At 43.9% G+C, this 71689-nt stretch overlaps 1 protein-coding gene across 2 annotated transcripts; it reads left to right on the forward strand.

The window, feature by feature from the left end:
* Positions 1-1148: 1148 nt before the first annotated feature.
* Positions 1149-59435, forward strand: CYYR1 (cysteine and tyrosine rich 1). Of its 2 annotated transcripts, none has more exons than XM_082057532.1 (4): positions 1149-1258; positions 3313-3418; positions 54491-54648; positions 58577-59435. In XM_082057532.1, the coding sequence occupies exons 1-4, from the start codon at positions 1168-1170 to the stop codon at positions 58708-58710; spliced, it is 489 nt and encodes a 162-aa protein (XP_081913658.1). In that variant the 5' UTR covers positions 1149-1167; the 3' UTR covers positions 58711-59435. The 2 variants fall into 2 exon arrangements, with proteins under 2 accessions (XP_081913658.1, XP_081913659.1); XM_082057533.1 differs by having other exon boundaries at positions 1158-1258; positions 3316-3418.
* Positions 59436-71689: the final 12254 nt, after the last annotated feature.

Consider the following 71689-nt stretch of genomic DNA (forward strand, 5'->3'; position numbering starts at 1 on the left):
ACCTTTAATTCAGGCTGTTGCATAAACTAAGGAATACACACTGCAGGGTAGTTAAAAACATAAAAAGTTGTTTTTTCATTGTCAATGGTCAGATTCTGGTGCACATTTACAAAAACAATCAGCTGTGTGTTGATAAATCAAACCACCAGCTTTCAAGTGATTTGGCTTGGTGGTTTGGGGGCTTGTTGTCGTCAGGGCAGAATAGCTAAAACCTTTAAAAAATTTCATTATATGTTCCTGTGTCAGCCTTTCCCTCTAAGCTGCCAGCAGCAGGAAACCCTTTATGAGCAGAAACACCTGTGGATGTTTCTCATTTTTATGTGCTTACTTCAACCTTTCAAAGGGAATTCCTCGGCTTGCAGCTCTTCATGCAAAGTCAGAGCTAACCCTTTTGTTCCCTGAGACCATGGGTGAATATTTTCCCCCTGTCTGTGGGAATTCTCGCACACAGCAGCATTTAAACAGTTACCAAAAAAATGACTCTTGATGAAATACTTCAGAGAATGGTTCTGGCCTGCTCACGGAAAATTTTTAACACTGAACAGCATGGCCAAGCGTGTTCAGGATTTTTGGTCAGCAGCAGGGTCACGCTGTGGCTGCCCGCGGCAGCAGAGTGCAGCGCCGGTGCTGGCACAGCGCGGCGGGCACCGGCAGCCGCACAGGGAGAACTCCGGTTTTGCCGTCGTTCCAGCCACCAGCACGGCTGGCATCCCGCCTTCACCAGAGCGCACCCCGTCCCACACGCGGGTTCTGCTCTGGCGTTCGCAAACAAATCAAGATTTTAATCCCACTTCACAAATTTTAATCCCAGCTGAAACCCCTTCGACTACAGCATCTGACCGGGGCAGCGGGAGAAGGGCGGGCGAAGCTTTTCACGCCCCTTCGGGGCTCTCCCCCCATCCCCGCGGGCCCGGGCCCGTCCGAGCGGGGCCCAGGCGGACAAAGGCGGCGGGAGGCGGGGAAGCTTGAGGGGCCGCACCGCGACGGGGCGGCCCCGCCGTCGCCACCCACGGCGCCACCGGGACAGCCCGGGGGCGGCCCCGGCGCGGCGGGGGGCAGCGGGCCCGGCCCGGCCCCGACGGCGCCGCCCGCCACCGCCATCCTCCCCACCTCGGCCCGCCTCCGCGCCGCGACGGGGCGGTCGGCGGCTCCGCGCCCGCCGCCGGCATGGAGGCAGCGGGGCGGCGCGGCTGGGCCGAGGGGCGTCCCGCCGTGAGGGTCCTGCGTCCCCCATTCCTCCTCCTCCTCCTCCTGGCAGGTCAGCGGGGCCGGGCGGGTGCGCGTTGGGGGGCGGCAGCCGCGAAGCCGTGGGGCTGGGAGTGCGGTGGGGGCCGGGGCCCGGCAGTGGCCCCCGCGCTGTCCCCTGCCGGCAGCCGCCGTGGACAGCGGGGCCGCGGCGGTTTGAGGCAGTCGCGGGGTCTTTGCTTGTTGTCGGTGACTGAGCTGGCAGCCGGACCTGAAAGAAGGGGCCGGGTAGTCCCAGCAGACGCCCCCTCGGGCAGGAGGTGCTGTGTGCGGGTCCCTCTCGGGCTGCAGGGCGGTCACATCCGAGCCCTTCGGCAGAGGTGCCGTGAGGTGTCCCGACCCCCGGGCAGGACGAGGGCACCCCCGGTACCACCGGGTTTCGTGGGAAAGCAGGAGTGAGAGCCAAGGGCGACTGTGGCTTCTGGTCGGGTAGCTGTGCCCGCCAGGCACAGCCAGAGACACACGTGCTGGTGCCCAAGAATGGGTAACGGTGCAAAACCCTGAAGCTGCTGAGCTGGGGAGTCCTGCACGGGTAACAGTGCGAAAGCTTCAGCATCAGGAGTCCTGTGTGCAGTCACCCTCCGTTGCTGCTCCTTCACAGCGGGGCCCACGCCTGGCGCTGGCCTCTCCTCTCCTTCTGGAGATTGCCGGCCTTCCACCTGCCCTGATTCATATGCTGGGGTCTTCAGACCGATGGGTCAGTTGTTCCACTTTTTTGTGCCTGTGAGTTTCTTTAATACAGAGGTAATTACACAGACCTGTCCTCACTCTCAGTTGGTGCTTGTTTTCAAGTCAAGATCAAGAATGAGCAGGTTCAGAGAGCTGACCCGCTAAAATCTAACTAGCAAGATTAAGGTTTTGGGATGGATCAGCAGTGAAAGACATTCACTACGCAGTCAATGCGCAAAGGAGCCTGGGTGCAAGGTGGGAATTTGCAGCCAAAGGTGGGCAGGTAATGGAACTGTGGCAGCAGCTGTGATTAGGTGGGGTTGCCCAAATCCTGACACACCAAAAGTTGGGCCAACACAGATTTGAGGCAGTCATGGGAATGGGGGAGTGGGAACCCCTTAGCATGACCTGCTGCCTGGGAAACAGGAGCCACAGCATATTGGGAATGCATAAGCATAGTTCATCATCTTTACTTTGAGGTCTTTACTGTGGCAGTGTGCATTTGTGTGACCAAAGAGGTGACCAAGGGTGATGGTGTGTGGGACAGGGAGTCCATTTAGGTCCATCCAGGCTGCACCTGAGGTCCTGGAAGTGGGGAAGGAAAGACTGGGATGAAATCTGGGAAGTGTGGAACTCATGAGGACACTCTTACAGCGCATTGGCAGTACCTAGAGACAAGAGGTTTTACAGTAGCTTCTCGCAGCAATAAAAGAGTGGGTGTTCTTCCATGTTTCTTACTTGTAAAGAGCTCTGTCACTGTTGTTTCACAATTTACATTGTTCCTCGGTCTGGCAGAGCATTGCCACTGGAAACGTTTGGGTCCCCAGCTGGGCAGGACAGTCTGTGGCCTGGCGATGGGGCAGAAAGGGCACGTCTGGCTCCCGTGCCGCACTGGCCATGGCCCTGGAGCTGGAGCAGGGCAAGGGGATGAGGGAGCTCCAGGCAGCTCCAATTTACAGCAGGTCCTGGGGCTGGGCAGGGACTGGGGATCGAAGCCAGCTCTCTGGCAGCTTCCTTCTCCTCTCCTGCAGCTCTGCAAGACAGGCAGCCCGGCCTCAGGTTTCTCTCTGGACTCCTTGCTGAAATGGAAGAAAGGTGATCTGTGGCATCTTGATGTTTCAAAATGTCCTTTTTTTTTCATTTTAAGTGATTAAATATGAGAAGGAACTGATCCTACCAGCTACAAAATACCCATACACAGAGCACCTAACTCTGAACTTCCTCCTGAAATGCAGAGTGAGTGGGAATGGGCTGCCATTTGGATTACAGGATCAGGTCGCGCCTCGAGTGAAGTCCTGTGGTTGTATAAAACTGTTAGATTGCATTTTCTTTAAAGCTGTGCTGTACAGCATTTTGTTGTTGCTGCCATTTGACCGCATGTGTGTTATTTTTATTCAGCAGAAGATTGTCTGGCTCAGTGTGATAATGACTGCAAAGCTTACTGCTGTGATGGGACTGCTCCCTACTGCTGCTCATATTATGCCTACATTGGGAATGTCCTTTCGTAAGTATATTTGAGCTTCAGAAAAAAAATGACTTGCTGTGTTCATGGACTTGATGTAAAATCAGGTTTCAGGAAGCTGTGTTTTGGCAACAAACAGTGGCAGAGTTTATGGTTTTTCGGTTTTGTTTTGGTTTGTTTTTTCCTTGCTGTTAACAAACATCGGTATTCCTCTGAAGTCTCGTGTTGCATGTATTTTTGAAGCATACCAGAGAGCTTTCTAAAATTGAAGGTTATGTCCTTAGTTTGTGTACAATAATATAATTTGTGGACATAAGCTTTAGAGGTGGTGAGAACTTTGTTTCAGGCTCTTCAGATGAAAAGGACTGTGAGTTTTGTGGGTTTGGTTGAAATGCTTTGTTAAAATACCTGAATCAAACCACTATTCAAATTACTTGGATTTGAGATTCTTTTTGCCTTGAGTAATCTTATTTCCTTTTATTTTTATTGACTGGCTTGTTTTTGTCAAATGGTGTTTTTTGGCTTTTAGTGGATTGAATAGGTTCTAGGTGAGGGTAACCTGACCTTTTAATGTTGCAGTATGAATAGCATGTTTCACAGTGCTTAAAAAAACACAGCAGGTGAAATGGGGTAGATGTGAATGTTTCCTGTCCAGAGAAAAATGTAAGAGTAAACTGTTGATTAAAAACATAGGCTTCACTGCAGCTGTTACCTCCACCTTGGTGACAAAGAAGGGAAGCCCGTGTGCTAGTGGACCTGACTCTAGGCTCTGGGTTTAATTTAAGTGTCAACCTGTATGTATTACATTCATGTGCAAGGACAAACCTAAACAAAACATGAAATGTTGTTCTTCAAGATAGGGCATCTTACCATCTGTTTCATCAACCCCACCAATAATTTCCATAACCTTTAGCGTGCAGTCTGTCATGTATTTTTGGTTTGTATTCTTGACTAAAACCAGAAAAGGATAAAGAGGTGCGCCATATGGACTGTGCGATGTTTGGGGATGAGCAAGTGGGAAGGCAGTAGTTGCTTTTTCTAAAAAGACTCCTCTGTTGCAGGTTTTATTTGAGCCATGGTACCTGCAGAGCACGGCAGTGTTCCCTTTAGCACATTTTATAGCACTTTGAAGGAGTAGGCAGAGTAATGGTATTTTAATACAGAACTGATCAGACACTTCCTGGGCTAAAGTAAATAAAATGATGATAGAGCACCAGAATCCTTCATTCCTCTGGAAATAAAAAAGCATGTACTTAAGATTGATTACTGTTGCATAAGGACAGGTGATTTTTTTTTTTTTGTCTTTTTTCATTGCAAAATTGTTTACCCATTTACATGGGTGGAAGGTGGTGCTGTTTTTGAATATCTTATTCCATTTCGCATGTGCTTAGGAATGATGGACACAATAGCACGTGATATCACATTATAAGAAGGAAGCTTCTCATAGAGCAACAAAGCAAGTGGATTTCATGTCCCACTTCCATGTGAATATCACTGACATTTATCTCGACTAATGCCAGAGCTCTACTTGGGAAAGGTTTGGCCAGGGGACTTTCGAGAGTGACTGCTGAAATGTTCAAACTGTGCCTTCAGGGCCAAGTTGATACCTAGTCTTTTTTGTATATTTATTTAACAAATGTAAACAGCTATTGAATTAGATCTGAGTGTGAATGGCTCTGACACATGGGAAAGGTTTATCTGTGTCTGGATGGTTTTGAATACTGGAGAGGATCTTACAAGTGCTGTTTGCCTCAACATGTCTCGAAGGAGACATTTGATTCTTCTAATTTTTTATGGTTAAGTACTTCAATTCATAGACTCCAAGACCAGTCAGGAGTCATTATACTCCTCTGACCTGACGTTTAGCATGATTGAACCATATATATATATATAAAAATTTATTTATTTATTTAATTTATTTTTGCTTAAAAGTTGTTTGAGGTGTGTCTTCTTTAAATGTATAATCTCATTTTAAAACTTCAGACATTAACGAGTTGACCATCTGTCCTGGTAAACTGCTCTATAGTTCATTTACTAACACTGCTGGGAAATTTTGCTGGGAAATCAAGGTTGAAATTCCTACAGCTAGCTCTTAACTTATCTGTGAGTTTGCAATGTGGCCCTAAATAGTCATCATGACAGCTCTCAACCTTATCGCTGAGCTGGGTGAACTCTGTCAGCCTCACATGTAAGATTTGCTTTGTTTTGCTTTGCCCTGCCCAGGCCATCCTTTGAGCTCCCTCTAGTATTTTCCCTTCGTTGTTGAAGAGTGGCTAGCAGGGCTGAGCACAGGGTTTTGATAGAAGCCTTGCTAGGATAATTTTTTCCTGTACTTTTCTTTGAGAACCTGTTTTGAAGCAGCTATCTGTGATCATCACAGAAGACAGAAATGAACTTAGCAATTTGTTCCAGCTCTGAGTCCTTAAGTCATGGTCTTCAAAGCATGTCTACTGCTTTAAGCCTAAAAACTGTTCTTTGCTAGGGTTACTACCTTGTATTTAGTTGCATTGCAAAAGATGTTATTGTGACTTTGACTATGCTCCATAAGAATAACCTTCCCTTTTCATTATTTGATACTATACTAGCCTTTTTTTTTTTTTTAATGTGCAAGGTTTTCCTGCAGAAGTTTCATGTTGCCTCACCCCCAAATGTCAAACGGATGAAATTGTATTAGAAGACAAGATGCCTGGAATTTGGAAATGGCCGCTAGCAACCTATCTGCTTATGTCTTTCTGTTAACAACTGTGCATTGAAATCTTTTAAAGAACTATGTTTAATCCAACAAACAGCGTCCTGATAATTCCATGTAGTGCTGTTCTTTAAACATCCTTCTTTTCTCGTGTCATCATTTTCGACCTTACTGCCTGCACCAAACGATGGCCTTGATCTGTGTGGGTGCTTTCAGAATGTCTTCTTACTGTCTCCAACACCCTTAGTAGTCCTCAGGGTTGTATTGGCTCTTCTGCTTCTTTAGAGCTTGCTTCTTCATTTGTTTACACTGATTTCTCGGCTCTCTCCATTCTTTGTAAATCTGCATGTCTTTCTGAAGTGTCTGCTCTTTATCTTCTCTGGGATTTTTTTTTTAACAAGCATAACTCTTGCAGTTTTGGAAGAGTCTTTTGGCATGCACCAGGTTCTTTTTAAACAATTATCTGGGTTTTTTTATGCCTCTTCTCTTTGTAGCCCCATATGCCAGCAATAGTGCAAACAGACTATACACACCAGGCAATAATGGATATACTGATTGTAAAACAAAGTCAGGGTGATTAGGTTATGATCATTGATACTTGAGTTGCTTGAAGCTTTTAGGTGATTAATGAAGTCTCTTCACTCATTAAAATGAGGTTCTACATTGAGATATTCCATGTAGGGTTTTAGAATTTTCTATTTTAAGAAATTGTCATCGTTTTAGGAGACCAGGGAATTTTTTTTCTTTAGTCAGATGATGTTTTCAGCAAACATCCTCCAGGCTGTGTGCATCTGTGATTAGCCTGTTTTTCTTTCCACACATGAAGAACAGATGCAGAGTTATTGGCTCACGCTAGTGTTAGGATTTCAGGGCCTGCAAGAGATGTTCCAGAGACTTCATCTTTGGTTGGACTACAGGTATAATCTGTAAGCATTTGAGGTCTGTGGCTGAGTCGTCTGTAATCCCATAAGCATCTCTAATGTAAAGTAACACATCCTTCCTCCTCCTCCCCCCCTTCATGATGCCCTTTCAGAGCAAGTTGTTACAGCATTAATGTTCCAGCTATATTTCCCTTCCCACTAGTTTTCAATAGCTACAGCCTGTCATTATTTCCTCTGATGCATATGCATTTCCTCCTGTTTATTTGCTCAGCATCTAGTGCTTAATAGCACTTCTAAAAATGTTTTCTTTTTCTCGGACAAATTACAGATTTATGTTTGGACTTGTGCAACATAACGGAGCTGTGTCTGTGGGATGAAGGAAAAGGTGCAGGGATGCTTGAGTGCTCAGGCTTTTTCTCCTGCCCACCTTCTCACTCCTCACCAGAAGCGAGCTTGGAGGCACACTTCCCAGCCTTCAGCATCATCCCAGCCCTTTGCATCAAGAAGCTCAGAATCTAGTTTCTAAGCTGTTGAATCATTTGCGACTGACCTTTTATCAGTTTCCCTGTGCTGCATCTGCTTCTGCAGCTTGCTGCCAGGCTAGGGACTGAGGACTGCGAGAGATGCTCCAGGTTTGCCCACAACAACAGCATCTCCCCAACTAACCAACCCACAGCGTTTTGCCGTCTGTCACTCCAAGGAGCTGGAGACATCAGGTTATTGCCTTCAGCTCCAGCCTCCAGAGCTCCTCAGAGGTGGGAGTTGGCGCGAAAGGGGTTTCTTCTGCAGAACCCAAGTTTTTATGTGTGTTTCTGACAGTGCTCTTTGTATTTGCTTCTGAGAGGCCCCAAATTGTCTGGACCTCAGGCTTATCCTGGTGGCTGTTGGATTTTCTGAGGGCTGATTTGCAGTTTAGTCTTCTTTACCACGTTCTACATTGTGATTATCATTACTCACAGGTGATTTTTGAGCTGTGGGGAGTTCCCTGGGCAGAGATGTCAGTCATCAGGGCTGGTTCTGGATGCTGCCTTTGCTCTTTCACAGCACTTCACGACAAGCAGCTGTGAGTTGTTGTGAAATAATGCCAGAATCCAGGTAAATAATGAAACAAAGAGGACAAATAGTCCAGCTATTATTTCAGATGAATACTGCTGGGCCAGTTAACTATTCAGTCAAAATTAAGGGACTTACACAGATTTGGTCCACAATATTTAAGAAAATTCATTGATAAAAAATTCAGCCTTGGTGCTTTGTCCGTATATTCCTGGGTAAGTCTCTAAGGGTAGTAAACTGCAATATTGGCTTAAGCAGAAGAAGAAAGCTAAAATACAGTGATGCTACATTATGTTGCAAAGTTTCTTGGTAAATGTGTTCAGAATGAGGTACTCTAAGGCAACTTTTATTTAGAAAAACAAAACAAATCACGTGATTTCAAGGACTTCAAACATGACTGGAGGAAAAAGCAAATAAAAACTCAAGAGAACTGTGATCTCATTATAGGTAGTGGATGGTGATGTGCAAGAGAGTAGGTAGAAAAAAAATCTTATCAGGGATAATGAGGAAGCAACAGCCTGTTCAGTGACTGCTGAAATATCAGGTGTTATTTACATGAACATGTATATTGGAAGGGGTGAGGTTTTTGGGTATTTTGTTTTGTTTTGTTTCGTTCTAAGTCTAGAGGTTGCACAATGTGTCCAGGAAGGAAGGAAGGCAGGCAGAATGGGAGGAAAGAGGCAGAGAATACATTTCGCATAAAAATTGTGTGCATGCCTCGGCCTGCAAAACTGTAGAAAAAGCTGTGTGTAGTGTATCTAAGTGTGGCATTTGACATGAAGTACTTCATATCCAGTAACACTTTTGAGAAAAGCAGCTGACCTCAGAGAATGCTGGTTTTGTTCATGAAATCAAGAATGTCCCTTAAGCTGATTTACTTGACATGAGAATATGGGATGGACAGAATGAACATTTTAAGAGTTAGGAATATAGAGGTGTAGCCTCTGGAGTTTATAGTGAATGCAAGAAAAAAAACAGAACAAAACAAAAAAAACCACCACAGGAAGCCTGGCATTTGCTGAAGATTCCAAATAATTAAAATTAGACACTTTCAGGCATCCCACAGTAAATATGTGAAGCAGCATATGGGTTGGGGATGGTTCTGTGTCTGCACTACAGTTGTATGGTACTCTGCTTAAAATAAAATTGTGTTCCTCTTCGTCAATGTAATGTTAAAAATTTCCAAAGATTGAAGAGCTTTGGGACAGAATGTAAAATGGCAATTTACCTGGCAGTTGCCATTTCTTGTCTCTGGCTCTGTGACTTCTGATAGGATGCCAGAGGTATGCCGAAGGCCTGGTTCAGTAAGTATTTTTTCCATTTGGTTTGAGTAGTGGCTTCTGATCAGGAGAGTCTCCTGAATGAGCACGTGGAGCAGGGCCTGAGGATGCTTGTGCTGGGGGCTGGCTATAAACATGTCATCAGTAAGGGCAAGACTCTGATAATTAGACCAAAACCTTTCATTCTAAGAGGTGAATAGCAGTTCAGCCTTTTAATCCTTGGTCTTCAACATCTGGAGTACCTAAGGAAGCATGCTATTCGTGCCTGGGAACACCTCCGCAAGGGAGGCACCCTGCTCTCTCTGTGCAGGGGATTGATTAACCACAGCTTAGAGGAGCATCCAGGACCACCTTTTCATTGTGAGAGAGAGCTGGTATTCAAAATGCGACCTTTGCAAAGTGTTTGAACTTCCAGGGTTTTTTTTTGTTGCATGCCTATCGTCCCAGTTCATATCCTTCAGCAGAGAATGTGTGATCAGATTTACAACCAGAGCAGTATCTGCTCCTGATGATGGCTGCAGAGGAAACCCTTGTCAGTGCCAGAATTAAAACACAGGGAGCCTCTTCTTTAGTCCTTTCCTTTTCATTTCTGACCTGCATTGTGACAAGCAGCTCAAAATGGGCAAAAACTGTTTTGCTTTCCAAACACAGGCTCTCAAAAGGTAGTTCCCACTTCAAGTCTCCCACTTTTTTGGGGGGGGGGTGGGTCTGACTGATTGTTTTGAAATGTTTGGGACTTAAGGGACAAGATTCTTTTGTTTGATTGATTGTTTTTGAAAGTTTCGGGTTCTTTAATTTAGAAGTTAGCCATAAGAACTAGAATACTTTTTTTTTTCAGAGAAAACTGGAAGTGTTTGTAAACATGCAGGTTCAGTTGTTCATAAATAGAAAGGATAGCACAATTTTGTGCTAAACCTTGAGTTGTTGATATCCCTGTGGATCATCTGGTTTTCATCATTTGGAAGATTGTTAGAATTTGGCCTGAAAATGGAAGCATTAAAGTATAAATCACTAAAATACTCTCTCTGGCTCACAGAAAACTCACTAAGGGGGGAAAAATAAACATTCATAAGGATTTCAGTGAAATTGGGTTCCTTATACTGCACCATTTATTTCGAAAAGAGTTTTCAGTGAAAAGGAGAGAGAATTTTGTGTTTATCACTTGCAGTGGTCTGTTTTGGAAGCCTGTAGGATTTTCATGTAAGGTTCGGTCATGTAAAAGGTAAATGTTTTCTTAACACTTACTAAGAGTGATGTAAAGACTGAGCCTGGGGATTATGTTGATCACAAGAGGATTGTCCTTTCTTCATAAGAATTTTACCTTCTGTCTGTTATTTTATACCACCTCATCTTTTGCTTTTTCAAGTGGAGGAAATGGCTACCTATGAATCTAATTCTGTTCAGTCATCTGTACTTCCACAGCTTTTGAGAGAATTCAGATAGGCTGCTAGGCATCAGTGCAGCAAAGGAGTTAAAGGCATTTGTAACTTCAAGGTGGTAAGTAGATGCAATGGATAGAGTCCTCCTTCTGTCGAAATCAATAAGCTAATTACTTCAGTGGGGATTTCATGCACTGGTTGTAATGGGACAAGTTGTAAGCTCAAGTACCTTGTTGAACCCAAGTGTCAGGAAAAAAACCTCTTTTTTTTTTAATCACCATAGTACCTTCCACATTTACTGCCACTTCATGCTCCCTTGCTCCCAGTTCAAGCACTGCTTAATGAGATGTGTCGCTCCTGGAGAATCAGGAGATCCACAGGATGGTCCCACCTCAGCGGACTCATCCTCTCCTTCCACATCAATGCATACAGGGCTCCTCGACCCCCAGCTGAAGAACTTCTGTTTAATTGGCTAATTCTGAGATTTCATTGAGCTTGCGGGATTCTGAGAGGGTTAGCATTGCATTTTGCATTTGTACTGGTTGCTCTGTAGCAGGTAATATCGCACCAACTCAGAGCAGGATTATTAATGAAGATACTTCTGGGTCAAAAGCTGAGCCAGAGGTCCATTTGATGCTCTGCACAGCGTAATTGCAGCCAATCCAAATAAAACCTGTAGCACTAATTCAATATTGGCACAATATTGTCCTAGAAAGAGGAACTCTCATTCTAATCTTAATGTGCCTCTTTAAGGGCCAGAAACAAAGTTTGGTGTATACAAGTGAGTTATTAAAAAATAAAGGAAATGAACTATTAATTCACAGGGCAGACACATGTTCCTTCAAGATTTATAACCACAATTAGATGGAAATTCCACAGTTAATATCATCTTTAGAAAATCGGTGAAATTTTCTGAATTCTTTTTCCAAAAAAGGAAAAAGTTGTGACGTTTACTTTCAGAGTCACTTCTTCTGAAGAAAAAACCTTTTTTCCTTACTGTAATGAATTATTTTTGTAAAATACAAGATTTCTCCTGGGGCTTATTCCATATGTAAGTATCTAGTATGGGATGGAGAGGCACTAATACCACAAATGGCGCAGGCTTTTTTCATCATTGTCTCTCCCTCTGTTGGCTCATCTGCACAGATAAGAGATTTTTACTGCTATCATTAAATGGAGTCATTCCTTTTGCTCACAAGGGAGGCTTGGCTTAATGCTGAATGTTCCAACTTCTCTCTCTTTATTGAGGCCTGTGGCACAGTTTGTCACAAGCACAAGAGGTACCGAGGATATGCAGCTGTCGTTGAAATGTCTGTTCATCAGCCAAGACATAGTGAGCCGTATTTTTAGGTGCCTTGTGGACTTGCTACACTGCTATTGAAGCATAAAGGGGCTTTACAGGCTTTCTCTACTCCAGTCCTTCATGTAGTCCATGGTCAAGATGGTCTAATGAAGGCATAATGAGGGTACTGCAGCCCTGTAACTATTTCCAGCTACTGAGCAGCCCATAGGGCACCAGTGTTCATAAACTAAGAATGACATAAAATGCAGGCCCAAATGTGTGTCCTTATGCTATCACATTATTTTCGTCTCTGATACTATATATCGCTATACTGTATACTATATACTTCTTATTGCTGTTGTGCCCATGCATTTGACTTTTCCATTAGCAGGGTAGGAGAAGGCCCAGGGTGCAAGCAGTGCCCCTTCCTTCCTTCCTTTCCCTCCCTTCACCACTGGTGCTTCCTCCTCCCTCTCAGTAAGAGGAACAGAATAGAAGTAATCATTTGGTACAGGAGGGAAACAGCCTTGGGGAGCAGCATGTCCCACCATGGAGGGGGAGGCAGCAGCTTCACCAGTAGGTGCCTTGCACTGCGGAGGACAGAGCCCCCAGGAGTAGTTTGCAGCCCACTGGGTACAGCAGCATAAACTGGGGAGAACAGGAAGGTTGTCAAGGAGAGGACAGGGGATTGCAGCTGCTGCCTGTTATCTTTTCTACACCATGTGTGTTTGTATATACATGAGGAGGAAATTTTTTACACTGAGGGAGGTGAAACACTGGCACAGGTTTCCCAGAGAGGTGGTAGATGCCCCATCCCATTCAAGGCCAGGCTGGACGGGGCTCTGAGCAACCTGATCTAGTTGAACATGTCCCTGCTCATTGCAGGGGAGTTGGACTAGATGGGCTTTGAAGGTCCCTTCCAACCCAAACTATTCTATGATTCTATGTGTATATATGTGTCTGTATACACACAATTATTCACTTATAAACAATTTTCTTCTGAAATTCTGCTTTCTTGTTTTCTTACAACACTAAAATAATCTAGAGAATCATCCTGTTCTGCTGTCTGTATTGCTGAAGCACCACACTGGTGGTGCCTGTTGGCAGCACTCGGCGTTTGGACTTCAAGGTGCGTGTGGAGCCCACGAGACCCCCATGCCAGGAGCATTCCGGGCCGGCCTCTGTGGCTTTGGCTGGGGTGGTGACAGGGGGAAGGAAGGGCGGTGCAGAGCTCATGTTCCCGTATCATGATGCCTCTGCAATAGACCCCTAAGCATGGAGAAAGAGAAGTATTCCAACAGCAGAAATAGCAGACACGTATTGGAGAGGCCCAAAATTAATTACCTATAAGTAGCACTTATAATATGATGGTGTTTAAATGGTACATGACAGCAGCTCTTAATTCTTTTGTTTGGGTCAAATCCTTCAAGTCCCTGAGCTTTAGGGCCTCTCCTTGTCTGCTGCTTTGGAAATATAAACCAAGAGGAGAGAAAATAAGCAGCCAGCATAAATTTAACACTGACGTTTTCATTGTTGGGACTAAACCCACTCTTAATAGTTTTTTGTACAAGACCTTGTTGAAATACATCTCTTGGAATCTTTGAGATTTTCCTGGAAGAGTAACAAGAATTTTGTTAGTGAAGTATTTTGTATAAAGAATACTGCTGCTTTTTCTTTGTAATCATCTTTGCTTTCCACTTGTGTAGCATATTATCTTTGGAGGGTTTCAAAACACTTAACGCTTGTCAGTCATTTCAGTCTTATGCTAACAAAATCCTGTCAGGCAAGGCAGCAGTGTCTGGGCATTGCCTGTCTGCCATCCACATGGAGTTTGCTCCTGCTGTTGATGGGCTCCTTGGTTCTAAAATCAGTATTAACTGCCACAAATGAAGATTAATTATTTGGGTTATGGGCAGAATTTCAGTTACTTGGAGCCAAAGTTTGATGTCTCAATATAGACATTAAATATACCATAGATAAGCATATTCAGATGAAAACCTCTTGAGACGGAGAATGGCATTGCATGTGAGGAGTCCCTCTGTGCCACATACAGCACAAAAGCTGTCTCAGTTGTCAGTGAGATGCCTCGGTGTTAATCTGATCTAAGTAATTAGTAACCTTCCAACAAAACTCTTCTGTCAGAATGTCTCATATGCAAACGTTGCATTCTTTTAAGACAACAGTTATTTTTGTCTGCCTTTGTGTTTGCTGACACCTGTACTCTGGGGCACGGCTTCTCCTGCACTGCAGTGCATCCCGACCACTTGCTATGCCGCATGGTCCTGGTCCCCAAAGACCTCAGTGAGGCTGAGTCTGATGATAGCTAATATATTTGCATGGCTGAAAGCTAATATTATTTCTTCAGTCCATGGAGGTAACCCTGTGTTTGGCTTGGAAATAGATGGCCTGTTTACATAAACCGAAATTATGAAAATGGATGACAGGATTGCCAACCTGCTTACCTCGCATTGCTTTCCTCCAGTGGCTCCTTGCAGGGATAATTAGATATTAAATTCCAGTGGAGAGTGAAAGAATAGAGCTTCAAGGGGATGAGGGATGGATGAAAAGTTATGGCCCTTGTTCTCCATTTCAATAACATTTAAAATTTTCTGAAATAAAGCACAATACGTCTTTGTTCCTGAGCCTTCAAGACTGTTGAACGAAACTTAATGATTGAATTAGCGTGTTTCCAGAAATGTAATAAAATGTCAGCTTGACAATAATGTTTTCAAAATTGCTATATGACAGGGGTGCTGTAAACAAAGTGGCATGTCAGCTGTATGTTTCATATATACTACATTAAGATAATGTGCTGAGATTAGGAGAGGAGCTATGGTATTTAACATCTGCATTTGGTAAGCTTACATTGTTAGTGTCTTCTAACATAATTTATTTTGCACTAAAATTCCATATTCTCCTTCAGGAGCAGAAATTTTTCCTGCTTGCTCCTCATACCCCTCCCTAGTCATTCCTTTCTGCTGAAGTAGGTGTGTGATGAAGTGCGATCAGCTCATGGCCTCTGTGACACAGCTACCTGTGCTAGCAGGGGGTGGATTTGATGACCAAGTTAGGTCCTTTCACGTTAGCCACAGAAGTAAGAATTTGTTCTATTTGGGTCTGGGTCATTCAAACATTTTGAAGCTTTTGGCAAGCTGCTCTGTACGGGGTCTCTCTCCCATATTCCTCTGCAGTCACAGACTGACAGCAGGTACAAGCCCACCTCCAGGTTGGCATTTGCACAGCAGACAGTGGTCAGTGTTGTTTACCCAGTGGAGGCAGTCAACTCTGCATGTGGACTGGCCCCCACACTGCTGGGGAGACAGCCCTGGTTTACAGCACTCCAGTTTAGCAAGTTACAAAGCAACCTGGGTTGGGTTTTTGAGCCGTGCATCCTTGTTTAAAGGAGGGAGGGGTTTTCACCTCCTACAAGACAGGTTTTGTTCTGCATGTCTGTGAGTAGTTACCCAAAAGGATGCCCCGGTAAGCACCTGAGGAGCTCTGTGATCCCCTCTGAAGGGCTGGGAAGACGTGTCGGGGCATCCCACTTGGGCAAGTGGGCGGTGGGAGGCTGCAGGGAGGCCACTGTGGTTGCCAGCCCTGGGCTTCTCCCTGGGCTCTGTGCCGAGTGTTTGATAGGTCATCAGGTATTTTTAAGAGTTCAGAAAATTGACTCCTGCAGTTATTCTCCATGTCACTTGAAATCTCTCAGGTACAGGTACAGTCAGGTGCCGTTGAGACAGCATCAGTTAAGTTTCTGCATACTTATGGTTTATTTTCCTTGCAGGGATTTGTTGTCATCACAGAGCTTCTTGCAATCCTAAATTACCCCAGGAACTTGCAATGACTAGGTTATTCTCTCATTAAAGGTTGACTCATCTCTTCCATGAAGATGCTGGAAGTTCTTATTGCTTAAAAGGTGGGGAGGTTACTCCCTGGGGAGGCTTGCTGGCTTATCCAGAAAATTACTGGGAGTCCTGAGGAGCTTCCAGCTGCCCGGACTGTGTGGGGGTGAGCAGGGCTGTGTCAAAGATGGAAAACTGCTGCTTGGTACTCTCTTGCTATGCCTTGTCATATACTGGGGTTTAAAGAAGAATTGTTCATGATATTTGTGCTCCATAATTGAAGGAAAAGGGCAGGCTGCCCTCAGTAGTTGAGGGAAAATGCAGTTCCTCTTTTACCTAATATAAAAGCAATTACTACTCCGTGAGACCGGTACCTGGAAAGCAAGTTACCACTTAGCAGATGTTGTTTAAACCTGAAGGAGCTACCCCTCAAATAAGGGTTTTCACTTTGGCTTTGTTATGTGTCAATAATTTAATGTATGTTGCAGTTGTTGCTAGGGCTTTGTAGTAAGATGCTGTTGTTTTTCCAGGCTGAATGCTTGCTGTGCTCACAGAAACACTGGATGTGTGGATAGGTGAAACAAGTCCACTGATTTATTATTGTTATCTGTCACTGGCATTGAATTGTTTTAATAACTGCCAGATCTAGCAGCTCCTTCATAACCACTAGTAGCACTGCTATAGGTCTTGCTATATTTTTATCACTCTATGTTTTTTTCCAACTTGTGTCATGAGATACAAACTGTCAATTAATTGGGCAAAATCCTCAAGTCACTTGATTTATACTGACATGCACTGGCTGAAAATATGGTCCAGCAAGAGAAAAGCTATGGTATTTTCCTCCAAAACTGGCAAATGAAATATTTAGAGCTGTCTCTGGCCCAGCCAGAAGATCATTACAGCAGCTCTGCCACCGTAAGCATTCCCTCTGCTCCTGTGGCCATGTTCAAGTGTGAGAAGTGCCTCTTTTCTTGGTATTGTTAACAAAATCCTTATATTGGCTTTGCAGGTGCAACACAGACCTTTCTGTCCAGGTGCCTGTGCCATAAAACAGGGACTGGAGGTTTCTCTCACTGTGAATTCAAACCTTCAGCTTTATCTTTTGTGCTCTGACCTACTTAAGAAGTTGCTTGAGGCTGAGCTTCAAACTGGCCCCTGTTTTCTAGCCAAGGGTTTCCAGTCTTGTTTTATTCTTGCGGTTTTTAGCTGCTTCTTCCTCAGAAAACAGCCAGCTGATTTTACTTGTTGTCTGTCCCCCACCTGCCTGGCCTGCTGGAGGACCTGTGGAGCCCTCACAGTGGCTGCAGCAACACAAAAGCCTTGGCCACGAGCACGTCGCTTGGCAGCGCTCCCCTCGCCAGGCGCTTGCTCTTCCACTGTTGCACCTCCAAACAGGCACAGCAGCCAAAATAAAAACAGTTTGGGGTAGAAAGTGCAGCTTACCCACCACAGGACTAGTTTGGACAAAAAAGCTCTCTTTTCTTGGTTTCGCAGAGGCTCAGTGTCATCACTGCTGTTCCTGGGGGGACGATGCTGTGCCTCTCGTGCTGTGGGGATGCATGTGGGCTTGGATCAGCCCTCCCAAGGGAGGTCAGGCTGCAGCCCCAGGCTGGGAGCTGTCGCTGCCCAGGGACCTGAGCTGCAAGCAGGACATCTCTTCAGAATAAATGTTTGGAGAAAAAACTTCTTAGCAAGGCCTGGTGCAATAGAGAAAGGGGTCATTGTTTTGAACTAAAGGAGGGGAGATTGAGGTTAGACACAAGGAAGACATTTTTTAAAATGAGAGAGGTGAAACAGTGGCCCAGGTTGCCCAGAGAGGTGGTGGATGCCCCATCCCTGGAGACATTCCAGGCCAGGCTGGATGGGGCTCTGAGCAACCTGATCTAGTTGAAGATGTCCCTGCTCATTGCAAGGGGTTGGACTAGATGAGCTTTGAAGGTCCCTTCCATCCCAAACTGTTCTGTGATTCTAAGATTATCTGAAATTATGCATTGCCGGGGTGTTACTCCGCAGCCCGAAAGGCCTGCTGCTGCTTCTCCCAGGCTGGGAGCCCCATCCCCCCAGAAGTTGTGTGTCCCAGAGTTGTCCATCGCCATGGGCAGGATCCCAGCCCTGTGTCCATACCATGTGCCACAGAAGTGCTCTCATGAGACATATTGGTGACCTTCCTTGGCTGTTGTGGAACTGCTCTTTCATTAAGAATTTAAAAGGATTAAGAAGTGGCTGATATGTCAAAAAGTGGAGGCAGCAAAAAATTATTGTGTAATGAGGGTTGTTTGCAGGGAGGTTCCTCAGGGATTAGTACTAGCACTGAAAATTTTCCAGTGCCAGTCAGGACCTAGGATGTAAATGCAAAATCCCTGGTCGTAGATGTGTGTGTGAGAAAGATACATTTGCAATGAATGCACTTTGGAAGTTCTCAGATGACAGATTTAAGGGTGTTTCTGTGACCTTAATTTGTTCCTCTTTTGTGCGCTTTGTGGTGCAGCCTTCAATTACATGGTTTTCACAGAGCAGTGGGATTGTAATATTTGTATATGTCTTCCATGGCAATGTTTTCAATGCATAAGGGCATGTACATCTCCATCCTGATTTCAACTTGGCCACTTAATGGTCTTGATATGGGAGATTTCAGAGCTGTAGGTGGCTCAGGCCTTTGATGGCCAAAAATCTTTACCAGCTCATGTGAAATATGTTGCTGGCCTCATTCCAGCTGTTGCTGATTACAACCAAAATTCATCACAGCTGGTGCAAGGTGAAATTTTAGTTGGATAGCTCAAACCAGAAGCACAAGGGCCAGAGAACTGGGTGTGTCCTCTTGTTGGGTAGGCCGCACCTCCTGGCCGGGACAGTAGCAAGGCAGTGCAGGGATGCTTTTTTTTCTTGTTTTCTGTGGCATAACTTATCTGAACACAAACAAGCTGTGTTCTACTGTGATGTTAGCACATTAAGAAAACACAATAAAAATTTCAGCATGCTAATTGTCATTTTTATTGTGGTGTTTCAGGAATTCAGTGACAATACAATGAGAAATGATCTATGCAACCTAATTAAAAACATAATAAAGTGTTTTCCAGCCCCATTTTCATGGGAATCCCATTTTCATGTATCCAGCAAGAGGCTTATTTCCAGAGGGAAGGTTCTGGGAGGCCGCAAAAGACTCAGACTTTCTGCAGATGCTCTACTGTGTCATCCCTGGCTTTTGGGACACTTTGAGATACATGACCAAAATTTTACCTCCTGTATTGGAAAACTGCTTGTATTTGTGTACACTGACTTCAGTGCACTTTTCTTGGGTTTTTGTTTGTTGGTTTGAGATTTTTTTTGTGTGTGTGTGTGTGTGTATTTTTGTGGGGTTTTTCTGTTTGTTTGTTTTTGTTTTTTTTATTCTTGGCACTATGGCTCTTTCCTGTCCCTTTTTAAAAAAAAAAAAGAAAAAGAAAACACACACACACCTCAAAAATCTCTTGCGTTCTCTGCTTGCTCAATTACTCTGATTCTTGATCCGTCATACTATCCACTAACATCTTTACATTATTTCTGATAAACCATGAAATATAATAAATAGATTCTTAATCAGATGTGCCTGCATTCCAATTTTTGAAAGCTGTCCAAGATGGTGAATTAAATGGGGGAGGAAGGGGGGCTTTGGGTTCTGCTGTTATCTCTGATAGTTTAATATAGGTTGAAAACTCCTTTGAATTAGTGCCATCAGATGTAATACAAAATACCTAGAGTTTCAGGGCATCTTCTCAAATAAAGGTCAAGAAAAGAGTGAAAATAAGCTCTATCCCATTTGAAATAGATTTCAGTAACAATTCTCTTAAGCTACTTAGCATATTTTTCATAACAGTGTTGTATTTAATCTATGAAACAGGATTTTTTTTAGTTGTATTTTTAGCAAGATATTTTCAAGACTGTCTTAAAAAAATTAAATCTACCTTTATATGTCTGTCTGAGGCTTAATTTCTGCAGTCTGAAAACAGATTTCCAATGCTTATGAAAATTCCAGTGTGATTTATCTTGAAGTCCATCAGAATCTTAACGAGGCTGTAGAAGTGAACTGGTAAATAAGTGGCTCTGGTCCATATGCACAGCGATGGTCGATGTATCATTCATGCGTGCCACTTTAATCTCTGAAATAAAAGATGAAAATAATATCTGGAGCCCAATCATCATGGCAATGCATTATCAGTGTGGAATCTTTGTGGCATTATTCTGTCACTTCGTGAACCAGGATGTCAAACTATCCAACTCCGTATAGTAAATGGGATCAAGAATTTTGTCCAGCAACTGTCTGCTGAAGGGGCCCAACTTTTGTGTGATTTATTGCATGGATCTAGCAACTTTAAGTAGACATTCCTTTGATTTAAAGCCTCTCCCACCCAAAGTCAAGGTGAATTTACTGTTTTCACAGAATCACAGAATGTTAGGGATTGGAACGGACCTTGAAAGCTCATCTAGTCCAATCCCCTTGCCAGAGCAGGAACACCCGAATGAGGTTACACAGGAAGGTGTCCAAGCAGGTTTTGAATGTCTCCAGAGTAGGAGACTCCACAACCCCCCTTGGCAGCCTGTTCCAGTGTCTGTCACCCTCACTGTGAAGAAGTTTCTTCTCATATTAAAGTGGAACCTCCTGTGTTCCAGTTTGAACCCATTTCCCCTTGTCCTGTCATTGGTTGTCACCGAGAAGAGCCTGGCTCCATCCTCATGACACTCACCCTTTACATATTTATAAACATTAATGAGGTCACCCCTCGGTTTCCTCCAGGCTAAAGAGCCCCAGCTCCCTCAGCCTTTCCTCATAAGGGAGATGCTCCACTCCCTTAATCATCTTTGTTGCCCTGTGCTGGACCCTCTCCAGCAGTTCCCTGTCCTTCTTGAACTGAGAGGCCCAGAACTGGAAACAATATTCCAGGTGTGGTTCACCAGGGCAGAGTACAGGGGAAGGAGGACCTCTCTTGACCTACTGACCACACCCCTTCTTTTTAAGTTCCAAAGTGATTATTCCCTGGCAAATCAGTTGTTGCTGACATCTTTCCATTTAATAGCTCAACATGTCAAGTGATAGGTATGGTTTACATAATTGAATTAGTTCGTGGTAAGCTGTCTGTCTGGAGGAGCTCACAAAGGTGGCAGGAGGGTTCAGCAGGCAGCTATGAGAAATGAGAGGTGATGGTGGAACATATCTGCCCCTTCCAGGGATGGCGCTTCGTATTCGAGGAGAAGCAGGAAAGGGGTAGCAGAGGTTGTCATCCTCCAAATATAAGCGCCAGTTCCCAGGGATGTTTCTTCTGTCTTGCAGAGCAACATGAGGAATATGGGAGCTGAAAGGGGTTGTGGAGGAACATCATCCACCTAACAATCCCTCTCCTGGAAGCCTAGCCTGTTTTCAGGGTAGGAGAAACTGGCTGCAGCTGTTCCACGAATCTCCTCCTCTTTTTGGGGGGTTGCTGGCGCTCTGGCTGCATCAGCAGCATGTGGAAAGGCCACTCACTCCTTGTGTGCCTGGCTCAACCATGCCCACCCATGGAGGTAACCACCCATCCCCAAGGTTTCCCTTCCCACCTCACCAGGGCAGCAAGGAGGAAGAGGAGGAGAAGTTGAAGGCATTTTACGCTGGTGGGGTCAGCAAGACAGGAGGACATGTGTTTTCAGGTAGCCCACGGGGCGGATTCTCACAAGGAATGGGGCATAAGAAAGAAGCCTCTGCTGCCAAATATGTGATGATATCTTAACTTAAGTGACCTTTCCAACAGTGGTACAAGTTCCTCAAAGCATTGGTATTTAGTGGGAATCAGAACAGTTTTATGCTAAGGCATGTTGTAACATGCCATTTATGAGAGCCGTCATCCTATTCATCATCATCCCATTTTATGAGAGCCAAATTGTTGTTTAAAATACTATTTATTTTGTAAGTACGAATCATTGTGCTGAGAGTGCGTGGATTGACTGTAACCCATGTAGATGGTTTCTCTTTATTTGTTTGTTTCATTTGTAATGAACATCTCTTAAAATCTGCTTGCTTTGTAACCTGGGTCCCAGTTCAGCTCACAGGGAACCAGCAGAAAGTTTCATATTGTGTTTCATGGGCTGTGGTGGTGGAGACTGGAGGACAGTCGCCTTCCTAGCGGTAATACTGTCCTCTCCTCCTCCATCAGAGCAGAAATGGCATTTGCTTTTCAGTCCTGCTGCTGACTCAAGCAGTCAGCATCATGGCTGGTGTTGGTTATGGAGGCTTAATAGCCAGTGACGGTCATAGGGAGCTGGATCCCTTTCAGTTCAAATAGTGGGCCAAAGCTATCAAATCATTTCGCTGCTGATCTTACAGCAGTATTTCTGAACTGATCACACGGAAGTAAATTTTATTACAGCTCCTTTACATGGCTCAAACTCTCAAGCAGCACATTTAAAAATCAGTGTAATCTCCATTTAGAACCTGAAGCAAAGTTGTGTACTAAACACGAGATTGCAGAATTTGGTTTCAAGAGAGGTGCTTTGATGTAAAGCTGACACATTTTGAATCTATTCACTTAATGCCAGGAAGCAAGGCAGTGAATATGCCAGTGTATAATCCACGTCTGGCAGTTTCCAGTGAATTAGTTATATTGCCACGAAGAAGGTGGTGTGTAGCAGAGCCAATGCCTGCAAAAATAGCTAATGTGCTGTCAGCTTCAGGGCTCCATTTAAAAGGCAGGGTGATAATGGAAGCACATAATGTTGCTCAGACGTGAGTATCTACTGCTGTGGTCTGCAGGTCATGCTGTAACTCCTCTCTAAATTTAAAGAGGTACTTACTGTGTGCGCCTGCACCAGATGGCATAGGTTTAGTACAGCCTGTGCTGCACTGAGTGAAATGGAGCCTCTTTTGTTGATGGCACTAAGGGTACGTCCAGCAAGATAGAAACAGATTAAATACAGAGTTTTGTTCCCCACATAATACCTTTCACTGCACTGTCTGACAGTGATGGAGATGACAGTGTGAGCTTAACAGTTGGACTCGATGATCTTAAAGGTCTTTTCCAACCAAAACGATTCTATGATGCTCTGTAGGAATGAATGACCAAAGGGGAGTCATGACCTCAGATAGGAAAAAAATTATCAGCTTGAGCAAATGGTTGATTTCCTGGAAGATTCCTTGTACTGAGATAAGTGGTTGAAGCCAGACCAGCTACCTTTAATAAAGTAAAAGCATAATCTTTTTAGCAACTCACTTTAGTACCCTTCTATTATCACTTTAGTAAGGGGATGCAAATGTCTTGTTTCAGAGGATTTGTATCTGCTAATTTAGCTGTGAAGCATCTGTCCTGATGTTTAAACTGTGCAGTTCCCAAACCAGGAATTTAGAATTCCACAGATGATGCAAGTTATAAATAATTTTTAGTCTTCTGTCACTTGACTTAAGCCTTTTTTTTTTGTGGTCTGTTTAAACCAGAATGCTTAGGAGTTGCCCATTCTTTCTGAAAGCTGTGTTCCCCTTAGCCTGTGGAGGCTGTGCGGTGTTCTTGGTTGCTCAGCTCCACACACATCTCTTGGCTCCCTGGGCTGGAGTCACAGTAGTCCTGGCATTTATAAGGATCTCTTATGTGCTACCTCTGTGGAAGTCTATTTATATTGCAGGCTTGAAGGAAATACAAATTAAGGTATGCACCAGCAGGTGACAAAGATAGGACATGTTTTAGGGCTGAATGGGAGGCAGGTCAGTTAATCTTTGTTATGCCAAGTAGGATATATGAAAAATATATATGAAATCATTCTGTGTTTCATGAAAAATAGAAGTAATTAGTTATTCTGTAATCAAATTACTTCAGAAATGCTAGGTAGTAGCAACTGTTGTATTCCTGCTTGTGGAGTGGTATGCATTTGGAATTATTTTTCTGATGTTTCAAAGGAAGTAAAATTAGGTTTGTTCTCCTGAGAGTCAATTAGTTCTCTGGTGGTAAATATTTCTAAATCTGCAGGTAAAAAAAGAAGCAAAGCTTCATCAGTGCTACAAAGAACAGGTCAATTGTGTAACTGCTTCTGCAAAATTCGTTAGCAGAGTAACACGTCAAAGCGGAAGGTTAATTCACAGAGATTTGTGCTCTTCAGCCCCAAGTCCTCCAAGCTGTTAGACTGCTGCACTTGCTGAGGACCCCGCTGCCCACAGGGGAGCAATTTATCTGAAGCTTTTTTTAAGGTTCCAACTAAAAGGTTCCAGGTTTCCAACTAAAAGAGGAGGTGTGTTTTGCAGGTATAATCTGGTAGAGCAAGGGAATCTACCTGTCAGTGGCTTTTTCCACCAACTGCTTTGTATTATGGGAATACCGGTTTGGCCCTTAAGTTGTCTGCCTTGCCACTCTCTGTCCCGTATGGCTTTCCAAGGACCAGTTTTGTGACTGTGTCACTGTATACCGTGTAGATCGTGTTTTAATTTCAGAATACAAACTGCTGCCGCGGGAAAGATAGTTATGATACAAATGCTGTTATTCTTTCTATTTTACAAAAAAAAGTAGATAGGTGTGCTGTTGACAGCTAAGTCAAGAAAAGCAAAATTAGCCCTAAGATATAAAAATACCTGCTTTGTCTAAGTTCAATTTTTAAAGATAAATCTGTTACAAGGTGAAATCTCGGCTCCTTTTGTATGGTTGAGGAGTGGGGTCTGGGCTGTTAAACCCAAGATGTGAAACAAGTTTGAGATTATTACAAGTTGCGCTCATACATTTAATAAAAATTCATCACACTTTTTAAAGAAGGAGCTTGCCCCTGTTCTCCAGTTTATAAATATTTCATGCTGAAATAATGCATGAGGCAGCAGAGCTCACACCATGCTGCAGGGCTGGAATTGCTCTTTTCAGATTCTGATTGAAGTGGATCACTGGGGAACTGGGCGTATGCTGAAGCCAGCATACCCAAATCTGCCACTGCAGGGTTTGCTTCTCAGCAGAAGGGTATGAGGGGAGCAATTTGGCTAGCAGGGAGTGAGTGTTGTCTGTGTTGCTCGCTCTCTAGGTTGGTACAGAAGTTGAGCTTTAAGAAAACAGGAAAAAAAATGTTATGTCTTATGTTATTCTGTAATGCAATTACAAATGCATTGCCCTTTTCACCAGGTAGCAAGTAAGTGAAATCAGTGCATGACGCATTAAGAAAAAAAGCTGCCTTTTTTCTCCCTTTCTTTTTTTTTTTCCTTCTTTTCTGGCCCAGAGGTTGATTTTGGGCTGCTGGTGGTTAAGTAGGGTAATTAAAGAAGTAGTCTCAGGAGACAGTTATGGGAAAGAAGGAGAAAACCTCCTTTCCTTTTTGTGGCTTTGGGTTGGAAAGGTAGATTCCCTGAGCATCGAGTCGGGAGTGCTTCGCGGAAATGGGGTTTGGCTGCTGCAGCGTGTGGCGGTGGAAACCACAGGGGGGTGTGCTGCCCCCACCCCAATCATGGAGGTGGTAGCGAGCCTGGTGCCTTCCGCTGCCCTCACAGGGCTGTCCCCAGACTCCTGGGAAGTGGCAGCTGCCGGCCTCTAAGCATAGAATCACAGAATCATAGAACAGTTTGGGTTGGAAGGAACCTTCGAAGGCCATCAAGTCCAACCCCCTGCAATCAGCAGGAACATCTTCAGCTAGAGCAGGTTGCTCAGAGCCCCATCCAGCCTGGCCTGAAATGTCTCCAGGGATGGGGCATCTACCACCTCTCTGGGCAACCTGGGCCAGTGTCAGCAGGATGTGGGGAGAGGCAAAATGAAGTTCTGGGGATGCAATGCCAGGAATGCCTGAATGCCCATTACAGCTCATCATTTTTCATGGAAATTAGGTGTACAGGGCAGACTATATAGTGTAATGTGGTACTATTTGTATTCCTCAAGTCAGCTCATTTTATGTACATAAAAAACTTAATTTCCTGTGCTCCGTCTCTCCTAATACTCAGTTTTGTCATGAGCCTCACAGAATATGGGGATTCCTGGAGGTCATCTGTTTCTAGTTATGAGAGGGAAGATGTAAAAGAACTGGAGCTGAAATAAACACTCCGTCAATTAAAATATTATATGCTTCCTTTTCGGAATCACTAGTAATTTGCATGATATAGTGAGAACTACTGGGAAAAGGCCCTTGGAGACATATTACAAAATGCCCAGATGATTTGCATATTTAAACTATTTATTCAGCAATCTGTTAAATCTTACATGATCTGTTGAAACAGAAAATATAAATCACCTGATATTTTAGTACAAATGAGGTTTCTTCGTCAGAAGATAAACCCTAATTGTACGTTGTGCTGTTCTGTTAGCAGGATTTTTTATCCTGTTAAACCTTTATTAGGTCAGAAATTAATTGTTTTACCAAGCCAGTGGTTTGTTGGGGATTATCTGCATCATCCCTGTTTCTAATGCGTGGGAGAGAAACACATGTTCCAGCCGTACTATAGTTTTTGTGATTCATCAGAATTACTTCAGCTAATAATGGGATTTCCTCCCTCTTAGTTCATTTTGTAAAAGTATCAAGGAGAGAATTCAGGTTGCAGTGTTGGATTAGGACGAGTGAAAGTCACAGGTAAATTCTTGGCTCTGGCACTGACGTCCTGGGCAGCCTTGGGCAAGCTGTCATCAGCTCAGCCAGTTAATGCATTGAAGGAATTAAGTTGTGCCAAATCTGTGAGTGTGTGTGTGTGTGTACAGTCTTTTTTATTTGCTTTTTGTCCTGGCTGAGTAGGTTCATAGTTTTGGTTGAAACCCTGTGGTGCTGTTAGTCATAATAAAGAATATTCCCTGTTTGATGCATGCACTTTGACAGAATTTAAGAGTGACATTAAATCAGAATTACCTCCACATTTTATACTGCCCGCATTCCCAAAGCTGCTAGGAACCAGATACTGCCTTACAGCTCCGTTGGAAGTAGCAGAAAATCATTTCTTCCTCCCCCACCCTGTGTTTGCAGTGAGGCACCATGAGATGAAGTAAGTTGTCTAAAATATTTTAAATGGGTGAGAGATGGAATTATGTCTGCACTCACAACCCATTTCTCCTGATATCTGGTCCCTTGCTCCACTTACTGCATCTTTATGCGAGTCTTTACCAGATGCAGATCGGCAGGGTCTGGCTTAGCTAATGGAATCGGTCCCTGATCTTGCCCCGCAGACAGTTGGCCCTAACATTGGAATTTGGTTTCTTTCAAAGTAGTTTTCATTGTTTGAAAAAAACCCCAGGCAGTTCTGGCTGCTGACACAGGAGACTTAGAAACAGATTGGCAAATTTGAATGCAGAAAACAGACTCTGCTTAAAATCCAATTGCATATGTGATACTGATTGTTTTTAACATTACTGTAATCAAGTAGTTTCTTGTGGATAATTAAGCACTTGGAACTCTTTTGTCTTGCATTAGCTGTTTCAAACATCAGGAACAGGGTGGTTGTTGTTTCTTTCTAAGATATTAAGTCGTAATTAGGTTAACAAGTAAAAATACTTACGGACTGGCAAGGAAGAATTGTGAGATGTGAAACTTTAGCCATGGAAAAGGATAGCACGGGTGCTGCTACCTCAGCAGCCTGAATTGTGCCAACATCTCCTGTGTTTCTGTGGTGGGTTGACGTTGGCCGGCTGCCAGACACGCACCCAGCCGCTCTCTCACTCCCTCTCTTCAGCAGGTGGACAGGCAGAAGAAAATAAGATGAAAAAGCTTGTGGATTGGCATGAGGACAGGGCGGTAGATCCCTTACTAATTGCTGCCATGGGCAAAACAGACTCAACCTGTGGAATATTAATTTAATTTATTGCCAGTTAGAGTAGAGCTGGATGGTGATAAACAAGGACAAAAACTAAAACACTTTACTCCCACCACCCCTTTTCCCAGGCTCAACTTCACTCCTTCATCCCCAGCTTCTCTGCCTCTCTCCTCTGAGCAGTGCAGGAGGCTTTTGGGGAATGGAAAGTTTCAGTCCATCCGTAACAGCTCCTCTCTGCCACTCTTCTCTGCACACTTTTGCCCTGCTCCAGTGTGGCCTCTCCATGGGCTGCAGTCCTGCAGGATGAACCTGCTCCAGCATGGGTCTTTCACATGGGCTGCAACTTCTTTCAGGATGTGTTTTGCTGCAGCGTGGGCTCCTCCATGGCTGCAGTGTGGATACCTGCTCCAGCTTGGTCTCTGCAGGGGCTGCAGGGTATCCCTGCTCAGGTGTCCAGAGGACCTCCTCCTCTCCTCCTTCTCTCTCCCCTCAGGGCTCACAGGGCTGTTTCTCACATTTCCCCCTCACCGTCAGGCAGCATTTTTCCCTTCCTTACACAGACTGTCCCTGAGGAGCTACCATGGTGGCTGTGGGGCTCAGCCGTGCCCTGCGGTGGGTGGGTTGGAGCTGCTGGAACCAGGTGTGTCCGGCACGGAGCAGCCCCAGCCACTCCACACGGAGGCCCCTGCAGCACCTGGGCATCTGAGTCCAGTAGAGTTTCAAACCCTGAATCTATTTGGGATCTAAATTAGATTAGGTCCTCAAAATAAGCCCTGCAAAGATGATGCCATGTACCTCCTCCACTTGGGAAGGCTGGTGTTTCAAGGATTAGCAGTGTCTGGGTCTTGGTCTCTGAGGTAGCAGTAAGCTTGATGGTAGCGTCCTTAATGAAGCACGAGCCTCCCTGGTGTGAAGATGTGCCAGTGGGAAGCTGTGCTGTGGATGCTGTGAGCTCAGCTGCCACTCTGCATGTTTGGTGCTCTGACCTAGGCAGGGATAGATACAGAAGAGAAATCCACCAGGTGTCAGGAGATATCATCGGGTTCATCAGCCTGGAGACTGCCATGCTCTGCTGACAGCTGGCTCAGACTTTGGGTTGATCACCCACCAGGTCCTTTCCTTAACTTATATGGGTGAGCTGGAAGAGGGGACAGAGCTGGGTCCGAAGGAGGAGGTGGTCTCCTGTCCCCTTCTCTGGGGCTGAGATCCCCTGCTCTTTCCCTGCTGTGGTTCATGACAGGTGGTGATGAGCAAGCTAAGAAGGTGCTGAGAAAAAAGTTGAAGACCTCCGTGCCATCGATGTTTCTTCTCCATCACCCGTCTGGCTGGAAACCATGCTCTTTGTCACCCCTGTCTCCATGGTAGGCAGCTGAGGCTTTTCCAGACAACCTGACTCAATGGCAGGACACCCTCACTATTCCAGTGTCTCTCACTGATGAAGATGTGACATGGTTCAAAATTTGGGGGGCAGGGTGGCCTGATCTTTAATCATAACATTAAAATTACATTAATTGGATTTACCACATAAAAATCCTCAAAAGCTTTTATAAGTGAGAAATTAGATTTACAAATCCTTCCATGCCTTTACAGGACAAATCCTGCCAATAAATCCTAAATACGCTTTCAAATATAAATCCTTTCTTTACCCTTGGGATGGAAGTCACTGATTTATGAATCAGAACAGTAAAAATCCTGAGGTTGTATCAGGTTTACAAATCCTAGCACAATTTTTAAATGGAAAATTCTAGTCTTGAATTTCTGGGGTTTGTGCCACTTTATCCCTGGAAGAACAATGCACGGTTTGCATCTGCTTCTACTTCTGCATGCTCTGGCATAGGTTCTGGTGTTTTATTTCAGCCTGGGTCGTCAGTAAGAAATGTCCTGCCGGACGTGGTAGGCAGGAGGGGTTTTTCCTTTCTCTGTAGACTGTAAACGGTTGCATGTGAGAGGCAATGGAGTGTGATTTATTGCTGACCCTTCTTGGCAGTGGTGTGGCTCTGTTTGTCTGGTGCATTTAGAGGTCGGCTTCTCCCAGGGCTGATGGTCCAGGCCACCCTCTTGCTTCTGATTCTGAGATGACAGGCATGAGTGGTTGAGGTCCTGTGAGGATCAGAGGGGTGGGGAGCTCAGCAGCAGCCCTTGGCAGGAGATCAGCCTGGCCGCATGCGGAAACCAACAGGATGAAAATAATCCTGAAAGGCTGCTCAGAAGGAAAAGTCACTTTTTCCAAAACGGTAGGGGAGACTGTCACGTATTTAAAGTGATACAAGATTAAATGTACTTCTGAATAGAATGAAAAATAACTTTTGCATGTAAGAGAAGCTCTTTTCTCCTTTGCTGGCATCATGTTTGTGTCTTCCTGTGAACTGCCCTGGTCTCCATCTTCTCCACTGTTTTCCTTCGTCCTTGCTCCCCAAGGCAGGTTGTTTAGGTCTGATTGAAGAGAGAAGAAAGCATAACTGTGCCAGAGAGCTACCACTGCGTGTTCACTCTGCATTGATGCACGCTGTTATTCGGGGTTGCATGGACAGCCTTCTCCACGCATCTATTGCACTTTTCCTTTGGAAAGTTTGCTCCCCACAGCCAAGGGCACAGCCACAGCTTGGGTAACGTGACTGGGGGGAATTTGTTTTGCAGTAGCAGCGCTTGCTTTGTTGCTTTGCGCTTTTGAAAACTGAGTAACTTTCTGGAACAGCTCCAGGGGTTCTGCACGAAGCTGCTGCCTTTTCAGAGGCATCGCAGAGGTGGCAGGCACCTCAGTCAGCAGTGGCTTTTATTGCAGCCCATCCCTGTACGGGAACAGATGCATTCAGATGCTGACTCCCTTCCTGTGTTGTTTCGCCCCATTGCCCCAGGACCCTCACAAAACCAAGCACAGGCGCTTTCAGGTCATGCAACGCTGCTGCAGCCTGCAAACTTACTTTATGTGGTGCTGCTCTGGTGCAGGCACAGCCCTCCACAGCTGCGGTGCACAGGCTTACTGTGAAATAGCTGTATCATCTTTCTGTCTTGGGCTTTAACTAAGCAAACATCTGTGCACAGGGTTATAAACCAGGAGGAAGGAGGTGTAGTGAAAGAAATGAGAACTTAAACAAAGCAACAAGATAATCTTTGAGTCCTTGTCATTTGAGATTCTGAAGTGAAAGCAGACTGGAATTTGAGAATTACTCAGTTTAAAAAAAAAAAAATCACAATGGTGAGATGAGAAAACCAAATACTTCCCTTCATCAGTGGACTTACGGTCACTAATGGAAAGCTACCAAAAAGACCTCTTTGCTCTATTTACTTATTTTGAAACTGCCAAGAAATTGTCACCTGATATTTTGCATAATTTGCTGGTACAAATGTTGTCATTGTATTCCTTCCACATAATCCTTGAAAGAAGTAATTGACTCAGATATGATTAACGGTGGGGAGAGAACCTGATACACCTGAGTCAGAGGCTGGAATGTTTGTCCATGCCAGCAGCCATTGCCAGCTTGACTTCTGCTCCACAATTTAATTCTACATATTTGTTATGCTCACCGCTGTATTTTCTAGTACAAAGCCAAGAGTGTAAATCATACTGACTTCCTCAGAAGCACCTTATTGGAAACACCTTAAAAATAACTTTGATCAGGTGAATAGTCACACAAGTGGCCACTGGGACAGCTTGGAAGAACATGGTGTCTTTAAGTATCCAAAACACCGACTTTCTTTTACATTTGACCAACTGCTAGCCTCTAGAAATTATTTGAATGATCTTAAACTAAAAGAGGGTAGATTCAGACTAGATATAAGAAAGAGTTTTTTTACAATGAGGGAGGTGAAACACTGGCACAGGTTGCCCAGAGAGCTGATAGTAGTCCCATTCCTGGAGACATTCCAGGCCAGGCTGGATGGGGCTCTGAGCAACCTGATCTAGTTGAAGATGTCCCGGCTTATTGCATGGGGGTTGGACTAGATGGGCTTTGAAGGTCCCTTCCAACACAAACCATTCTATGATTCTCTGATTCTGTGATCTGTAAAAGCCATCTTTGGCCATTCTTCTGTCATGCTTATGGAGATGGGAGGTAGGGATGGGTGACCTCAGTGCAGACCTGATGCCGGGTCCCGGGACCTCCCATGACCAGGAGGATTTCCATTGCAAACACCCTATGGGTCAGACACTGATCATCTCTGCCCAGAGGTAAGAACTGCACACAGCAAGGCCAAAATTTCCATGGTCTGCAAACCTCATGAGCAGACACTATTGCCATTGACACAGAGAGTTAGCCTGGTATGGTTCGAAGTTGTTTTTCCTGAGTATCTGCAGCCCTGTTGCATCCAGGATGCACTACCCTTACCGCATCTGTGTTACACAGCACATATGCATATATTTCTTCCTGGGAACAAATGCTTGTTTTCAAGAGGGTTAATGAGAAGCTCAGGTTTGAAAAGATAACAAAGCAAAGCTCAAATATGAAACTATTGCCTTGTAAAAGTGCAAAGAATATTAGCAGAATGCAGACTTACAGCTTTCAGGGGAAAATTACAGGCTTACCTCAGAGTTGCTTCATTTTTTATTTTGTTACAGCTAGAATTACCCCAAGAATGACTGATACATACCTTCTTTATAATACATGCCATTACTTGTACTGTGGTTGTTCTTGTTGTAAAGTATGCTCTCCATGTCATTTTGAAGGTCTTTTACGAACAATGCAAACAAATTCAAAACTTTATGAAAAGGAAGAATGGGAGTAATTCTTATACTGATGCCAAACTTTGAGTCAATACTCAGAAAAGGTAAATAAAAACATAGTTGAGACGTCTTTCTTTATGAGGGATGTAAGACTTTTTTTCTTTTTGCCAGGAATGAAGAGCTTCCATGACAAAGGAAATAGGGAGTAAAATAATGTCAGTAATCTTGTGTCCCACTCCAAGATATGTATTATGCATGAATAGTTTTGCCTGGCAGGCAATGAATTTCAAAAAAGGTTGGATTTACACTGCATTGATGACACTGAAAGAATTATGTTTGCCAATGCCATAGTGGCTTCCAAAGCATTTTATGTTCATGCAGACTCAATGCTGAGGCAAAATAGCTGTTTCCAATCACCAAGTCCTGAGCCAAGAGCCTGCCTGGTTCTTGAAATGAAAGAAAATGCATTAATGGTTCCTGGTTTATTTGAAACACAGGAAATTGACACAAAGATTAAAAGAAGTGAAATGTTGAAGGGGCGGAAACACATTGGCAGGGATTTTGATCAGACTTGTTCTACAAAAGCTCACTTATATTTTATTACATACCTACTTGACTTTTCTGCCTGGTTCACAGGGGCATAGCAGCACTGTTGAGATTCTCCGGGGAGTGGGTACTGTCTTCCTGGACTACATTTGTGCCACCATTTCACTCCTGGTTTCTAACACCTGAGCATGTAATAATGATATGAGAAATGCATGTTATTCATCAGATAACTCACCCTCTGCTACAGCACCAGTCATGTGAAAGAAGGAGCACCACGGAGACTGAGGGGGGCTTGGAGCCATGCATGGCCCATAGGGCATGACAGGGTCCCAGCACAGCCAGGCCTCAGAGTTGTGCTTAAAAGGCTTCTCTACAATCTGCCATGAGGATTTGATGGAAGCATTACAATGTCGTTTCTCCTACCTCTTCTACCATCCATGCCCAATTTAGTTTCCCCCACAATCCCCCTCCGCTGTTTTGCATTTTGCATGTTTGTAAGGGAGCAAAGCGGGTGTAAACTCCTACCTTTCTAATTTGCAGGCTTTTCCCTCTAATTTTGCATGAATGTAAATGGCCACACTGAAGCACAGTGGGATGCGCTACCAGATTTTTTTCCTGTTTCCTAACAGATAGGTGCGAAGACCTATGTCTTTTCTGCCAGGGACTGACTCCATTCCACCATTTCTTGCCCCATGATTTAGTGCCAAGTAAAAGAAGTATTCTGTGTTTACCTGGACCTCAGGAAAGTTGGAAGCCTTTCCTTCCCTTCTGCACAACAAGCAAGCCTACAAAACTTTTTGCCTTGGATTCACTCATTCCATTCATCCTCCCGCCAAAGGGGCAGAAAAGTTCTAAAGGACGGTTACTGTACAAAAAGGGGGAAAATGCCTGAAATTTCCTACTTCCATCAGCTGTGCTCAGCTTATCTGCAGCCTTCACTTCTTACCTATTGAGCACATCAAGGATTAGTGTTTCGGGTGAGCATCCTGTGTGCCTGAGGCAGGAGAAGCACCCAGTAAAGCCCAAGTCTGATTTTGACTCAAAATACCTGATGAGATTGAAACTATCTGTAGCATTTTCTGATGCTGATTTTCTCCGTTTATTGCCAACCTTGCTTGTATATCAGTGCCCTGACCTGTAACTTCTTTGGCTTTGGTTCATATTTAGCCCAGATCCAAACTAACGCATCGTGGAAAATTGCTGGTAGCCACAAACTGCTGTACATTTATTTATGACTGCCAGCCTCTTCGGGTGAGAAGTCTTTGCGAATAGATAAGGAAATTCAAGCCTGGAGTCAGACTGAATCACTGGAGGGCTCTTCATCTCGGCAGCCATTTCTGGAGCATGTTCTTTATGTGTTAGACCCTTCGAATGCAAATGCTCAGGGAGAGGAAAGGACCCTACAGCCTGCATCGAACTCGGCATTTCTCCACAGATCTTTGTGCTCTGACTGTTGAGGAAGCCTCTAGCGCTGCTTTTCAGTATCTGCACATCAGTGCAGTAAAACACTTGGAAACGATAAAGCTTTATTTTGCAACAGGGAGATGTATGCCAGTGGGAAGCAGCTAATATGTATGAGGACTGGAAATCCTGGGTTCTTTTTCAAGAACTCCTGCAGTTAAACCTTTTTGTGCCTCTTCTTCTTTCATGAAATGGTCGGGGTGGTTGTTTACTTGTCGTACAGGAGTGCTTTTATAAAGCTAATTTTCTGTCCTAAACAAGGTTTTAACAACTCAGTTAGGTACACCAGCATCAACCTCCACAACTTAAAAAATGTGATTTCTAGTGTTTATCTTGACAAAGCAATCGTGCTACATAGGAGTGAATGTATAAAGAACCCATTTGTCTTTTCAGATAGTGAAGAGAAGGCAGGCAGCAGAGGCAAAATCCAGCCTGTGACCTCTATTTCGTCCAGCCATGCTATGCCTTCCAGCATGACGACTCTATTTTATTTGATCACTTCAATGAAACTTACTCAGATCCTGACCCCAGGAGTGGAGACAAGTAGCATGAGAAGGGACTAAATAACATCCAGTTCTCCCCATTAGCCCCAGGACAGCAGCAAATCTTCTTTCTGCCACCACTGTAACTTCTAGGCTATGATTTTCTTGGCTGAGTTTCCCAGCTTTGCCATTCTAGCACTGACTAATTTCTTCACAGCTCCACGTAATAGGATGCTGCATGGCTGCACACATCCTAAAAAAAGCACCTAAGATTTCTCTGTGGAAGGTTAGTAGAGCGGGCACAGGTATTTGTGAGAGGTGTGACATAGCTTTGTCTTCATAAATTTAGATGATACACAGGTGTTTGATGAGTTTATCCTTAGGGAATGTGTTTCCTTTTGTAGTACTGGAATTGTCTTTGTTTTTGTATTTCCGCATTAAATCATTGAGATTTTTGTTTTTCTGGAAATGGTGGTTAGCCAGCTACTATCAAGTCTTTTAAAATGTTATTGGATTGCTAAATAGGGTTTTTTTCCCGTCATTCTATTTTGCTTTATATTTCAACTGTCGTCACTTATCTCCAGTTTTTCAGTATGACATTTTAATGAATGGCCTGTTCCCTCAGCTTGGTTCACAAAAGCTGTTCTACCTCTGATTTTATGTCATGTCAGCTTGAGACCAGAATAGGCGAGCTTAACCTCTGAGCACCTGTGCGTTGCATTTTTAAATACAATGTATCCTTGCTGGTTTGTGCCAGTTCTGATATCTCTTTATATTAGCTCTCACCAAGCAGAAAATTTTGGAAAAGGCAGAACTTTTTACTGCCCTGATTCAGAGGTCACATTAACATTACCAAAACAACAACAACAACAACAAAAAGCCCAGACATTCAGTGAAAAACTATGCCCCTGCCCTAAAATGCCCATCAAGCTTTATGCAGCTAAGCTAAACTTGCTCTAGTTTTGTCTTTTCTTAATACATCAGACTGCAATTTGTGGTGGTTGAGTAAGTAATTAGCAGAAACCCGAATGGTACCTGCAGTGTGGCTGGGAATCTCTGGGAGAACGTGGAGTGGGCAGCTAAGGACCAGTCCAGAGGGTTTCTAAGGTAGATCCTCCTTTCTAATTCAGCTAAAAATCTGACTCCTCCTGCTGTAGGCATGGGGTTCTTGAATACCATGGAACATTACTCTCTGAGAGCTGGATTCATTGAAGAAAATTAGATTTAGGGCTCTAGATCATTTGTCAGCTTGTGGTGGTTTGACCTTGGATGGCTTCCAGATGCCTACCCAGCTGCTTTCTCACTCTCTTCAATAGGACGGGTGGGGAAATAAGATGAAAAAGCTTGTGGGTTGAGATAAGGACAGGGAGATCACTTACTCATTACTATAATGGGCAAAACAGACTCAACCAAGGGAAAAATATTTTTTTTTTGCCAAGTAAATATAGAGTTGCTTGGTGAGAAACAAAGACATAAACTAAAATACCTTCCTCTTACCTCCTGCCCCAGGCTTCATCCAGGTTCAGCTTCATCCCCAGTTCCTCTGCCTCCCTATCCTGAGTGGCACAGGTGGATGGGGAATGGGGTGTCTGATTTGCCCCTAAGAGCTCCTCTCTGCTGCTCCTTCCTCCTCACACCTTTCCCCTGCTCCAGCGTGCGCTCCTTGGTGGGCTGCAGTGTGGGTACCTGCTCGGTGCGGTGCTGTAGGGGTTGGAGAAACTATTTCTTCTGTCACTGACCATTGTTTTACATGGAGGAAGTAGAGTTAGGGTCATTTGAATGCTACTCAGGAGAAATTATTCTAAAACCCTCTGAGCTAAGTCCTTGGCTGGTGAATATCTGCATTAATATTTGTCAGCTTTCATAGACCTACATCCTCTCAAGCCAGCTGGGGAGCTGAAACAACTTTTTTTGTCCTCTGCAAAGAAAGGAGAAGCTAGTTTCCATATTGTGAATATGGCCACACGTGCATGGTGTCGATTAATTAAAACTGGGTGAGAGATCTCTCTCCCCACCTCCTGCTTCCCCTCTGCCTGAGTTGGCTGGTTCACCTGAGGCTGCAGGTGGGACCAGAAGCACAGTGCAAAATGCCAAAGGCAGTCAAAACCCCTGTCTTGGTGGTGCATCTCTGGAAATCCATCACTGCTGTAAGGGTAGGAAGAGCAGAGTATTTGATCATGGCTTCTGTATCGGATATGCATTTAAACTCTCTCTTACTTCAAATCAGACCTAACTGCTTCCTGGTAGTCTAAACTGTCACTGATTGAGCATGATTTACATTTTGTTTCTGTAGAGTCTAATTCTGTAAGGAATAAGCTAAATTAAACAGCTTTCTGTGCAATTAGTAAATGAGGAAAAGACAAAATTAAAATATGGCTGTTCCCTTTGACAATTAAATAGGAAGAAAGGAACACCATGGTTTTGATCATATGAGCTTTCAGCTAAGCCTTTCATTAGTGGTGAAAACCTTTCTCTCTGAAATCTCCCAAACCCTGTTTTGAGGGGGGGAAAAAGCACTTTATCAAATTGCTGTTTTGAAATGGAAAAATTTAATTTATCTATTTCTCTGCTTCCCAAAAGTTAGTGTTTACAACAGGGTCCCCAAACGACTCATAATCTGGTGATGGGTCTCGCATAACCTTGGGTCACTAAACAGATTGTTTATCTGAGCATTATCAGATTCTCTTGTGGTGAGAGGGTCTGTTCATAATCCCCAAATCCATTAAAGAAATGAGGGAGTTGTAAAAACATTTTTAAATAGATGAAACACCTTTCAAGATAACTTGCTGATAAAGGAAAGCAAAAGCACAGTGGGACTGAAATGATTCCTTGGATACTTTGTGCTACTTCTTTGGCAGCTGCAATATTTGTATCTTGCTCTGGTGACTGTACTACAAGGCATGTACTGAACAGTAGTTCCAAAATAAATATCTTAGATGTTATAAATACCAAGACTACTTTTTACTTTACTTTCTTACATTCACTTTAAAAAGAGCAAATTGCTTCTTAAAAATGATGGTGGTTTGTCATTGACACAGTCCTATTAGAAGCTTTGTTGTCTTTGGTGAGTGCAGGACATGAAGGCTGAAAATCAAGTGATATCCTGGTGTTTGAAATAAAGGTATTATAAAACATGCCAGCATGTATGTTACCTTATCCATATGAGCTCTCTGATCAGAAAAAAAGAAGCTGTACATCTCTTTCTTGTAATTGTCTATGTGATAACACAGGGTAGAAACACAATGTGGAAGAAAAAAAGATTATTAAATAATTCCGAAGCAAAAGCAAACTACAGAAACATTATAATAATTAAGTAGCTAGAAGATCACATACTTCATTACTCACAAGCTGGCAGGTCGTAGGAGAGGCATGAGTGCATTTTTATGTCAGGAAATACGTCCATTACATTACACCATTAAGCCATATACACCAGTTATATTCTCTTGCTTGATGGGTTTCATATTGACTTTACCTTCTATTCAGCGCTGTAGACAAGAGGCTAGTATTAAAGACAGGCAGATAAAAATACATTTACCTGATTGCTAAGTCATGTACTTTGTTCAAACAAACATAAATAGCTGAAGTTTGAGACAGTCGAACTGCAAAAAAGCCACTCAGAGTGTAAGCTATCCATTGCAAAAGCCTGAAAAGGAGAACTGTATGATAAAGCACCTTCGTATTTTCACCTGTTTTTTTCCAGTTCCTTCGTTGTACCCACTAATGTTTTGCTTTCCTCCTTTTTTTTAAGTCTTAAATTTTTTTCTTTAGTGTTCCTGATGATGCTTTGCTTTTGTGCAGTGATTAACTTCCCTCAAAAACAAGAGTGGCTGATGTTCTAATTAATGCAGCTGACACGTTGCCCAGCTGCTGTTCTCTTTCTCCATGGCCCTGTCTGCAGTTTGTGCCTGGATGTATCTTCATCATGTGGCCAAAACGTTGTGACATCTCATTCTGTGATGGGAGTATGTATGTGCTATGGCTTTCTGGTGCATTTCTCATACTTCTTGATGCACTCGTGTCAAGCGACCAGAATTCAGGCCCTCCCGTCGCCACCACTTTTGCTCAGTCCCATGATCTGTGTGTGCCATTGCTGTCCCATTCCTAAAGCGTGCCTGTCCCAAACCTTCGGTGTGGTTGAAATGTTCACCGTTCGTGTGCAGGGTGAGAGACAGCAATGCCATGGTTTGAAAAGCAAGGCACAATACAAAGGCAGATCACCAGTGCTTGTAAAACTCTGATCCGTTTTAGGGAGATCAGTGTGTGTCATTAGCTTCACTTCAGGATCAGACCTTCTCAGCCATTATGTCATCTTGGCTGTCGGTGCTTAAAACTCTGTCAATTCTTAACTCTCTTCCCAGCCTCCTTCCATTTCAGCTCATGTCAGGTATTAGACGCAGTGTGTTCTGCAGCTTCTGCCAAGTCCAACATACTGCCACTTATTTTTCTGTTCCTGCTTTCCCGTTCCCCTCAAGCACTGGCGTCCCAGTGCAAGAAAGCATTTAAACGTGTGCTCAGCCCTAAGTGATGAAGTGTTCTTTTGAGTCAGGACCTTTGCTCTGAGTGTGAGTAGCCTTTGAAATTTGAAAGGCACAAAGAGACATCCTCAGTGACGTGGAGAGCACTAGTTAATTCTTTCATTTATTAGTCTTTTTGGTTCTTCAATATAAATGCTCTTAGATTCTCATTTTTTACTTTTGCTGCCTTATTGTACCATCCGCCTTTTTGCTTCATATCACTCTGTTCTTCTTTCATTTACCACTTCTTCCCCATAGCTGGGAAGCATAATTCTACTTCATACCTCAGCAAATTTGTTGTACAGTACAATCATTAGTTTAATTGAGTTGGCAGTCCGTGACATGCTTCTGGTACCTTTGGCAGTAGACCAAGGATCTCACTCCTATGCCATGAGAAGACCTGTCTGAGGGTATTATCTCACCTCTATTTGTTCCGACATGATAAAAATGCCTCTGCTGGACTAAATGTTTGCTTAATACAAGAATTTTCCTGTGTTTTGTTTGGAAATAGTCGATGCATGCAGCTGCTTCAGAAAGAAAATAATTGAAAGTTTGGAATGGAGGCTGCTAATTAGATGCTTCTCTCAATCTCTGAGCCCAGAGCTTTTCCAGAGCTTTGGTGACTTAGCACTGACTCAGAGATGTGAGTCCTTTTGATGTCTTTGCATATTTTTCTTTTTTAAACGTACTGCAGCTTAGCTTTGAATTCAGAACTTTTGCTTGCGTTGCACTCCCAGGTCACTGCGACCGGGCTCCCGCTATCACAGGCAACCCATCACGTGATTGCTTTTATAAACGTGCCAAGCTCAGTCTTCACACCTCTCAAGCAACTAACCCCTGCTGCATCTCCTGGAAAGCTGTTCAGAGCCATACTCCTCCAATTGTTGAGAATCTTTACTTTTGCAAGCTTCCTCTGCAAGTGTGTTTCTAGTGATGTGTTTCTAAAATGACCTTGCATATTCCATCTTGATATAAAAGTGTGAAATAGCTTTTCGATCCCTTCTTAAGTGATGGTGTTTCCAGACTGGAATTGTTTTGGAGAGATGCTGTGTGGCAGAGTATACATCCTTGCATGTATGACAGCGTTCTTGTCAGCTGTGTAAGCTAAAGTGCATTTCTTGATTCAAGAGTGTAACTCTTGTTTAATCGATGGGATGCATGGTTTGCTTATGCCAAGGGATAGAATTCCATTCGTTTTCCTGGGGAAACATTTTTCTGTGTTATTTCACTGTGCTGTTGACCAACCTGTCTGCTCTTTCCAACAGTTGCACATGCATCTGAAGTGACTGTGATGGACTCTGACACTGGGGGAGAAAATTCACCCCACAAGCACGTGTCTTAATGAAAACTGTATTAATATGTGGTTTAGTGGTTGTGGATAATTTTGATGTTAAATATTTTGCAGATGATATAATGGCGTTCAGTCACTTCCGTCACACTGTTGCAAACTGGTGTAAAGTTTAGATTAGTAACAGGTCATGACATAACAGCAGTACTTAAAGCCTCAAGGAAAACTTCACAAAATGCGATATTTACAGACTGTTCTGTCAAAATCACTGAGATCGTCACTACGTCTTTATTTTTGCTGCCGGAGATATTTGCATGGATACGAGCCCTTCTGGCTTGCGGATGCTCTGTTGTTCCACGGAGCCGTGATGAACGCTCAGCCCTGTGACAGAGCAGGGCCGTACCGGTGCGTGCGGTATGGCAAAGGACACCTGAAGGTTGTCTGCGCTTTGGTGTTCCCACTTGTGTTTAACCACCATCAAATGTGATAATCACAGCATGGGAGAGCCTTCTGCCAGGCTTCCTTGCATTTCCGAGGGGAGGGAGCAGAGCGTTTCTTTTCAAATAGTCGAGTGAACATCAAAGCTGTTACCTTAGGCAAAACTAAAATGGAAGGATAACGTTTTAATTGCCTGAAAGACAGTGGATTTAGGCTTTTATTCAACAAAGCACATGGAGTCTGTTGACTTCATTGGGAGAGTGGTATTTAAACCTAAGCATATGTTTAAGGTCTTTCTTGGGGTTTCCAAACAAGGCCCTTGGGAAGAGGGGTTCTTAACCTTCCCTGCATGGGAGGGGAAAAGGCACCGGGCTCTGTGCCTAAAGAAATCAAAGCACTTTATTTGCTACACCTCATTAGCGTAAAAAGTGACACTGAAACTGTGAGGAAGGGACCAGGACAAAGGGGTGTCTCTTCTGCGCATCTCTACAGGAATAAGCAATGTCCCACTGCCTGGGAAAGGGGAGAAGGGGACCGCGTCCTGGGTCTGCTCTTCCCTGCTGCTCGGTGGGGTGTCCTGCCCTTTGTCTGGGTCATGCAGGCAGACCAGCAAAGATTTCCTGCATTGACGAGGGAAATTATTGCTGATTCATCAGTAACTGGCTCTTCTCCAGCCCCCAAATAGCTCCTGAGGTGGAAGAGGTCAAATCTAGCTCAACGTTACTTAATGTAGTGTGTGCACACGTTTTTATCATGCGGTGACTTCTGCATCCTCAGCACAGCTGCCTTCAGATACAGCAACTATCCTCATTTTATGGAACCTGTAAGAGCCACAGCACGGTTTTGTAACTGCAGTTTAATTTTCAGGTTTTTTTAGTTTTCTGACTCATAGTCCTTTTCTCCAGAAACATAAAATGATTCATATACCCAACCACTTAACTCCTTTTACATTTGTAAATGGCATTCATGCATGCTTAACGAGGGTGTTCCAAACCACTAAAACCATAATTTGCTTATGCTACATAATAAGGTTTGAATCCCTCAAAGACTTACGTAAAGTTCATTGTAGGTTTTTGCAAATGGTGACTTAGAGCCAGAATGTCCACTGGCTTAGACTCAGTGGATCTTCGTGGTCACCATAAGCTCTGACACAGCACCTGGGAAGAGAGAATGAGAAAGAAAAATGGAATTGCTGCTATAAATCTGAGAAGAAAAGAATGCAGAAGAGGCTCTTTTATTGCTTTCACAGGGGTAAGAGTTGAATATTAAAGTACATTAGAAAAAGAAGATGGAAAGAGAAGATGAAAAACATTTTTTTTTTCTTTCACTCTACTCCAGAATTTCTAAAATTAAACTCTCAGTGTCTTATTATTTTTATTGGAAAATATGAGGGAGAGATCCCTATGCTGGATAATTCAAAGCCTAGATAGATTTACTGATACTCAAAATATACAGTACTAGCTAGCACTGCCTTTTTAAAAGCTATTGCACTGTTACTCTGGCAATGCACATAATTTATTATTTTATTTTCAAAATGGAATAAAATAATTTATGATGCTGGGGTTTTAATCTCTTAATCCAGATATTTTCTTCCACGTCTTCCAGGAACCACTTCAGATTATTCAATGTCCAAAAAAAACCCTACATCTTTTTCATTTGTCTGTCTAACAGACAGAATTCTAAAAGCAGTTAACTCTTCCAATTTGAGATGAAATCTAATGAATCATGAATGCTTTTTGGAGCCACAGTTTCTGTCCTGAGAATCAGATTTCTGAAGAAGTCAAAAACCTTTTTTTCATATCCATAAAGTAGTGTTGCTTGCAGGCATCTGTTCATTTTCAGATATGTTATTTCTTTGTCATATTCTGTGTTCTTTTCACTTTGCTGTTGTTGTTGTGAAACAGGATTTTTCGTTACAATCTTCCTCTTCTTTGTTGCATAAAAAGGCAAAATTCCCTTCTTCCTCCGTCAATTTCCAAGAAGAGAAAAAAAAAATAAAATAAGAGTTAATAAGATTCTGCTCTGGCAGTAATTTATAGCTCACTAATGTCAGTGAAAGAGTACAAATAAAACAATGCTGTTAGTTAGGAAAGGACCATGAACTGCCTGTCACGTGCATTGAGCTTTGCAGGAGCTGGAAGGCATTTGGCTTTTTATCATCAGAGCTGTTTTCTAGTCGTGGATGTAGTCGCTGGGTAACTGGCACCAGCCCTGACACAGCTTCAGCAAGTGGGTCCCGATGCTCCCTCCCTCATGGTGCTGGTGTTCACACCACATTCCAGTAAAAGGAGCAGGAGCATTGCTGGCCTTTCCAGAAGGTATAGCAGGGAGCCAGAGCTTCTTCAGATGCTTTTCCAGTGGTGGTGTGGATAAATATGATTTGTACTCTTGGCGTTGCTGTGTTCAGGTGTCTGCTGATCTCTCCCAAGACAGTACTTACTTCAGAGAGAGGCAGTTGATGAAGAATCAGTGTGCTCATGAAAGAAGTTACTATGGATGATCTGAGCTCCCATTCAACTTCTAAACAGGTGATGAGGATATATCCTAGGCTGTCAGAGGAAGATCTGTCATCCCCCTTAGAGGAGAATGATGAACTCCTGCAAAATGGGCTGAATGAGCAGGGAGCATGTCAGGGATGAGGCTCTCTGTGATGCTCTTCCAGTTCAGTTTGCACAAGAAAGAGCTGCAATTGGTTTTGTAATATCTGGTCTGTGGTGTTTGCTTGTTGGCTTCTCTACTCTGTAGCCTTCGTTCCTCTGAAAGCTCATATGTTGCTTTATTTAGAGGCTACATTGCATCTAGGAGGAAAACTTTCAGTATCAAAAATATGTCTGTCTTGGCAATTTACATGAGCTGCTAGATTGGCATCTAGGTTACTTTCATCTTCAGAGCTGACCACCAAGAAGGAAAAAAATGTTTCTGTTGACCTCAACTTTTCCATAATTGGGAAGGAGATCTTGAGTCAGCAACATGCAATTTTGTTTTGAGACCGAGTGCTTGAACCATGGCCTTCTTTGGGAGCCCCTCAGGGGAACCTATAAAGTCCATGGTTGCAGCCTAGAAGAGCCACGTTTACATAATACAAACAGATTTCTCATTAGCAAACCAAATAGTAACATAGGCTTAGAGTTACTTTAAGCGGTGTTTTGCTTCTTGAAGACAACCCTGTCATGGAAGGGATTTAACTGGCAGGGAAATAACGTGTTTTTACCTCGATTCGCTCAGTCATTGAATTTCAGCCAGAGATACATGGTCAGTTGAGTTTGGTATGAGTTTGTTCCCTGCTGGCGGGAACAGGCAGGAGAAGACTTTTCCAGCACTGCCCTCCTGAGGCCCCTGGCCCTGGTCTCTGCTGGAGGATGCCTTGTCTAGGAATCAGGTCCCAGCTCTTAACAGCAGAGGAGGGTCACCCTGATGCCACCCAAATGAAACACAACGAGAAGAGTGCTGCTGCTATCTTTTTGTCATCGTTTTTGTTGTTGTTTTTCAGAAACTTCAATAAAAAGGTGTGGTCGTTATGTTAAGGAGTTGGGTTTATGCCAACAACCAGTTCATTTTCTGTCACTGGCTTCTTTGTTCCAGCCAAAGAAGATGTGGCAGCAGAGGATGGTCATTGATCAGCTCATCCAGCACCTCCAGCTTGTGCCGCAGTGCTCTGGGCAGCGGCTAGGTGGCACGCACAAGGCTGCTGAGAAGACGACAGTCTTATGCGTAGAAAATCATTAATAAATACAGTAAGGACCAGCCTTCACTGTGCACAGCTTTGCAAGTGAAGTTGACTGGAATGGGCAGAGTGGCGTGAAACTATGGACAAACATCAAGGCCAGCACAAGAAAATAAAGAGAAGTCACGGAAGACATCCTGGAGTGTGGCAGCGCTCTCCTTTGGTTTCCATATGTAGTGTTTGTTTCTCTGTTTAGTACATTGCCTTGGAAATCATGAGGAACTGTTACTTTTAATTACAGCTATCACTGTTATTTCTCTTTTAAAATTGATCTGTGGATCTCCTCCATCCTGCCTTGGTGCTCCCCTGCCTTACAGAGCAAGAGTTAAGAGCTGTGTCTCTGGGCCCTTTCCCATAGCGCCTGCTCCCTTGTTTCACTGACCAAAAAACAGTTAGCCCTGTGCAGGATCTTCCCTGGCACATCAAAATCACATCACACACAGCTGGGTTTGGGGTTTATTATAGGTGCAAAGCAGGCATGCAAAGAGATGCCAAACTATCAACCTTTCTGGCAACCGTGACTTTACAGGCTTAGCGTCAGGCTGGGTAAAAATACACTCTAGGTGCATGCCTGGGTAAAACTAGGCAGGTTTGACTGTCTGCTGCTCAGAGATTTCAGGATCTGACAGGCAAGATATCCAGAAGTCAGAATAGTAAGTCAGGCTCCTACAGCAAGAGTTTCCCAGGAGGGAGACTCTGGGATTCTCGCGCACTGAGCTGATGAAGCATGCGAAGTTAAGCATTTGCAGAAATTGGTATAAATAAAATGACTATCAGAAAGAGTATGTTAAGAATTACCAGAAAAGTAATATTTCTGGGATTCTCCCAAGTGTTTATACCCAGTAACGCAACTGCCAAAAGTGAACTATTACTGGGGGTTACTAATTTTCTGGTATTCTTGGAAGCCCACCACATTGTCCTTACCTCGCACGCTTTGATACTCAAAGGGCTGGAAGTTGGTCAGGAATTTTGGCCTCTCCTGTTGCTGTTGATTCAGAAAGCATTTTAAATTGCAGACTCAGCCAGCAATGCAAACTACAGGCATAAAAAAGGATAAAAATCTCTGAGTTAAAGTGAAGGCTATATGAGGTACAATTGTGACGTAATTTTCTGTTTAAGTCAACATTGTGTTGGGCTTTGGATTCATGAGCACAATGAGGAACGTTTTGGAAAGTGGAAATTGCATTATGACTTCTGTTTCCTTTCCAGAGAAGCATGTGAAGCACATTACAGAGCAAGGGAAGGTCATGGCTGCAGGGAACAGGACAGGATGTCTGAGAGGGAAAGGTGGGGTGAGAGGAGGTGCTGCAAAACAAGGACAGAGAAGCAGCAGGAGAGCACAAGGTTGCAAAGTGGTAACTGGAAACCTTGCAATACCTTAATCAGAATTCCTTCACATAAAAGGTCAAAAAAAAGCTTCCACTTACCCACTTCCTCCTCCCCAGTTAGTTCTGTATTTCTGACTTAGTGTTTCGGAACCAGCATCTGCATTAGCATGTATTAGTCTGATGAAAATGCTGGACAGGATGGGACTGATCAAAATGTATCTGCTTAGCCCTGATCAGTTAATAACACCACTGTGTATTACGTATTGTGCTCGCTATACTGCAGCACGCACCTCCCGGCTATATATCATGCATCATTCTCTCTGTTCATAAAACTGAGTTTCTGAGGCAGACCTGCACTGAGTCTGAAGCAGGGTGGATGCCGTGCCATCCCTCCCTCCACGCCCTCTGTCTGAGGCAACAGGAGGATCTCAGGCCTGTTGCACACAAGCAGGGAAAGCAGTTTGGGATCCAGCTAGAGGAAGAGCCCACTTTCTCTACTGTAGCAGCTCCTTTGCCCTTCCCAGCATTGCTTATTTGAAACACTTTGCAGCACTGCTGGCCAAGCAGCATTTCCAGCAGTGTGCTGGGGAGAAAAGCATATGGTTTGGCATAAAGGAAGTAAGCATAAAACGTCTACATATTTCTCAAAAGGCAAATTGTCTAAAAAGTCTGTCCAATGATAGCCCAAACCAGAATAAGCTGTAATTATGTATCCTTTTGGTTTGCAGTTTATGTGATTTTCTCTCTGGTTTTGCAAGTGTGCTACAGTTACACTTCAGTGGCTCAGCAGCATTTGAATAAGCTGTAGGAGATACCCTATTGCTCAGGCACTGGCAATACCAAAAGACAGAACATATGATCCTTTAACTCTTTGCAAGATTATGTAGCTTAACAATATGGAGGAGTCTAAAAGTGATGAACTGTCCTCAAGGAGCTGGGAAGAAGGAGGTCATGAACTGGGATGATTACTCACTACCTTTTCATTGTACATCTGCTACTCAGGATATTTTGGTGCTTGAGTTAATAGCCTTTCAAACATAACAAGGTAGAGAGGGAACGGCACAGAGGAAACTATTTGGAAGGAATTAAACATTAACAGCTCACCTTGAATACAACCAAGTAGGAGCAAAAGGAGGGAAGTACTGTCGAAGTACAGTCGGTACCCAGTTCCAACAGGCAGGCGGGATTTGTTTACAGAAACAGAATCATCTCCATCCTCCCTGTGGTAAATCATGTATTTAAAGGAAGTACTAGTAGGAATTTTGTCTAAGTGCAACTTGCCAAGTAAAACCTCAAACTCAAGCCTGGTCCATTTGAGTTGGCACTCTGTAAACCAATTATTTAATTTAAACCAGGAGGCAGCAGCTAGCTGACTGTTTAACTGATTCCCTAGTTGGATGGCTTTTCAGTTAACACTACCCTGATTTCTGCATTCCAGGACTGTAAAACTCTGTGGTGAGAGGGCTGCTGGTTCAGCCATGGGGTACCCTAGCTAATTCAGTCGCTCCTCCATCAGCTTTTGCCACGGGGTACGCCAGCTGTCAAGCCAAAATGCCCTGGATGGCAATGCCAGTCTCTTAGTGGATCACTTGCTGTGTGTTTTTGTCCTTATGAAAATAAAAGGACAACTGTAGAGAGGAGCGAATGCCCCGGAATGAGTCTGCCTGCCTTGGCAGTGGCAGGAGAAAATGGGGCACAACCCCGCTGCACTTCTGCTGATGGTCCAAGTAACCCAGGGTTTGCCAATCAAATTACATAAATAGCCCAACACCCCCTCCCTCCAAGTAACATCAAGTCTGACTGAGAGTCCAAAGAGCACATTTTTCAAAATGTCAGTGGCTGGATCAGAAGATCAAAGACCATTGATTTTTTTAAATTTTATTTTATCTCAGAGAATGAGTTTTAAAAAATCCCTTATCAGCTTCTTTTTGAATGCCTGAAAGGGGAAAAAATTAAAGGGTGTTTATTAGTATTAGGAGTAGTATTCCAAAATGCATTGCATGCTTTATTATTAATATTATTCCAGAGATGCAGAGCCAGCAAATCATAGATACAGAGACTTGGCAATAAATTAATTGGAGAACTAAAAAAGTACTGGAAATTAGGAAAGATGATGAGGTGGAAGAGATCAGCTGAGCAGAGTGAAGACTGAGAGCGGCACGTCTTTCTTGCACTAATATGGTAATGAAATATAGCGAAGGCAGAGTGGGAATACTGATCTTCACATGCTCTTAATGACTTCTTGCCATACTCGGTCAAATTTCTGTAAAATTGCTAATGTGAGCTATTACAGGATGAAAAGACCTTTATGCCAATATAAATGCCTCTCTGGTGCGGAGCTCTGCGGCTTCTGCAATGATAGTTTCTAAATTGATACAGCGTTACAGAGTGAGCTGGGTTTTGGAAAAACCGGCGGCTGCGGTTCCCCTGTGCTAGAGCTTTCGCTTCTGTCCTCAATGGAGAACATGGGTCCAGGCAGGAGATCCTGGGCCTGTAAATGCTATGTGATGTGTACAGGGAAAAACAATCCAAACTCCCACATGAATTGATGGGTTCTGGGCTGACATGACCTGCCAGAGGACACAGTTCTTCACATTCACTGCTTCAGGGGGATTGGACTAGATGATCTTTCAAGGTCCAGTCCCTAACATTCTGTGATTCTGTGATATGTAACTAAGCTGGGGAGCTGTTTGCCGTGAAGCTGTGGATGCTAAAATTTGCATGAGCTCAGGATGAGGCTGAGGAGGTTTGCAGAGAAGTCAACTGAGTGATACATTTAAGAAACAAACCAACCTCTCTGGGTCACAAAGTTGCTGAGCTGCGCAACGCAGAAGGAGGTCAGGAGAGAAAGTTTTCTCTCTTAGGGTTTTCTGGAGGTATCTTTTTGGCTACATGCCCCTAGTAGCTTCTCCAGTCAAAGAAAGCCTCTAAAGGTGTTCCAGGGAGGAAAACGGGAATCAAGAGAAACCATCTGCTTGTAAAGGACAACAAATGCAAAATGGGCAGGAGTGTGAGGGTCACAAGACCGAAAGCTGAAAAGTTGGGGGGGTGGGGTGAGCCAGCAGAGTGCCAGGCAGCACCCACTCCCTCCAAGGCACCCAGGGGGCAAGGAGTGCTGGCAGGTGGGGGCTTGCAAATGGAAACTGTCCCCATAGCATCCTTGGAGGAGAACGCCACCAGGAGCTGGGGCTTTCTCGGCACACTGAGTAGGTGCAGGTGTGGAGGCATGAGTACAAATGTGAGGGGAGGAGGGCAACCCATGCCTCAGCAGGAGAGTTTTGGGGAGAGGCCGAAGCAGCACTGGGATGCAAGGACATGGCTGGAGGTCTCTGGTGCAGCGAGGCCAGGCTGGTGTGCTTCTCTTCCCCTCTGCGTTGCCTGGTTTGCCCTGACCCTTCCCTGGAGCCAGACCCATGTGTGTCCCTGTGCTGAGGACACCTCAGAGGCAGGAGGAGGGGAGGGGACACACTGCACAGCATCCCTCAACCACAGTGGTGCAGGAAGTTTTTGGGACGTGCACTTCACTGGAGATGGGATCCCTGGGTTGGAAGCAGGGGCAGAGGCGGCAGACTCAGGAGGGACTGTCTTGGTGGTGGTGGGATTAAGACAGTTTGCATTACTTTATGTGGGCTTTCTGGAAAAGCTGACTGAAAGGTTTTTTTCTTTGCTTTGCAGTTTTGTACTAATAAACCAGGCTCCCCAGCAAAGTTTTATGCACCTCACCATACCACATGTGAAGTTAGGACAGATCCCAAGAAGGAAAAACAAAGGCAAACGGACTACAAAGTCCCTGCCACAGAGCCATGAAGGTCATATATATACCTGGCTCCCAAATTTTGGCAGTGCATTTAAAAATTGGTGCCTATTCAGTAATCATTCTTCCTCCAGGAAACACTGACCTATTGAACCAGAAGGTTTTTAGGCCTCTGAAATCCAGTGAACCTGAAGTGGAAATGACTGCGGAGGCCATATTCGTCTTGAGCAAATTTGACATCCATTTTACTTGCCTAAATCCCAAATCAGTAACCTTCTGGAAGGGGAAGAGGCTCTGAATGAAGTCCATTCCCACTCATTAAGACCCGAAGGAGCAGGGCTGCTCTTCAGTCTCTCTCCTTTTCTCCAGTCATCTCAACCCTAGCCATCACAGGCTGGAGCAACCGCTGGTGGCGCCTCTGCCACTCGTGTAAAACACCCAAGTTACCAGTTCCCCGAAGGACAATTCCTCTGACTCTGGGCATCTCAGCTGTGCCAGCTTAAAGAGCAATTAGAGCCCTGCCTGGCTTCAGTATCACCAAGGCCTCAGTGCCACCCAGCAAAGGACCTGATCCCCTGCACAGACCGCTGCTGGGCCAGAAATGTTAAGCTGTGAATGGGATTTATATTCTTTCCAGGGGAATGTTGCTAAAAGCAGGTGGAAAGCTGCTTCTTCGAATATCTGATTTTTACCCTGACAATGTCTCTTGACATTTCTGCAGCTTTAAAATTACTTTTCTCCATCTTTACTTTTCTGTGCATTGCTTTTCTGTGGCAGTCTTTGTCTCTTCATTGGCTTTGCTTCTGTAAAGGACTTTGCATCATGTTTTCCTTTCAATTGTTCCATTTCAAAATTTTACCTTTATTTCAGAATTCCTAGTTGCTATGTGACTTGGCTGTGTGGTTTCTAGGTCTTCTTTTGCTTTACAGTACCCTTTTTCTCTTAGGTATTTTCTCTTGAGCAGCTCTACAATGGCAATAGCATGAAAAATTGTTCTATCCTTCTGTGTCTCTATACAGAAGTCTAAAATATCAGTGAGAGAGAGAGAAAGCAAGCATATTTTTTTTAATATAAAATAAGGGATATCTACTTACCGGATATTTATTTTCAGAAATTCCATAGTAGCACAAAGAGAAACTCTGCCATATTTTACAAAAAAGTACATGCTTGTTTTTCTTTGTAAGTTCTAGTCATACCACAAGCTTTCCACAAAAAGAACAAGTATTTATTTTTGTGCTGTGTGCCCAGAACAGCTACTGCATGACTGTCGTCCTGCCGGCATTTGGTGCTGAGGAGGTGCAGCTTGATGTTCAGAGGCAGAGCACTCCTCGTTTTACTGGGGGCTGTTGTGAGTGGCAGGGGCTACAGGTCTCTGAATTGGATGGGTTTAAGCTTTAACTCACCATCAGAGAGGGGTATAACATTACATATGTCCTGTTATATATATTTGGCAAGATGCATCTCCTGAAGTCCTCTCAAACAGATCCTTTTCAACTCAAACACTTGATTCCTGGAACAGTTTCACATACGTATCACTGGGTCTGGTCTGAAGCCCACTGAGGCCAGCAAGCGCTTTTCTGCTGGTATTCGGTCAGGCTGCAACTGGATTTAAAGAATGACCTACCTCTTTTGCTCCATATCTCAGGCTTTCTTTGTGTAACCATCCATAGGTGGCCTAAATTTATCACTGCAGTGTGAAAACCTGAATCCATGAGCAGTGGTGGGTCTAGCTGTTCAAACTGCTTTTTGTCCTTGCTTGCACTTACCAATTTTGTCAGCAAAACAAAAGTTGGTGAATATTTTTTTTGGTGACCATTTTTGCGTCTGGTTCATGGCTATAGCAGCAGGAGCTATGGTGGGGACCAGCAAACGAGTGCTTTAGTAGATATTTGTTATTTTGCTTGCTGACCTAGGTTGGCTAGTCTGGCTGAAGTGGTTTTTGCTTTCTAGTACAGTTGTGTTTAAAGTGAGAGGCCTTTTCCAACTTGGAAGTTTTGCCAGTCGAAGTCAGCTCTTTTTGAATTTCAGACACAAACAGATGCAGAGGGGCTTTTTATAGCTGTGTATTGCCCTGCTGCTGTTTCTTTGCAGAGGTAAGACAGCGCCAGTCAGCCAACACCTCCGAAGGGTCACTAGGAAAAACTATAGGACTGCAGGTAAGTCCTCAGATCTCAGCTCTGTCACCCAAAGCAGTCTGACAGGTGTGTAAGGATCTGCTTAATACCTGAGGAAAGATTGAAACTGCTCTTGAAGATGGTATCAGACCTTTTGTCATCTTTTTTCCTTGTGAACAAACCGTCTTCCTTCATAGGCCAAATATCACAGAATCAATACTTAAATTAGTGGAGGGGTGTTGCTTTGGAGCAGTTCCTGTTCATGCAGAAGGGGAAGATGGGCTTTGGGTGTGAGGCTGGGGTGTCTGGCAGGCACTGGTGCATGAAGAGTGCAACCCATCACTCAGGGCAGATGACCAAATGGCATCTGACTGCCCACTTCTGGCACCAATGATTTTGGAGACAGCTGAGACAAACACTATTTAAACTGTGTTTGAAATGGGCTTTTTAAATAAAAGAACTTGTAATTTAGCACTGGGAAAGTAACATGTGCTGTGTGTTACCCACTTCTGTCAGCCTCTAGGATGGAGGGCGGGTGTTCCTCAGGGTGCAGCTGGTTAGAAGTACAGGAAACTGTTGTGGTTTCTGGGATTTGAGCTGATCAGCCAGGCAGAGCGTACCTGGGATGCAGGAGCTGGGCAGCAGTGGGCCGTGTACAAAGCAGAAATGCAATGCTGGACCCGAGGCCAGCAGTCAGCAGCGGCTGGTTCTGCTTCTTCCACCTGGGAGAGGGATTATTTCAGCGAAACGGAGTTCCCCACGACTCTGCGATGCAGTGCTCCCAGCTAAGGGCACAGCAATTCATCCACTAAATGGATGGAGCAAAAGCAGTAGCAGTTCACTGTTGTTTATATTTGGGGTATGTTATGCCTGATTTTTTAATTGTGGTATTATAAGGAAACTTTCTGGAATGAAGAGAGTATTGTGTCAAAGTGTCTGCTAAATCAAACTGTTTTCCCATACGGTAGTTTCTCTCAAGGTAGTGATAATGTTCCCAGAGAGAGCAAGATGGCAAAACTGGATGTCTCTTGGTCACATCTTCCAAGAGCGTCAGACTATCTTTTTTTTAGATCGAAACTATTGGGAACGCAGCAGGGTGGGGAGGTTGTTTCTCAGTTACTCATGGTGGTTAATACTGAAGCACTTGATCGCAGCAGTGTTTAGAGTTACTGGCTTTATGGCCAGGTGCTTGCTGCCATGAGTTAAGGTTTCATAAATTATATATTTTGCAAAATATTAACAGGTTTACTCTCCCTGCACACTCTTCACTCATTGCTGCATAACAGCAGACAGCAATTTAGCTCCCTGGCAGTGTATTTTAGTAAGACAGCAAATTGTCTCTGTTTACTTATGCTATATAATTCTGTAATTGTACTGCAAATCTTGACCAAGCTGCTGAATAGTTGGGGTCTAAAAACAAGCTCTTAAATTCATGTTTAGGTTCCTAAATAGAAGGTCTGATTTTTCAAGTATTGAGTCCATCCTGACTCTTGCTGGCACTTTGGAAGCCAGGACACTAATAGCATTTTGAAAACCAGGCCTCCTGCTTATTCCCATGCCTGTATGGGGAAGCCAAACTATGTTTTAGATACCTTTTCATATTTGTCTTTGTAGTATTGCAGTGCCTGTTTTATTTTCCGCATTGCAATAATTCCTAGTGAAGCTTATTCTTGTTGACAAACTATCAGTTTGGATTGATTAAAATGTCCAGTAGAAAAGTTGCCAGCAAGGTTGCTATTTGAAATTTTTTCTGGAAGATGAAGAGATACACAGAGTAAGAATATTTCTGGCAAGTCACTGAGTTTTTTTCATAAAAGGGCAGGCTATAAATACCATCTTTCATATAACATATGCTGTACTGCCAATGCCTGACAGCAAACCTGAATGAGCTAGGGTTCATCAAAAAGGCTGATTTTGCCCTCAATATTATTGGGAGCTCTTCAGTGCCTCTTGGTAAGGTTGTTTTTTTTTTCCTGTGTGTCAGGGTAATAAGGCTTCCTTTCCTTTCTCTATATGATTTCAAGGAAAGTCTGATTCATTACTTCAGAGGCCGAGCTAAATTCTTTCCTCTGGACCATTTGAAAAGAAATCGTTTAAGCCTCAAATACTTACGCTGGCTGCAGCAGCAGATGTGTGAAAGAGTGGGCATTTGCTTTGCTTCTTGCTGCTCATCCTCAAGAAGAGGAGGCTCTCCTTAATCTGTGGGCTCAGGAGCACAGCAGAAGGACTTTTTGACCTAAGATAAAACAATGACAAAACCATTCCTGTGGAAGCACAGCATTCAGGCGCTTTGGGATGCTTCTGGAATATATTACTGGGGATAACTTAGTCTTTCTTTAGAAAAGAAAGTCATACCAATGCCTTTAGGGGAAAAAAAAATCTTGTGTGATGAGGGGAACAGGAATAAATTATTCTTGGTAATATTTAAAAATTGTTAAATTCTAAAGGCCCTGGAATGGGAGGATTTAACATAGGGCAAATCAGCAGTGCGAAATGGCATGATTGCAAAGGCAGCTTTGAAAGAGTTTCTCATTTTGGTCTCAGAGATCTTTCATTTCTTCTGTTCAGATGCCTTGATGGATCAAAATTTGCAGCATTTTCAGTAATCCACATGCACTTTTTTGCTTAAATGGGAGCCACTCCTGAGAAAAGGATTTTGTTTTGTAAATATTATTTGGCTGAGATTGACTTCATGTTTTCATTCCCCTTGCAGCGGCACAGCGATAGCTGGAATTGTTTTCGGTATAGTATTTATAATGGGAGTGATTGCTGGGATTGCCATCTGTATCTGCATGTGCATGAAGAACAACCGTGGGACTCGAGTAGGGGTCATCCGAACTACGCACATCAACACTATCAGCACGTACCCAGGTAAGCAAGCAAAATGACACCCCTGCAAGGGTGCCTGCAGTCATGGGAGGGGTGTATCTTTGGACTGTGATGGCTCCGCAGTGAATGGGGGATGTGGATAGAGCAGGCAGCTCTTCTCAGTCCGGAGGGGATCAGCACGACTCCCTGCTGAGAAGCGCAAGGCAGCTCAGCGTGCGCAGCGTTCGTCAGTGCAGCAGTCTGCCTGGGATAATTGATTCAGCTGCTCGGTGGGCTAATGAGGTCTGGCTGGGTGCCACACACACACAGCTGTATGACTGGTGGTGCCCACAGCAGCTCGTTGAGACCTCGCTCGGGGCGATGCTGCATTGTGCAGGACAGACCTTCTCCCTGCGCCAGAGGCTGTCTGGCAGCAGATCAGTTGTTCTTCTTTTGTGTTCTGGTTCTTGTATTTGCTCTCGTTCATGTGCAGTCAGCTCCCTTTCATTGTCCAATACAATGGGGACCCAGCATACCACATCAAGGGGAAAATCTGGACAATAAGGTCTGTGGATTGTAGTGCAGAGGTTTCGAGTGGTGCCATGTGGAGTCTAATGCAGCCCAAGCTTACTGGTGCTCATCTGGAGCTCACAGGCACTGCAGGGTGCTGCAGGATCCCCGATGACTCCTACAAAGACACAGAGGCATCTCTGCAGTGTGTTCGCTGCTGTGTGCCCCAGGAGGGACCACTGGCTGACACGCACCACCGGACCCGAGCTAGCTCTCTGCATCTGCCTGGCACCATGCCTGGACTGACAGGAACGGTGCAGAGATGTCTGTTGTGCCTAGGTCAAAGTCAGCCGAGATCTGGCAGTGCTTGTTAGCTCTGGCTTAGTTTTGAACCTGCTCAATACAAGCCTGTCTGTAGGTTTACATTGTTTTGGTGTAATGTGTTTTTAGGTGCAGGGCAGCAGCAGGGGAGGCACAGAGCCTAAGTCAGATCTGGCACTGAGCTTATAAGCTGTCACAGGCTCTGGGGCATCCCAGGGGACAGTAGGGACCCCTGATGGGTCTGCTGCAGTGGAGTTACGTCCACAGTGAGTGGGAACTGGTACCTCAGGCTGTACCTGAGCTAGCTCTGTGCAGAGGCACTCCCTGTACCACACTTGTCACAGAATCACAGAATGGTTGAGATTGGAAGGAACCTCTGGAGATCATCTAGTCCAACCCACCTGCTAAAGCAGGTTCACCCAGAGCAGATCACACAGGAATGTGTCCAGGTGAGTCTTGAATGTCTCCAGAGAAGGAGACTCCACAGCCTCTCTGTGGAGTCCAGTTCCAGTGCTCTGGCACCCTCAAAGTAAAGAAGTTTCTCCTCGTATTCAGATGGAACCTCATGTGCTTCAGTCTGTGCCCGTTGCCCCTCATCCTGTTGTTGGGCACCACTGAAAGGAGTCTGGTCCCATCCTCTTGACATCCATCCTTGAGATATTTATAAACATTGATGAGATTCCCTCTCAGCCTTCTCTTCTCCAGGCTGAACAGACCCAGCTTTCTCAGTCTCTACTCATAGGAAAGGTGCTCTAGACCCCTAGTCATCTTCATAGCCCACCAAACATCCTGGGGTACAGGAGCCCTGAAGGTGGATCTGTATGGAGCCAGCTGGGATCTGCAAGGCTTACTTGTCTGGGCTCCCACCACATGAAAGTGACCACGTTGTTGAAGAGCAAAGCTGACCCTGGAAGTATCATAACAGTTTTTATGCAATGCAGCTACATCTCTGCTTCAGTGATACTTAATTACAAATACAGGAACAATTGTCTTCAGATAACTTGAGAGATCTCTGTAATAAAGGGCAATGTTGTTCATGGATGAAGTGGCTGCATCCCACTCTTAGAGGTTCCCTGGCTTTGTATTCCTTCCTGTTTAAAACGTTGCAGCAAACCACGAGTGCATTGTGTACACTTATAGGCAAGCTGTGCAATATTTATTATCTGTTCCTTTAACACATTCACTGCTCTGAGTATGTTTTCTCCCTCATGCTCTTACTTTCCAGTTAAACTAAAACCATCTATAATCATCCTTATCATTGCAACGTTGTTTTGCATAGAGAGATGAGTAATGAAAGCAAACTGCAGTATTCTCAACCATGAATTGCTGAAGAGCTACTTCAGAATCTAATAGTCACTGCAGGCTGTGAAAACAAGAGCAAAATGAAGACTTGGGGGCTGTAGACTCTTCCTCCCCATGTCTGCTCCTGCAATGACTCACCCCTCTCTCTCCAGCTCCAGGCAGTTTGACTCTGCACACTCCCCGTTCCCGCAAACATCAATTTGAGCCGTTCTTCCTCCCAGCAGCAGCAGTTTTCTGGAGGTTGGGGAGGTTCTGAAATTACTTCTGTGTTCTCTGCTGTCATGAACACTTCTGGAGTAACAACTGACTTGGCTTTGGCTACAGGGTTTGTGACCAGCTCTCCCCCCACCATTACCTGTTTTGGACAGGAACAGTGAGCTCAGGGCTGCCCTTCCTTTGGCCTCAGCCACAGCAGCAGCTGGGTGTTCAGAGAGCAGGAAGTGCTTTTCATGGCACACAGGGATTTGACTCTGTGTGAACCAATGCAGGCTTGTCACAAGAAGAGCCAGAGGCTACGAATGCTTTTGCAAAGAGCAAATTTATTTGGGTTTCTCTACTGGGGGATCTCCGAGGCAGCACCTAACCTCCTGGGCAGAGGTGAGACAAGCGGAGATGCAGGCGCTGCAGAATTCAGCCCTGGTAGAAGATCACTGGGCCTGCTGCATTTGCCTGTATTTCAAGGCTTCAAGCAGGCGCAGCCTTTCACTCTTTCTCACAACAAAGCAGGAATCTCAGACATCATGATAAGGTGTCTTAGAGTTTCTCACAAGTCTATGTTACCTAACACAGAGGTTCTACTTGTCAAGCACAGAAGGTCAGTAAAACAATTAGTGTGATGTATGTGTGTGTTCTACACCCCAGCTGCAGTTGCTTGAGCCTATTTACAATGATCCTCCTCGCCATTCTTCCGCTACATTCCCATATAGATTCTCTTCCCCAACCCCCATCACAAGTATTTGAGGTTTCTGTTTCCTCTCTCTTCCACTGCCAGTCTGCTTGGGACATCTGGGGGAGGGATAGGAAAGCATCCATGACATGAAGAGAGACATGAGCAGACTCTGGACCTTAAAATTTGTAGACACTACCCTAATGGGGTCTTGATATGGAGCCTTCAGTTCCTACCATGCCATCATTCTGCAGCATTTACTGTCTTTTTGATCACTTCTTCTCTAAAGTTGGTGGACGTAGATGAGAAAATGTTTTCAGATGTTTGTGCATATTTTTGTTGTTTCCTAAATGCCTGACCCAGTTTACAAACACTGGGCTCTCCTCAGATGTCTCCAGGGGAGTGAACAAGGCAAAAACTCTGTTCTTCCTCAGTCTGAGCCCTGGGAACATCCTGGGAAGATGTTCAGCATTTGCCCTTGGGGCTCTGATGCTTCAGTGTTTGGCATGGTGTGGCATGTCACACATCTCCTGGGGACACAGAGGGTATATGAGAGGTCTGTGAAGATCAGGGAAAGCCCTGGCTACCCCGTCATTTTGGACGACATAAATCCGTGTTGCTGCTGAATGAAGTGGAAGGGAATGGATCTGATAAAACCCCAGTCTTCCTCCCCTGAAAAAGTTTAGCTCTGACACATCACTCTGGTATCATATGCCATATGGCCACTCAAACACGGCTCCCAGCACAACATGTCGGTGAGCACATAGCTAAGCAGTGAAGGAAAGGGCAAGAAGCAAGGACTTGCATTGACATAAAGTGATTGTATTATAACAGTCTGAAAAAAAAGCGAGCGCATTGCCAGGAGACTTTACATCTGCTGTGTGGAAGTCTGAATGTCAACTGGCAAATACCTGGGGCCCTGCATCTGAAAAAAAGGTTTTTAACTTTGTCTTCCTTTTTCTCCCATTTCAGTGTCTCCACCACCATACAGTTACGAATACGAAATGGAGTACCCAGCTGACCTACCTCCACCTTATACTCCAACCCCACAGACTTCAATACAGTATCCCCCGCCCCCTCCATACCCTGGATATTCAGGGAAATAATTACATGGCTTCACACAGATATTAACTGCTTGTTGAAACAGCCAGCACCGTTGGGACAAATATTATCAGCTCAGGGACAAACAGGAAGGGGTCTGCATCCACACATGTGGCCAGGTGTTGAAATAACCTGGGAAGGTTGCCATGGCTCAGGATGAAGAAAAATCCTGTCTGCTCCAGATCATCACGTTTCAGGATTAAACAGCACGTGACCAAAGAAACAGTTCTGTAACTCAGTGCCTGATGGGCAACGCTTAGCGTTGGTGCTTCGCTCCAGCTGCAGCCTGTTACAGCACCTGGGAGTGGGGGTCTTCCCATGTAAGAACGTGCCAGTGGTGCAAATGGTTCGAGAAGCTGTTTTGAAAGCACAAGAGGCAGATGCTGGGGCTTATTCTGGGGAAAAACTAGAATTGTTGTCTTCAAGAATGTGTTACGGCATTCCTTGAAATGAGGGGAAGAAGGAGGAACAAGGAAGACTGAAGCTGTTTTCAATTTCTACTTCAGGCTGATAATAGCCAATGATCAGCTGTGCATGTTGGTCTGACAAGCATATTACAAAGAGAAGAGCTGTCAGAGTTATTCAATAACCCAGAAATGGTGGATATTGTTTTTGGCAAAGTGCAGGTTGTTTGAAGTGCCTACATTTAAACAGTTTGAGACTAGTTTGTGGCCTAAAATGTAAACATAAAGAGGATCTGTATATGTGAAATACACTAATTTATAGCTGATTTACCTGGACTTAAATACTATGTACGTTGGAAATATGCTACAATGCCTTTTTTATCAGCAAACGATACTTTGATTTTTTTAAAAAAGTACTAAATTGGGAAAACTCACAAATGAGAGAAGAAATATGAACCAAATATTAAAACATAATAGATTTGTCTTCAGTTGGATTGTGTAAAGACTAAACAAACAAACAAAACACAACTTATTGTTTACCCGGAATAACGATATTAGCCTAACCAAAGAGATGAGCATAAAGACTGTGAACATCAGGTTGCTTTTGAATGTTGTCTTTGGCAATTTTAAAACTGTAAGTCACCAAATAATACTTTTTGCATTTGTCACGCGTAGTGTTCAAAATTGTTTAATCTCTACTCTGTGAAGTAAAGACCTTTATGATTTAAAATGTTCCGGATATGTATGAGGCTAACTGTAATTCAGCAGCCACTGTTTGACTACAGAATAGAGTATTGCATGACCTAAAGCATCATCCTTCAATGGTGAGACTAGTTTTTTTCTCAGTTTTATATGCGAACCACAAAGACAGTGTTTCTTTTTGGAGATTTAAAAGTGCTGAATGCTCTTAGTTTCAGTTGGGTGGCTGGACAGTTTAAGAATGCTACAGCAAAAACGGCAGAAGGTAACAAAAATGCAGCACAGGACAGCCTTGGCATCAGGTTCATTTCAGAGGGAGAGGCTGCAGGTTAATGCTGATTCCTGGAGATCAGATCACATTGAAATGTTTTCCAGTGTAGGCCTCATCTTCTGTTTAGGTTTTTCAGTGGATTAATGAATAAAAAAGCAAAAGGTGCTGCCACATCCCCATGAAGTCAACTGTCAACCTCTCAACACTCCCGAAGTCTGCTATTTTTTGGCATTCAGTCCTGATTCAGGGAGGAACTCAAGCAACCTTTCACCTTTGAGCACACGAGTTATTCAGAGGCTTTCTTGTAAACAAGACCTCTGACTGTTCTTGCTCACATTTTGTAATTGTATTTGTCCTTTCCAGGCTGACTAAGCTTGTCCTCTTGAAACCGCACTTGAAAGTGCAAATGGCCTCAGTTCTTGCCGCTATAAGTTCAGAAGATGTGTGTTGTGGCCCTTGGCCAAACTGAGCCTGAAGTCACAGGCCCATTAGCTCCACCCAGGCATTTGTAACCCAGTCAGAGGAAAACTGAGCTGCATCACAGGTTTTGCTTGCTGCTGATTCCATGAAGTCTACTCTGAATAAATTGTATTCTCATTTCTGTCCTGAACATGTTATCTTTACAATTACTTTGGCTCTGGGCTATGCCCTGCGATGTTTCAGCTGGTACCATGACCTCTCAAGAGCGAGATGTTCCTCAGCTGAAATCCTCCCCTGAAGGGCGTCCTTCTGCATGCAGTGATTTGGCAGTCCCTTCTCAAAACCATCTGCTGGGGTATTGACGTGCTTGACAACGTGGTGGCCAGTACAAAACCAGAATAAGCAGAGTTTGCTCTGTGGGAAATCCTGTTCCTTCTACATCATTCTATGCTAGTACCTCAGCACTTTTCAGTTGATCACAGCGGATGATATTTCTGTGCCAAAAAGTTACCTATAGATAAAGAGGATTGTCATTTTTCCCATTCTTGTATTTCATTTCTTTGTGCTGAACATGCAGACACACAAATCAAAGTGCAGTTTGTATTTGATGAATCCAGCCTCCTGAAAAATACAGAGAAAGAAAAATATCCTATAGATCGTAAAGCTTCCCTTAGAGGAAGAATTTCTCCAGCTGTGACATTTGTCAGAACAAGTTATAAAGAAGATTTCTTAAATAAAAAGGCATTTCTGGAAAACAAAAGTCTTTGATCACAAAGTCGTCTGTATTTCAGCTTTGCGATTGCATGTTGCTTCTGATGATACTGCATAAAGGTCATAGTGACCAAAGTACCTACAAAGTATATGTGGCTTATTCCAGGGGAAAATTGTGGAAATAGCAAATTGAGAATTTCATAGTGAGAGAAAGCTATTTGTTTGCTATGAAAACACTGGTGAGGATGTTGTTTTGGTATGTTAATTAATGTTCTGCAGATCCATGTATATTGGGCCACAGCAGATAGTAATTTTTATCCCAAAGGACACCACATCTCTTGTCCTTGCAAAAGGTATAGAACATGAAGCTGTGGCCCTTCCAGCAAACCAGGTAAAATTAGTAGAGAGTAGCCTCTTTTCAGAAAGAGGTGATAATAGCATTGAAAATAAATGAGCGAACTGAGAGAGCCAAAGAGGAGGAGAGAGTCAAAAAGACTTGTAGAAGTAAAAGAATAGAACAAAGGTTGCTGCATAAACAAATGGGAGCATTCACTAGTACTAAAGTTTTATTAGTCGAATTTAGTTGAAAAGGTTAAAGTGTTGTTATACCTTAATTGTTATTTTCTTTGTGGGGAAACATGTAATTGGTTCAACACCTCCATATTCAAAGTTCCTGCAGTGCAGATGCTGCTGGCCAACAGTCATTTATTCTGTTTCCCATGAATAGCTTGCAGATGAGTGGGTTAGTACAAAGAGTTTTTACTTAGTCACACTGGCTTATTTCAGTCTCATGCCCTACCTCGTACTGTAAAGTAAGAGAAAAAATATGAAAATGTAATCTGTGGCTGGAAAAGGCCATATGATCTTTTGCTTTTCTGGCTTGGCAGTGGACATTATCACTAATTTGGTTGGTGAATGTAGCGTTGCCCTGTGCAGTTCATATTCTTGGACCAAATGCTACTGATTTTCTTGTGGTCTGAGGTTGCTCTGCCTTTGGCTCATGATTTCAGGGCTGAGCTGGGGAGGCAGAGTGAGAAGGTGAGAGCACAGGAGCTGGTCCTGTAAGCCTTTCTGCTGGGTTTCCTAGTTTAGCACATTAGCTGACTGCGTGGTTGCACCAGGGCTGTTACAGGTCAGGAGCAGCAGGAGTTGCAGGTGCTTGCAGGGGCACATATGCTTGCAGATGCTCTGATGCCAGTCCTCTTTTGTGGAAAAAAAGCAATTCTGTGAGATGTCTTAGTTAATTGTGTATCAGGGATATTTCGAGCTATGATTCATTTCGCAAACTTAATTTCATCTGGCATTTCTTTAACTTTTTTTCCCCCAGAAGGAGCTACTTCCAAACGAGTTATCTCTCTGACAGCCTACTGTTTCTCGGGTATACACCAAACAACAGGAGAAATATATTTAAGAGCTAATGACCCATTTGGGAGACTTTACAAATTAGGTAATAATCAGTCGGAGGAGTTAAAAGGCCAAGGCAAAGCCAAGGGAAGTTAATGCGCTAGGCTGCCATTACCTAAATGATGCAAGGATCTCTGATGCAAGGATCGTTAATGCTATTATAAGCCTTTTTTAATTAATGAAAAATGTAATGATTTGCTTTTTTAATGTTGGTAACTTTGAATGATACCATTTTACCAGTGTACTACACCAGATTTTCAATAGTGTCACAATGAAAAGATTAGATTGCTCCATAGAGCACCTGGATCGATATTAACAATGTTCTTGGTATAGCAGAAATAGAGCCTTCAATTTAAAGCAAATGTTCTCAAGACTCTTTGTGAAACCACAATGATATTTTTTGGATGTAGTGGGGTAGTTCATAAAGCACTGATGGCTATCTATTAGAATAGTAAATGTTTGGCATTTCTGTATTCACTTTCATCCTGGAAGCTCTCCAAATGCTTTAGTAACTAGAAAAATAATTATTTTAGTCACCTTGGAATAAAATGCAACAGGCATTGAACAGAACACAGTAATACTATGTAACACCCTGAGGTAGAAGAATTAAGGGACACTGAATATATTTCTTCAATTTCACAAAAAATGCCAGTGCTTGGACAAAACACCTTGGGAAAATAACAACCAGGACCTATTGTCAAGTGGTCCCTATTAGTATTTTCTAATGTGTACAGCCAGTCTAGTACTGGTTTTTAGATTGCAGTAATGTCTGAGATCCAGAAAGCAGATCCCTGTCTGAGCCTGGATTGCAGTGCACCCATTCTAAAAACACCCCTCCTGCTCTGTCATGGTTTTGGTTTGCAGCCAAAAGAGATGGACAAACAGAGGACTACAGAAAGGAGGAGCGGTGGTCCCTTACTTTACAGGGGAAAACCAAAATGCTCAAGGCTGTCTGATTTTGCATGACCCACAGGGATGGTTTACTGGTGCTTTTGCTGGTAGGACGAGGAAAAGACGAGCATGGAGCATGCTGAAGAGCTGCTAAGGAGTTGGGAGAACAGCCCAGAGAAGGATCCAGGGAGCTCTGACTAAGGGATCATGGACGTCAAGGTGCTGAGGCAATAACTAGAGCAGAAACATTTATCTGGTGTGCTGTGAAGATTAGATGGTTAATATTCACACAGCAGTGCAAGCAGAAAATGTTAATTATTTTTGTTAAGCTATGCACCATAAGTACTTTGCATCCTTAGTTGAAACTAGAAAAGGGCAGCGTTGAGACGCCATTGCTATCACAGTGGTGACTAAGAATGGTCTAAAGCCAACAGAAAGAAAAGGAAAGCCAAAGACTTAGGTGTTTCTGAAGAAAGTGTGGGGTTTTTTTGCCAACATAGCATATGGAGCTGGTTCCTTCACAGAGGCGAGCTGGCGTGCTGCCAGCGCAAGCAGCTGATTTTAAACAGCTGAAGCCTGCAGGAAGGGGGCTCAAGTGGGAACGGGATGATGCTGGTTGTCCCCAGGCCTGAGTCTTCACCTGAGCCCTCTGCTCACCCACCTGCCAGGAAGAAGGCTTCATGGCGGTTCTCCTTTCTTGCACAAATGCCAGGCTGCCTATCTTGGTCCATAGCCTTCACAACACATCTATGATATGTTTGTTTTGAAGAACGTGGGCAGAACCTTTTTTTCATGGCCACTAAGCAATTCCTAGCTTTCTCTTGTTAGTTCCCATGTTGCATTGATGGGAAGTCCTCCATTACAGGAACTAGTGTGGAGACTGGTACGGCCTTTCGCCAGTTTATCCAAATTGCACTGTCTTTTTTATATCACAGCATATTTACCAGTGACTCATCTCATTGCCCTTATTTTACATGCTCCCTCAAGATCCCTCAGGGCTGCATCCTTATTTCACTGCTGCTTGCCAAAGAGCTTTTCTGAAGAGCGTCGATCACAGGAAAACATCTTCCAAGCAAACCCTTTTCCTGCCACCCTGCGTCACCACTGCTGGGAGCTGCCAGAGGGGTTGAGCTCTGCAAGAGTCATCCCTACGCTGCTTGTCAACGTCACCTCCTCTGCAGGGGACAGAGAGCAGCTGTTCGGCAGCTATCCTGAGATCACCCTCAGCCCAAGCTTTGCTTGTGATGGAACTCCATTCTTTCTCTCTCTCTGTTTACAAAAATCCATATGTGGTCAGTAAGCTTAGAAAGAGGAAAGGGAAATGGAAAAAGAAGTTGTGCCCGCACCTGCTTTCTGGTTTAGCTCAGCTCTGAGGGACGTCTTTTTCCCTGTGTATTGCCAGTGATCAAGCTGATAGCTTGTCTCTTTTCTGTTTTCCTTTGCTCAGAGCACCATTAGCAGGAGGGGAGGGTGAGCTATGGGCACGTGTGCAACTGCAAAGCCCAAACGTTCCCTGGGGCTGCCTTGTGATTTTGGTACCTATAGCCACTTGCTTTGCATCCAGACCTTTATGAACAACCACTCAACTGGGAAATTCTTTTAACCCTTTTTGTTGAAGTATAATACACTTCCTGGCTTAATTTTTGGATATCTCCGGTCCCTTGGTCTTGTAATTTATGATGACTAGGCTGTGCTTAATCTGTGGCCCAGCATCCAGTGAACCCATGTAGTGGGCTTTAAACTCTTTCATTATACCGTGGAATGTGAACAATAACTCAACAATACAGATTATATAGATTGTATGGCAGGATATGCAGAACATGCATGTGGAAAAAATCTATATACTTGTGCCTGGCCCTTGTTTGAGTTTCATGATTATCATAGCAGTGAACTGCTTTTTTATTATAATGGGCTTGAGGTGGCTGATTACTTGCCAAGGCATAAAGGGATACCAGGGTACCTGCCACTTATTGACAGCTAGGAGACAAGGTTGCTTCTGTACCTGCTACCTCACATAACAAGAATTTATTAAATCAGCTGAGGCTGCCCTTGTCAATTACCATCATCATTATTTCTGTGTTTAAAAAACAAGGCAGAGCTCTTGTGGTCATTCATCAAAGAAGTGCTGTGGTAGTGCAGTCTCTGCTGCTGGGCCTCAGCTGAGACCTCATCAGGCAAATTCTTGAGATTAGGAACAACAACAAAAAAAAGTATGTGCTGCATTGCTCTTCCTCATTTGGTGGTGCTCTTCCTCTGAGGTGGATTGTGAGGCATCAGCCATCTGATTCAGGATTGGAAAATCAGCTGATTCATGTGTGTGGACATAGTGATGAACTTGGAGATTAACCACCAGCTGGGTGATAGATGTGAGCTCCTTATAGACAAACTGTGGACCTGTGTTTAAGAGGTCTGACACAGCCCTTGCCATGCTTTTGCTGTATTTCTATCTTCATAATCTACGAGAGTCTATAGCGAGGTATAAATGGTCCCTGAGACATCTGAGAGACTGGTAGGGTAAAACAGAGCTTCCAGTAGCTCTCACTGTGTGATACAATCAAACTAGGGCACTTAGTCATCCTTCCCTGCTGGGGAGGGCTCCCTCTCCCCAGCCATGAGTCCAAAACAAATAGGGGACACAGCAGTAAGTCAGCTTGGCAAGAGCCCATACTCAATTTCATTGAAAAAAAATAAAAATCATTAAAATCCTTCTGGTTGCTGGTGTTTATTGCTGATTATAATTTCTGGTCAGCTTCAGTGAGTGAGATTGAGAACAACCTGTGACTAGTGATGTGGTGCAGAGAGGGGATGCCGTATGTCTGAAGGGTTGAAGTCCTGCAGAAAGGTAAGATTGACCTGATAATCAAGAAGCCTGGGAAGAGTCACAACATTAACATGTAGGTTTATTGATGCTTGTCTTTAAAGAGTAGCATCCTGATGTTCTTATGCTTTCCACATATTCATTTAACAACAACAAAGATCAGGAGCCCAACATATGTTCTTTCTCTAGCTGATGAGCATGGAGAATTTCTTTTTTAAGCCTTATCTGCTCAGTGGTATTCATGGACAGTGATCTGACACCAGTTAGGATAATAAAAAGGAATTATTCATATCTTAATTGTGGGAAGTGAGGGGAAACAAAGCATCCCACTAGTTGGAGCTCAAGGTTCACTGAAGTTTTAAAGCACCTCTCCATCCATCGATAACAGACTTATTTTGATCATGATAGTGAATGTACCTGATGAGTTTTCATAAATAAAGCAGGACAACAGTGATCAGTTCTGTCTGTGATGGAAGAGTAATTCTGGTCTAGACAGAGCAAAGTGTGTGCTTCACCTGGTGCCCCATTCCCCATGACCCTCATATAAGACTTGCATGATGAAGTTGGATTAAGCAAAGTGAGATCTTCAACCAGATACTCTCACTCATTTTATGTCAATTCGGTGAGCTGGTAATTCTGATCTTTGCAATTGAAAAGGACAATTAAATCTTTGCCATTTGCTTCTTCCGTGCCCCAAAAGTAAATGGAGTTCAGGCTGACCTCTGGCAGTAGCTCTGCTGGTCCTTGCCCTCCTGTGGACCCCAGTGACAGCACGGATGGAGGGAACAGGCACAGCTCTGAGCATCTGCATCCAGCCTTGGGAGCTGCTAGGTAATTATATGGCCAACTCTGCAATCTCTAGACTGTTAATTTTTGAGATGGTATAGCTACTTCGCATAAGTTGTCCGTATCTGGGTTCCTATCCAAGAGTTGAGAATATTTTGTTTGACTTCCCAGCTTCTGAAAAAAAAAAATCCTCCTTCCTGTATGAATGATATATTGCTATGAAAGGCAAATTCCACTGGAACTAAGGGCTAAACAAACAAAATGATAAATCTTCCCTGGGCTTCACCTGAAGGCTTCCTCACTTCAGGTAATTAGCTCCAGTCCACCCTGGGTGCAAGGGCTAGAAAATGACAGCCAAGGATTTCTGCTAAGGGGAATTGCTCATGCTGGACAGTGAGAGTGACTTCCTTGCTACTTCTTTAAAATATGCATAATGCAATCTAATTTAGAAATATTTCATTTCTCCTGGTTATGAAATGGAAGCAAAACAACAGGAGGTAAAGGAGATTTCCAAGTGCAGATAAATCTTTCTGTTCTTCATACCATGGAGGTCAGTGTTTAAAAGTAAGAAGCTGTAGATAACGATCTTCAGCAATTTTCAGTCTTCTCTTGCCTATATATTCCCCAAGTGGCTGTCAAGTGTTATTTCTTCCTGGAGTTGTCAGCTTCTATTGCCTGGTACATGATATATATTTTAATTGGCAGCCAGTAACAGCCATTCCAATCACAGTGAAAACGGTATTTTATAGCCAGTGTGGATGGAAGTTGTAACTTGAGGATGTGTCAGTTACTTGTTGGAAATATGAATAATTGATACTGAGCATAATACCTTTTCACAGTCTCTATTTATTAGAGACAATGCCATCAGAAAATAGCTGCTTTTTTTTTTCTTTTTTTTTTTTTATGGTTTCCGTTATCTATGATTTGCTGGTCTCTGTGTAATTCAGGAAGAAAATTACTCAACATCTAGTTGGGGTCTGAGGGAAGACTTGAACTTCTAAATGTAATCAGGCTTGACAAAATATTCAGTTTTTCCCAGGGAAATATTGAATACAAGGTCGACAGTTAAAGTGTCTTGCTAGCCTCATTCATTGAAATGTGCTGGCAAGACTTCAGGATGGGTCTGTGTGGTGACATGGAAGTGTGATTGTCACCCATTGTAGCACACCTGGGAGGGCAGCAGAGAGGACACAACAGTCAGATCCACAATGGAGAGGTACAGAGGGGTCTGGAGAGGCTGCACCACACCCCAAGAACACTGCTTTAAGCCCTTTGCCTTCCTGTCTTTGGTGCTGCCATTACTCATGTCATTCCTAGTAAATGTGAGTTGGGTGTGTTGAGGTGAGTTGACTGAAATCTGATAATCCCACAAAGGCAGCGTGAGAACAGAGTATGGTAGGAGACGTAATGACTTCTAAGGAAACCTTTTGGTCTGAGCATCCATTTACATGGAAGATGAAGCTCCCATGGTGTATTTGGCTCCACTGGTGATTAATCTGTTTTGTATCACCTGTGTGGTATTGCTGAGCTTCACTAAGGCTCATCACTGGCTTTCCTCACTGGTCTTGAAATTTAACTTTTCCAGGGCTGAAGTGTGATACAGAGACTTAACAGCCTGAATTGTGGGGTTGTCATATGCAGGGACAGGAGTTGAACTCGATGACCCTTGTGGGTCCCTTCCAATTCAGGACATTGTATGATTCTAAACTTTTTGCTGTGACCATGCCAGCGACATCAGCTCTTATGGTGACTGCAGGCCACCGTGCCTGCCCTCAGCCCCTTGGTGGAAGGAGGCGTCGTGACCCTTGTGTACACTGCAAGGAGGAATTTAAAACCTTCTCAAGGGGTTGGGAGGTGCCTCTTTTTTCAGCTTTGTACATGATGTTGTATGTTATAATTTACTTATGAGAGGCATCCTAGAAGGTTATCTTTTGATAAATGAGGGGTGAATATGAGTTGGATAGGATGGTTTTCTTTAATTTTGTTTGTTTAACCTGAAATGAGCAACTGGCATTTCTTTGGGAAAAGAAGGGACTTTTCCCCTGCTTTGTTTTTTGCACAATTGTTGAATGCCAAATGAACCTTCACGACCCGGAGGCAAAAGCAATGAAATCACTCTAATATAGGAAAGTTTTCATCAACTCTGGTTTTGTAGCCTGCTTGGGTGAAGACAACCTCTTCTCCAAGTTTTTGTGGGTTTTTCCTCTGTCTTCCTTATACACCCAGATGGTTTTTCTTGGCAGATTTTGAAGACTTTCCAGGGGTTTGTTGGGAATATGCAGCAGGCCCATCAGAGCCACCACACAAGAGACCCGGGCAGGAGAGCTGCCACTTGTTGGGCAGAAATGCTGCGGCCTGTGGCATGGCTGCCCACACTCCATGACGGCCTGATGGGCCTGGAAAGGGGCAGAGGGGTCTTCAGCTCGGGTGCTCCTTGTGGTAAATTGATTTTATCTTTGACATATAATAGATTTACTGCATCTTCATAGAGCTTTCCAGAAAATTCAGATTTATTGTGCTTGCATTCATATTTCATAATCTCCAGGCTTAAATAAAGGTTACTGAAAGAAAAGGAATTTAAAAAAAAATTAAAAAATAGAAATGTTTTACCACAGGCTAAGCTAAGAACCAGTCCTAGTTATCTTGTTGCAAAATCAAGTGGAAATAAAAGTCAGGTTGTTTGTTTTAATATTGACAGCAACTTTCCTTTCCAACCATCCTCAGCCACACTCTGTAACCAACAGGAGTCACTCCTCCCCATACAATTTTTTCAGTGAGATAATTAGCTATCTCACAGCTTAAAAAAAATAGGCAAATACCCATTTTCACATAGGGAAGATACAGTCTTAAAAATCTTAATGATTTTAAGAAAACTCCCTTGCCATTTAATCCCAAACTAAAGCTGTAAATTCAATATTTCTGCACTAAACAGGGTGGATCCCAATGGCTGCTCGGTTACAAAAAGGCACAGCGTGCCAGTGCCTTGCTCTCTGTGACAGTCCCATCAGCATCTGCATGTGGTGGCAGGGGGAAATGGTGGCAGGGGGAAATGGTGGAGCTGGTCTGTGCTGTTGTCACACAGCCATGGGGTGGGCTGGGTGCCCCCACCGGCCCCTTTCCTTGGGCTGCCTCCATCCCTGGCAACTGGCACATCGTATCCAGCTGGGATATGCCAGCTTCTTCATGAAACATTGCGGGAAATGTGAGTTTAATGAGACTGAAGTCAGCAGGTAGTTTGGTAAATTATGTTTTTATGTCTGTAGTTGGTTTTCACGCATCAGTTCCCTCTCCCTTCCCTCTGAAAGCTGCCTGTTGAGCAAAAGTATGACTGCAGGAGTAAAAGTCCGTCTGTCCCAACCCTTCTGGTCAGAATGTAATTCCTTCTCTCATTAGGGTGAGCAGCAGCTTTGAGCCCTTTCTTTCTCTTTTCTGAGAGAGAACGGTGAATGCACTGACAGGTGAAATCCCAACACAAGATGACTGGACCATCCACAGTTATGATCCTTCATTGTGTCACATCAAAGCAAGCACAAGAAAATACCAAAACAACCCTTGCAGTTGGAAATATTGTACACTGAGATCTGTGCTCATTTGCTGTCACCGGGCAGTCTCATGGGTGCCCAAGCCCAAATCATGGCAATCCCGAGAAGAAATGACAGCCAACACAGGTTTGCTCTAGCAAAGGGCTCTCGTCCTCTGTGGAGAAAGGACCATTGGTCTGTGATTTGGGGGCTACCCATCATCCAGCATTCAGTTCTCCACGCCATCAAATATGTTCTTTCTGATCTCATGCTTCATCTTGAGCTGAAGCATTCCCATTTTATTTTAATAACTGCTTAAGTAACTGAGATATTTTTCCCCGTTTCTCCACTCCCTGCCATATAATTAGTTTCTACTGGCATGAGGATGCCCCATTTGGCTACATCACACTGTTCTTCATGGATGGGAGTAACTATATGGGAATTAAGTACTCTATACCATAGTTACAACAAAGGAAAGTTGTACTGTTTCACATGTACTGACTACCATTTACTTGTATTAATAAATGCTGCTCAGAAAGGCAAGAAAACTGTGCATACCTCTTACATTATTCTCCAAGGCAGAGCCCTTTCCCCTTTTGGGGGCCCTGAAGACACAAACCTAAAAAAAACCCAAGTTAGCACAAAAGCCATGTCATTGCCTTAAAGGTTGTTTGACTCTTCTAGTGAAAACAGTGAAGAAATAACTAGGAACTATGACAGACTTTCAGAAATAAAGGACTGTATTTGTTATCACTGAGAGCAATTTATTGTGGATTTTTTTCTCTGTAAGGTCCCCATTCCCAAAGAGCGCTGTGAGAGGCCTTTGCTGGGGCGCAGTGGTGCTGGAAGACAAGGTGAGTAGGGCAGAATCCCCCTCCAGTCCTCCAGAGAGGTGCTGGCCTTGTTCGGAGTTCAAATTCACATGGTTTATCTTCTTCCAGAGCCAATTCAGCCACCAGTGGCTTTGGGTTGATACAGACCAGATGATATCTTGCCCCCAAATACAAGGTAGGGCACTATTATAAGTACAGTATAAGCCAGTCTCTCCCTTAGTAAGAA

This window comes from Streptopelia decaocto (genome assembly GCF_964273445.1).
Source record: "Streptopelia decaocto genome assembly, chromosome: 1".
In the NCBI taxonomy this organism is placed as follows: Eukaryota; Metazoa; Chordata; class Aves; order Columbiformes; family Columbidae; genus Streptopelia; species Streptopelia decaocto.

Coding starts and splice junctions, on each gene's coding strand:
- CYYR1 (XM_082057532.1), top strand. CDS start 1,168: ATGGAGGCAGCGGGGCGGCGCGGCTGGGCCGAGGGGCGTCCCGCCGTG. Junction 1,259..3,312: donor CCTCCTCCTCCTCCTGGCAG/GTCAGCGGGGCC, acceptor ATTTTTATTCAG/CAGAAGATTGTCTGGCTCAG. Junction 54,649..58,576: donor CACTATCAGCACGTACCCAG/GTAAGCAAGCAA, acceptor CTCCCATTTCAG/TGTCTCCACCACCATACAGT.